The following is a 72089-nucleotide window of genomic DNA, read 5'->3' as shown; positions in this document are numbered from 1 at the left end:
CAAACTTTAGAGGCTATAATTATTTAAGAGTATAAGCTATACTTATCTTTGCCTTCTGTATTATTTGATGCATTGAGGTCCATAGGCAGAAGTCAGGAATGTTTCCTGGTTCTGTGTGGGGCTGAACCTCCAGGTAAGGCCTAAGGATTCCAGCTGCAAGGGTGTAGAGTAGGCAGAGGCATAGAGTTTGGGAAACCTCTAGATATGCATTATAAGCACTTGGACTCTAGTCCTATTGTTCCACCATTCTCTTTTGTGTTCATGCATTTCTCTTATTAAATAATCATCATGCTAACACTAATGAAAATATCTGATTTTTCTTGAGCATCTACTCTGTCTCTGGCATTGTGCTAATTATTTTATATTCATTTTCTGATCTAATCCTTGCAACAACCCTATGAGATAAGGACTGTTAGTTCAGTTTTTGAGATGAGGAAACCAGAGTATGGGTAAGGTAAATAAATTGCTAACACTAGTACAGCTGTAAAAAGTCTAGCCCCAGGTCTGTCTGATATTGACATTAATACTTCTTATCATTAGCTATGCTGTGTTTTCCATTTCAATGTACATTTTCCTGCAAGGACAAGGTACTTCTTGTTTGTATCTACTAAATCCATAGTATCACTGACATTGGCAGCTCAAAAAATCCCAAACCAAGTGTACTCTTTATTGAAGGGATGGAATTCAGGCACAGAACCTTAGCTTCTAAGAGAACAGGAAGGGTTGGACTGAGTGAAAGGGAAGTTAGAAGATAGTCTTGGAATATCCAAGCGGGGAGAATCTGAGCTCCTCATGGAGACACCAAATAAGGATTCGGTTACTGAAAGGGAGAAGTAGTGTGGAACTTGGTGATAGAGGAGCAGAAACAGAACATTGAAAGTTGATATCAAGCCAGAGCATAGCCAACTACTGGACCAGAGGTTGCAGAGTCTGAGAGCTCCTCAGGCAGAGTGCCTGCAATTGGCCCTGCTAGAAGTCAGGAATGTTTCCAGGTTCTGTGTGGGGCTGAACCTCCAGGTAAGGCCTAAGGATTCCAGCTGCAAGACTGTAGGGTAGGCAGAGGCCTAGAGTTTGGGAAACCTATAGATGCACATTACAGGCACTTAGTCACTAGTCCTATTGTTCTACCATTAGGTCACCATTAATATCAGAGGACCAAAAGCAAGTTTCAGCCCTGTATGTTGAAGTAGAAGGGAACCACTTGTTTATGTGATCTGAAGGGTGAATATGGAAAGATGATCCCCCTTATACACACATATTCCTGCTTTGTCTGAAGTCACACCCCCCGTTATAGGCATTTCTTTCCATTAAGACACGGTTTTTCTAAAGGTTAAAAGTAAAATGTTACACTTACTTAGGGGGAATAAGAGATTAATCCATCAGCACCATTTCGATGATCTGTGAGCTGAGTGTAAGGATATGAGAGCTGAACATCTTGGTTAGACTACCTGGTACAAGCTGGGATCTGAGAACACAATTATACCATGGTGTGGGTAAATTTTAATAGGAAATGCCACCCTATAATACAGCCAAGTGAGGCCCAGGAAGGCTTCCCTGAGTGGAGATCTAGGTAGCTGGGGATGTGGGGAGAAGGCAGGGGAAAGAAATGACCACTCGCTATGTATCTTTCATATGCTAGTTATGTTATATATCTCATTTAACACAAAAATTGAAAGGAGATATTATAATTCCTGTTAGCTCTGAAGAAATTGAGGATCAGGGGGTTAAAATAATTGTCCAAGGTCCCTCAGCTGCTTGATGGTGGAGCTAAAATTAAAATCCACATTTCGGACTATAAAACCCATGTTCTTTTTCACTGTGGCACACTGCAGGAAATGCCAAAGATAAATATGTCTTTCCTAATTTTCCCCAGAGTTCTTCCCAGTGATAGCCAGAATCAATGTACATCTGCAAAGCGGGTCTTTTAACATGTGTCGTGTTCACACTCTGACTCGTCTGTCCTGGTGGAAGGAGGTTATTTGATAGTGCTCTACAGGGGCCAACACTCTGGGTCACTGTTTGGGAATGCTAAATGCTTTCCTTTATTTCCAAATTGCTTTTCTGTTTAAAAAGCAACATGAAAAGCTTTTGAAGTTTCAAAAATGACTGCAGGGAGACTTGTACATGCCATTTTGAACTGTGACTGTTGAGAAACAAACGTCATTTTGAACTGTGACTGTTGAGAAACAAACGTCTGTTTTTATTTTTAAATGTTCCTTCAGCTCGTGAAGACATTTAAGAAAAAAGAACAAGGCTTTTAAATCTTCCTACTTATCCCTGGGGTGATCTGTTCTCTGTAGAGCAAAAGCCAAATGGTCAAATAGTAAGAGTGCTGCGTGAACTGGGTTCTGCAGCCTAACATGTGGTCTCAGAATTGGAAGGGACTTCTTAGGGTCTTCCACTGATTGGCATGAATCCACTGAGATGCCTGAATGAAATATGTTAGCCTCAGGACTAGCCTAGGTAGTCCACATCTACAGCTATTTATGGGGAATTTTTGATACAGTACACTGTCTCCACTATTCCACATCCCACTATAGAAGTTTTGGGAGACAAATCTTATTAATTATGTCTAGACCTTCAGTCAATATTCTATTCACTTTCCATCTGTTTTATGTGGAACCACTGAAGGAAATGCAGCCCAGGACAAATTTTGGTAACAAATGAATCTAGGAGACAGTCTGAAACACAAGGCATGGTTTTAAGGTTGAAGATGACCAAGCACTATGTGGGGGTTAAATAGACTGTTCATAATCTGAACACTGACACCAAGTCAAGAAGAATTCTAAGTCTGGAAGGACTTCAGTTGAAGCTTTTAAGCCAGTTGCTCCCAAATATTTGATAAATCCAATGGGAGAGCTGTTTTTGCTTTGTTTCAGGGCTTACGTGAAGTTTTTTCAGTCACATTTGAGCCTGAGAGATGGAGGTGATAACATTTTCTTTGTTTAGCATTAGGGCAAAGAAGAACCCATGCTTTCTTTCCAGCGTTAACTCAAGACAAATGAAACTTCAAACCTGAAATATTTTTTAAAGGTACCTTCTTTGATCACAAGATTGAAATCTAAAAGAAGAGATGACTACTTCAAAAAAATTGTGTAAATATTAAATTCAAAAATTCACTTTGATAACCACAAATGTATCAAGGGTTCAAACTTATGCTGTCTACCACTTTCATTTATGTCTCATTGGGTGACCCTGAACATATTATTAGCACCTCTTTATATATCTATATATATAAATACTTGTGTAACTGCTAACCTTCAGACTGAGGGATTTGACTATTTCAATGAATACTGTCACTAGACCAAACTCCTCAAATGAAAAATTAGCAACAGAGGGGAGGAAGGAGGAGAGAATTCTGAGAAAATGGACCCAGCTAAAAAATGTCTTGGACTTTCATGTAAGATGTTAATAAAAGCTGATGAAGAGTGTTCTGGAAGGACAGACAAAAGGACCAATATAGGCAGTGGTGAGCGTAACCCTAAGGACCGGGATGACAAGTAAGTCCCACGTCTACTGCCTACTCTGATCAGTTGCTATAGCCCAGCTGTCCAGAATGCCAGCGTGAGAAGGCTTCTAAGGCTGCTCCATGCTCAGTGGGAAAGTGTGCTGTATTGGTTAATGGTGTCTGACCTGGTCATGGCTGGGAGAAAGGGAAGAGAATAGCTCATCTTATTAAATATCTATTCTCAAACAACAATATGAGGTAGATGCTACGAACCTATTTCATAGAAAGTGATCTTATAAAGATCTTATAAAGATTTCCCAAGGAAACAACTGGAGAGTGCTAGAGCTGAGATTTGAACTTCAGTCTGTCTCTCTGCCATACATTCTGTACTATTCTACAGGGCCTATCTAGTGACTAGCTGTGTGAACTCGGGGAAGAGACTAACCATCTCTAGGTCTTGGAGTCACTTTGCCCAAATAGAGATGACAGTCTCAGCAATGCCTACATCGCAGGATTATAATAACTAGGATTTTGTTTAATAACTGTATAGTAAAATGTTCACAGATATGTTACAACTGTGGATGATGGCACTGATATGGTACTAGCATATAATGTAAAGGATGGTCATCCTCCTACTCCTTGTTCCATGAAATACTCCTTCTCCCAAGAAATATTACTGTCTGCAGCTGATTAATTTTAGGACAACAAGGCCAAGCTACTATGAATCAATCAATTCTGAGCATTTGATTTTCTTCAAAGAATGCTGTAAAGTCACTTTTATAAAATTCCTCCTATTTAATGCTTCCTTGAGTTAAATCTGCAAGAGAACAATCTTTCTTCATTGGCAGCCCTCTAAAGTGCTGGAGTTCCCTGCTGTAACTAATGTTCCTCCAGAGGCCTTAATAGATTGCTGAAGTTCTGAACTTTAATATTGCAATAACATTGGTTTAGCCTTAATATGTTGTAAAAAAAGTTTTATAAAAATAAGCCACATTGTCTATGCATATTTTCACATCCACAGTATTTGCGTATATGTGGTTTTCGGTAAGCTTTTTTCCATCCTTGAAATCATAAAAATGCTCAAACTAATGAAAAAAAAAAAAAAGAAAGAAACCAATTTCACTGGAGATCATTACTGGCATGATCCTGCTTCATACATTTGTCAAATATGTTTTTGGAAGTGCCTGTGAACGACATTGTGAAGGTTATTAACTCAAAAGAAATGGCTGTATGCGGGTCATGAGAATATTATCATCCTTCCCCTCTTTTTCTACTCCTGTATTGTATCTTTATTGTTTCAAAACTATACCCAAGCTGGGAATGGTTTTACAAATAACAGTGAATTTCTAATTTTTCCACAATTTAAGCATAGCAATTTTTTGCTCAAATTTTATGCTTAAGGTTGAAAATATAAATATAGCCCACACCTAAATGTCCATGCCATCCAAATGCCACTGATTCATACTCACTAGGGTGGCTATTATTAAAAATGGAAAATAACAAGTGTTGGCAAGAATATGGAGAAATTAGAACATTTATGCATTGCTGGTATGAAGATACAATGTTGCAGCTGCTGTGGAAAATAGTTTGATGGTTTCTTAAAAAGTTAAACAGAATTACCATGTAATCCAGCCATTCTACTCTTAGTTATATATCCAAAAGAATTGAAAACAAGGACTCGAAGAGATACTCATATAGCAGCATTATTCATGATAGCTAAAAGGTGGAAACAATCCAAATGTCCATCAACAGATCAATAAACAAAATGTGTTATATGTGCAATGCAATATACAGCCTTAGAAAGGAGTAAAATTCAGCCTTAGAAAGGAGTAAAATTCTGATAATGCTACAACATGGGTGAATCTTCAAAATATCATGCAAAGTGAAGTAAGCCAGACACAAAAGGACAAATAGCATATTATCCCATTTATATGAGATACTTAGAGTAGTCCAGCCCTGACAGACAGAGAGTAGAAGGGTGGTTGCCGGGGGCCGGGGGCAGAAAGAGTGGGAATTATTTTTTAATAATTATAGCCCTTCTGTTTGGGATGATAAAAAATTCCTGGAAATGAGTAATGCCGACTACCACATGGCATTGTGAAAGTACTTCATGCCACTGAAATGTATATTTTAAAATGGTTAAAGTGGTGAATTTTTATGTAATTTACTTTTATTTTTTAACTTTTAGGTTCAGAGGTACATGTGTAGGTTTGTTACATAGGTAAATTGCATGTCACAGGGGTTAGGTGAATTATTTCATCACCCAGGTAATCAGCATAGTACCTGATAGGTAGTTTTTTTATCCTCACCCTCCTCCCACCTCCCACATAAAGTAGGTCCCTGTGTCTGTTCCTTTCTTTTTGTCCATGTGTACTCAGTATTTAGCTCCCACTTATAAGTGAGAACATGCTGTGTTTGGTTTTCTGTTCCTGTCTCAGTTTGTTTAGGATAACGGCCTCCAGCTCCATTCATGTCCCTGCAAAGGACATGTTTTTCATTGTTTTTTATGGCTGCATAGTATTCCATGATGTATGTACATCACGTTTTCTCTATCATGTCTAATGTTGATGGACATTTAAGCTGATTCCATGTTTTTGCTGTTGTGAATGTGTTGTGATGAACACACATGTGCATTTGTCTTTATGGTAGAATGATTTCTATTCCTTTGAGTATATACCCCAGTAATGAGATTGCTGAGTAGATTGGGAGTTCTGTTCTACATTCTTGGAGAAATCACCAAACTGCTTTCCACAATAGCTGAACTAATTTGCATTCCCACCAGCGGTGCATAAATGTTCCCTTTCCTCTACAACCTCACCAGCACTTGTTATTTTTTGACTTTTTAGTAATAGCCATTTCTGACTGGTGTGAAATGGTATCTCATCATGGTTTTGATTTGCATTTCTCTAATGATTAGTGATGTTGAGCTTTTTTTCATATGCTTGTTGACTCATGTATGTCTTCTTTTGAAAAGTATCTGTTCACTTTCTTTGCCCACTTTTTAATGGTGTTATTCGTTTTTTGCTTGTAAATTTGAGTTCCTTATAGATTTTGGATATTAGACCTTTGTTGGATGCATAGTTTGCAAATATTTTCTCCCATTCTGTAGGTTGCCTGTTCACTCTTGATAGTTTATTTTGCTATGCAGAAGCTCTTTAATGTAATTAAGTCCCATTTGTCAACTTTTGGTTTTGTGGCAATTGCTTTTGGCATCATCGTGAAATCTCTGCCAGGCCCTATGTCCATAATGGCATTTCTTAGGTTATCTTCTAAGGTTTTTATAGTTTTGGGTTTTACATTTAAGCCTTTAATCCATCCTGAGTTGATTTTTGTACACGGTGTAAGGAAGAGGTCCAGTTTCAATCTTCTGCAGATGGCTAGCCAGTTATCCCAGCACTATTTATTGAATAGGGAGTCTTTTTCCTACTGTTTGTTCTGTCAATTTTGTTGAAGGTCAAATTTTATGTTATGTATATTTTACTACAATAAAAATAATGAAGACTAATGACTTGTGAAGGTAGACTGTGTACCATGTACTTGATAGATAAAACTTACAAACATCATCAACTTATTTTTAATAACACTAAGATTTACAAACAAAATAAATATTTTATTTAAAAAATTAAATGCCAGTAATTACACAATCACTTTTTGGTGTTTCTATCCCCAAATACTTATCAAGTATTAATTTTGTAGCAAACACACTGAAACTAGCAGTACAAAAGTGACTAAGCCACAGTACCTAACTTCTATGGTCTGAATGTGTCACTCATACCTAAAATTCATGTAACCAATGTGATGATATTGGGAGATGGGGTCTTTGGGAAGTGATAAGATTCTGAGGTGGGATCCTCGAGATTGTGATTAGTTTCCTTACAAACATGGCCCCAGAGAACTGCCTTTACCTTTCCACTATGTGAGGACACAGCAAGAAGTCAACAGTCTGCAACCTGATTGAAGGCCCTCATCAGAATCCAACTGTGTTGGCACCTTAATCTTGGCCTTTCCAGCCTCTACAACTATGAAAAATGCATTTCTGTTGTTTATAAGCCACTCAACCTATGGTGTTTTATTATAGAATCCCAAGTAGGCCAAGATACTAACATGGAGGTAATATGTTACAGAATCCCAAGATACTAACATGGAGGTAATATGTTACAGAATCCCAAGATACTAACATGCAGGTAATATGTTACAGAATCCCAAGATACTAACATGGAGGTAACAGCAAGGAATGCAATAGTAGGGAACACCGACGTACAAATCCAGCATCCTAATACATCGTAAGTATGTTGATAGAAGCACTTAAGAAGCATATGATATGCCACAGTAAATAATTTTGTGCAGGGGTTAGTCTGAGAAGGCTTCCCAGAAGGAGTGACATTCTTTCTGAGTTTTTAAGGATGAATGAAAGTTTGTCAAGGGAAGAAGAAACCTGGAGAAGAACAATGCCCTGGCAGGGAAGGTTTATCGGTGAGGACAGCGGCAGTCTTGATGCAGAAGGCGCCAAGCTGTGACAGGTGAGCCTAAAGTCATAAGCCAGCGCTAGATCACAGAGGCACTTGAATAGCTTATTAAAAAATAACGGGCCGGGTGTGGTGGTGCATGGCTGCAATCCCATTACTTTGAGAGGCCGCAGTGAGTGGATCACCTGAGGTCAGGAGTTTGAGACCAGCCTGGTCAACATGGTGAAATCCCATCTCTACTAAAAATACAAAAATTAGCTGGATATGGTGGCGGGTGCCTGTAATCTCAGCTACTCTGGAGGCTGAGGCAGGAGAATCACTTGAACCCAGGAGCGGGAGGTTGCAGTGAGCCGAGATCGTGCCACTGCACTCCAGCCTGGGCGACAAGGGTGAAGCTCTGTCAAAAAAAAAGTAAATAAATAAATAAATATATATATATAGTAATGGCCTTATCCTACACTGTGTGCATCTTTTGAAAAGTTTAAGAAAGAAGAGTGCATTCATGTTTTAGAAACACTACTCTGGTCTTGGGAGAGATGAGGGTAGATTGGATAGAGTAAAATAAGAGACAGGGAGAGTAATTAGTTGATATCGTAAAAGTCGAATTCATTATTCCAATAAATATTTACTGAAAGTCTATTACATGCCAGGCGCTATTTCTAGGCTCTGGAAATACAGCATTAAACAAAACAGATAGAAAGTCCCTTTTCTCATTGAGCTGATGAAGAGAGAGAGAAAACAAGGTAAACAAATCTAATAAGGCTACGAGAACTTTCTCTCACTTAAAGCCTTCATGTAACTAGAAATACAAGAATGTAAGAATGTACCAGCTCAAAAACAAGACTGCAAAAAAACACTGATGCTAGCTTTCTTCTCTTCATAATAGGAAGATGATTTCAAAGACAGGGTCCTAACTGCTCTTCTTAAATTACTACTACCTAGTTCTATGTGAATGCAATCTGCATTGGGAAGGATTTGAGATAATAATAGGAAAGACTTTATTAATAATATAAATCATCTTCAGTGAAATGAATCCCTTCGGGTATCTGTGGTTTTAAACTCTCTGGGTATCTTTATAAAAATTAAGCTTGTTTCATGTCTTTGGGCGCTTCAGGTCTGGTTCACTCAAAGGCTAAAAAAATGTCCTTTATAGCAGTGGTGGTTCACAGGTTCTCCTGGTTAGGAATCTGTGATGGAGGGTCTGGCCTGGACCTTTCATTTACCTGTTTTCTCTGCTTATGTAGACCATCCAGCTGATCTGTCTATACAGTTCCAGAAAAATGAAAAAGATCCTTGTCTGCAGCCCCACGTTGTCTATGCTCTAAGTTTTTAATATTTTTACGGGCTTCTCTTATTATTTGAGTAGACTCACACTCAGTAAATCCTGTGGTTCCCCTGAACTCAGTTGACATCATATCCACAGCCTCCTTGTTATTATTATTATTATTACAGATTTATTTGTAGGCTCTCACAGGTCTGGGACCTTGCCCTGGTGGCTTTAATTCTTATTCATGCCCACTATGCAAAATCATTACCCATCTCCTTGGCATTGAGATTTCTCACAAATATGTGAAACAGGATTTGTGTATTAAAATGTACATGTTTGATGTGCTCTTGCGATTGCAGATAACTATTAAGAAGGTGTGGTGAGAGGGAGGCTTTAATAGGGACTGCAAATTCTCCTTCTTGATCCTTCCATTCCTCTGGCTTTTAACATTTCCTGTTCTCAATTTTTTGCTTAACTTGGATGAAACTTATTGAAGAAACGCAGTTCTCAAAGGGAGACGGGAAAGCGGTGTTAGAGTAGAGCTGGCCCATAGGGAGCTGCCTACTCTGCACACCTCTGTCTCTCTCTCTCCCCTGGAAGCCCAGTGCTTCCTGTTGCCACAGTGACCAGCGATGTCGCACTGAGGTGGCCTGCATGGCTTGCCCCTCCCAGGAGCTCTGCCCAACTAGGGTCTTTCTCTCAGCCCTCTCCTAATAAACCTTGTGGACATTGTGTCCCTTTTCTCAGAACCTTCTTTTTATCCAGAAAATTAGTTCCAGCTAAGTCTTTTTAAAATTTCTGCCAATGCATTATTGAATTACCCCTCCTAGATGAGTTTGAATTTTATGAATCATTAGCATCATAAGACAAAGCAATATTACAAATTATTAAAAATTACAATTAAATTTAATAATTATTACAGAAGACCAAAGAGAGAATTTTTTTTTATTTTTTTATTTTTTATTTTTTTGCCAGCATGGTCTTTTTGCCTGACACTGCCAAATCCTAGAAGTCCCTTTCTCTGCCTCTGGAAAAGGCCATCACAAGCCAGGACCCAGAAAAACCGTGTACAGAGATCGCACTAACAACATTTGTTCTGTTCCATTTGGTTTTCCTGCTCAGATGCAAAAGGAAGACTTCTGGATTCACAAAGCTCATTTATTCAAAGAGGAGCTCCAAAATAAGTGGAAAAGATACTTACAGAGAAGTCAGGAAGATCATGGGTCGATGGCGTAAAATACAAGTAATAACAGAATCACCATGCAGGGTCTTGACCAAAAGGTCAAAGACCATGATGTCCCAGGCATCCCAGCCAGGTGTGCTTGACAGGACACAAGCTTTAGTCTCAGACAGATCCAGTTTGATTTCCTGCTCTTTTCATTATTGGATGGGTGGCCCTGGGCAAATTCCTTAATCTTGGGTCTCTCCTTTTTAAAAGGGACATAATACCCACTTTTCATGTAGTTCAAGGATTACAAATAATGTTTATGAAGTACTTAGCCCAGAGCCTAGAATATAAGAATGACTGAGTAAATGATAACTATTATGATTATAAGTATTGAACATTTTACCAGAGATAAAATAGGCTGTAAATAGATTTATATTACTTGGATTTCACTGAAACCATAAACTTCCGTGAAAAGCAACACTGCACCTGTGCTTACCACATTCCACAAATGTTCTTACAGTTAGAAAGTGCAGACCATGAGCATCTAAAAGTGGATGAATTGCAACCAGATGAAATTAAATAGAGTGGAGACAAAACTATTCATGGCTGTTCTAAAGTGTACCACTTCTCCAATCTCCATTTTAGTTGCAGGTTGGTGTCACTATCTTGCCCTTTTTTTTCCCAAGAAGGAAAACCTGATTAAGGTGGCTTCTCTTTCTATCTCTCCTTCAATCTAAGCATTACAGGGTTCTGACGCTTTTCCCTCTATCTGTCTCGTGCCCTTGGTAGTCACACAAGTCTCATATTCAATTTCTTACCCATTACTGCCAACACAGAACTATGAGCCCTCACTTAAACCATCATTTTTCTACAGGGAATCTTGAATGCTAATGTTGACCCTGGTGCTTTTACCCTTTGTCCCCATTTCATCCTTTTTTTTTTTTTTTTTTTTTTGAGACAGAGTCTTGCTCTATCACCCAGGCTGGAGTGCAGTGGCACGATCTTGGCTCACCACAACCTCCACCTCCCAAGTTCAAGCGATTCTGCCTCAGCCTCCCGAGTAGCTGGGACTACAGGAGCTCACCACCACGCCCCACTAATTTTTATTAGAGACGGGGTTTCACCATATTGGCCAGGCTGGTCTCAAACTCCTGATCTCGTGATCTGCCCACCTCGACCTCCCAAAGTGCTGTGATTTCAGGCATGAGCCACTGTGTCCTGCCCTCCTCACCCTTTTTAACAATAAGAAAGCACTGTGTGCCTGTCAGGTAGAGAAACTACCAAGATTATACAACCTTGTCTCTGCTTTAGAGTAACTTGAAATTCAATGGGAAATAGAATTAAAGTTTTTGAACAGTGAAATAATAAAGGCAACATATGTTAGGTACTTCAAAATCATCTCTACCCTCTTGGAAATGCTGCCACGAATTTCAGCATTCTCTGATTCGGGCCCTGAGCAGGACTGACCAGGACAGACCTCTCTTTCCTCTCTGCCAAACTTCCCTCTTATCTTCCCCTAGAAAGCTGCCATGGAGCCTTCACTGAACCCTTGCCATGGGACAGCCACTGAGCTAAGAGCATTGCATGCATGCATGAGCTCACATAATCCTCACAACACCATATGAAGATATCATTAGCTCCATTTCACAGAAGAAGCAATCAAGGTTTACAGAGAATGAGAACCCAGCCAAAGTCATCCAGCTAGTGTGTGGTAGAAGAAGGTTTGAACTTAAATACTTTCTGCCTCCAAAGTCCTTGCTGTTAACTGAGCTGTGCTGCCTCCCAGTTGGTCACAGTCATTGCTCCTTTCATCTGAATTTCCTCGTCTCTGTACATGCTTTTTCTCACATGGATAAGCATCAGAAACTTTTCCTGTTCTTGGATTTTAAGCCTTCTGGTTTTCTTTAGAGCACTCAGAAAATCCTATCTTTTGCTAGAAATTGTCCTGACTAAAAGGAGCTCCGTGAAAAATTCTTCATCTGCATCCCAAGCAAACTCATCCCTTCCACTCCTCAGCAGTCACTCAGGCATTAAATACTTACAGGATTCTCATTCCTGCAAACCATTCCCATCAATGGTAGAACTGAACTTAACTCATTGACTGGAAATATATGGATCTCAGTTCCCTTTTCTTTTTTGTTTCTTTCATCCAGTCCCTTGGTTTATTAGTCTAATCCCTATGCTGGTATAACACCAATTTAGTTGTTATTGCTCTATGATAAATCTTAATAACCAAAGGGCAAGACACTCTTCTTACTCATTGTCAGAAGTGTGTAGGCTGTCCTTCCATGTTTGTTAAACTCTTAATGTCATGAAAAACCATTTTGTAATTTTATTGAAATTGCATGAAATCTACAGACGAATTTAGGAAGAAGTGATATCTCTTCCATAATACAAGTTTTTCTTTCATCCTTAAAGTTGTATAGTTTTCTACATAACAATCTTACAAAAATGTTTCATATGTTTATTTATTGGTGCCTTTTACTTTTTCTTACAATTATGATTATTTCTTCTTTTCTATTGTATTTTCCATCTGGTTATTTTAAGAGCACCAGAAAGCTATTTTGTTTTGCATGTCAATCTTTGTATCCTACAAACATTACAAGGCCTCTTATTAGTTGTAATAATTTGTTCATTCACTCTGATTTTTGTGTGAATATATTATCTGCAAATTTGACAGTTTTCAATTCTTTTAAACCTTTATACCTCATTTTTTATTGTTTTATCGAATTTACTAGGACCTCCAGCACAATATGCAGCAATAAGAATGACAGCAAACATCCTTATCCTGTTCTACTTGAAAAGAAATGTTCCCCATTTTGCTATTAAGTATCATGTTAACCATAGATTTATGGTTTAGCTGAAGGATACTCCCTCCTTTTCGTTAAGTTGCTTAAAATTTTAAATCATAAATATATACTGCATTTTATTAAAGACGATTTTTTCTAATAATATTTTAATGTGGTCATTAGAATTTTAATATTTAAAATATTGTTCCATTCCTAAGATATACCCTACTTCATCACAGTGAAATGTCTTTTAAAAAGTTTTATTTTTCTATTACATGGAATTTTGATTTGCTTATGTATTTTTTTTCTTACTTTACCACTTACGTTAATAAAAGAATGAGCTTTCTCTGTTTTTCTGTCCTCCAGAAAAAATAACTAAAGAGAATGATAATTTCTTCCTTGAAGTTTTGGCAAAAGAAGTTGTCCTTAAAACAATCTGGGTGTGGTTCTTCTTGGATTGGATGTGGAGATTTTCTTATTAACTCCATGTATTTAATAATTATTGATCTACTGAAGTTGTCTATTAATATTAAGTAAATTTTATAATGTATATGTTTTTCTACAAAGCTATCTATTTGATGTATTTTCAGGCTTATTATTATATTACAAACTATTCATTTACGATTTTAACCTTTTTTAATACTACCTATCTTTATACATATTAATTTTTGTTTCTAACATATTGTTTGCTTGATTCTCTTTATTTCATGCAGTTTGCCAGAGGTTTATTTATTTTATTATCATTTTCATATCTTTAACCAGTTTTTGTTTGCAGTGTTTTTTAATTGACCTATAAAAAACTACACATATTTAAAGTATACAATTTGATAAATTTAATCGTATGCATACATACAAAAAACCATTACCATCATCAAATTACCTGCAAATATTACTAGGAAATAAATAGAGGTTAATAGATATTTATATTACTTTTGCTATTTTTCCTTCCACTCCTCCTCACCTCCTATCTACTCTCAAACAACCACTGATCTGCTTTCTGTTAGGATGCATCAGTTTGCATTTCTTAGAATTTTATATAAGTTGGCTCATTTAGCAAATAACCATTTTTGTGTCTTTTTATTCACTCACACAAAATTATTTTGAGTTTTATCCATGCTATAATGTGCATCAATAGTTCATTCCTTTTTTTTGCTGAAGAGTATTCCATTGTATGGATATATCATTGTTCTTTTATTCATTCACTTGTTGATTGACATGTGGGCTTTTTTTTGGTTTGGGTTGGTACAAGTAAGGTTGCTATGAACATTCATGTACAAGTCTTTGTATGGACATATGCTTTCCTTTCTTTTGGGTAAATACTTAGAAGTGAAGTAGCTGGATCATATGGTAGGTATATGTTTAAGTTTTTAGAATACTGCCAAAGTGAATTGCAAATTGGTTGTATAATTTTACATTTCCACTTGCACCATATGAGAGTTCCATTTCATCCACATCCCCACCAACACACAATATGGTCAGTCTTTGGAATCTTAACCATTCTAATTGATATGTAGTTGTATCTCATTGTGGTTTTCATTTATATTTTCCTAATTACTAACAATGTTGAACATTGCTTCATGTGCATATTTGTCCTCTGCATATTTTCTTTAGTAAAGTATATTTTTAAATATTTTGCCCATTGTTTAATCGGGTTGTTTTCTTATTTTTGAGATTTAAAATTAAAAAATATATATTCTAGATATGTCTACTATAAATATTTGCAAATACCTTTCCCCAGACTATATCTTGTCTTTTCAATCTCTTAACAATGTATTTTGAAGAGTAGACATTTTTAATTTGGATGAAAGCCAATCTAACAATTTGTTCTTTTATGGATTGCTATGTTTATGCTGTATATAAAAGATATTTACTTAACCTAAGATCACAAAAGTTTTCTCCTAACGTATCTGTATTAGTCTGTTTTCACACTATTATAAAGAAATACCTGAGACAGGGTAATTTATAAAAGAAAGAGGTTTAATTTACTCGCAGTTCCACATGGCTGGAGAGGCCTCAGAAAACTTAGAATCATAGCAGAAGGCAAAGAGAAAACAAGGAACTTCTCATGGCGGCAGGAGACAGAAGCAAGCAGAGGAAATGCCAGATGCTTATAAAAACATCAGATCTCATGAGAACTCACTCACTATCATGAGAACAGCATGAGGGAAACAGCCCCCATGATCCAATCACCTCCCTCCCTTGACACGTGGGGATTACAATTTCGGATGAGATTTGGATTGGAACACAGAGCCAATCCATATCAGTATTCTACAAATATTGTGGAACTCTTACAATTAGGTCTATGATTTATTTTGAGTTAATTTTTGTATAATGTATGAGATATGGATAAAAATTTAATTTTTTATAGGAATATACAATTGTTTCAATGCCATTTATTTTAAAGACTAACCTTTCCCCAACTGAATTGTCTTTGCACCTTTGTATAATACCAGTTTTTCATATATGTGTGGGTTTATTACTGGGATCTACATTTAATTCTGTTAATCTATTTATCTATCATTATGCCAATACCATATTGTCTTGATTGGTGTCGTTTTATAATAAGTCTTAAAATCAGGTAAATTTAGCCCTCCAATCTTGTCCTTTATCAAGGTTGTTTGGGTATTGTAGGTCCTCTGTATTTCCTCGTGTATTTTAGAATTAGTTTGTCAATTCTACCCATACCCAACCCATACCCTTTAAAATGCCTACTTGAATTTTAATTGGAATTGCACTGGATGCATAGATGAACTCGGGTAGAACTAATATCTTCACAATATTGAGTCTTTTGACACAGGAACACAAAATAGCTTTAAATTAGGTCATTGTATTAGTCTGTTCTCATGATGCTAATAAAGACATACCTAAGATTGGGTAATTTACATAGAAAAGAGGTTTCATTGTCTCACAGTTCCACATGGCTATGGAGACCTCACAAGCATGGCAGAAGGTGGATGAGGAGCAAAGCCATGTCTTACATGGCAGCTGGCAAGGGAGTGTGTACAGGGGAACTCCCCTTTGTAAAATCATCAGATCTCATGTATCACAAGAACAGCACAGGAAAGACCCCCCCCCCGCCCCAATCCCCTCCATTACTCCATTACCTCCCACTAGATCTCTCTCAAGACAGATGGGAATTATGGGAGCTACAATTCAAGATGATATTTGGGTGGGGACACAGCCAAACCATATCAGTCTTATTTAACGGCGGCAGGAGAAGAACCATCCAAGAATCTAAATTCAAAGGGATCTGAATTTTAAACTATTGTGATTAACTAAGGCATTCAAATATAAACCCTATTGGATAAAATGCTACATGAAATATTGAAGTTTATTTTAGATTTCTCTATTTTTGATTTAGTGGAGTTTCTAAGGAAGGTCCTTAATAGGATACATATGTGTGAGATATTTGAAAAGAAAAAAGCCAGTATGGGTATTAGAATCATCACATCTGTCCATTAAACGTCACTCAGACAAATATCGGGAAGAGGAGAGGTCAATGGGAACAAACATTGTACCTCAGAAGCTTCCAACTTCCTGTTCTTTGCATTACAGTACTGCCAGGAACTGTAATGAGAAATGCCACTTCTAAAGATATTGAGTAACTTTGCTCTGGGCATCTTTAAAAAAATGTATATAAACCTGCGTGTACACACACACCACCTGCCATATCTGAGTTTTCATGGGGGTACTTATGAAGGTGACTTCATATCAGAATGGAAATTTGGTATTCATAATAGTATTGTTATTGTGATTACTCAAAATACCTTTGTCAGAGTGCACTCAGAAGGAACCTGACCTAATGTTCTAAGAGGCTCCTATGGTTTAATATGTGGCTCAAAGAATTTTTCATCACCTTTGAATGTAGGACTAGGTGAGTTTTGAACAGGTCTTGGTGGTGCTGGCTCTGGTTAGAACACACCACAACTGAGACACCTGGCTGAGGCCCAGGCTGAAGGAGAAGGCATATGATTGACCCAGACAGGACAAATGGTATGAAGTGTGCTCAAACCAAATGATCCCTGCTCAGAGGGAAGTTGGCAATGACTCAAGGATTATCACAAGAGTCCTCAGTCAATCTGGACCAAGATCATCAAGTTATAGGACATTTAAATTATGAAGGTCTTTAGAGATTCATTTATTCCAACCCTTTCATTTCATTGCTGAAGATACTGAGGCCTGAAGTAAAGAGACTTATCCAAGCTCTCCCAGCTGATTATCAGTGGAGTCAAGCCAAGAACTCAGCAATTCTGACCTCTGGTCAAATGCTCTTCCTACAACACAATATTCTTTCCTATAATTATTTGATATCTGCCACCACCTGCCTTGTCAAATATTAAAGTAAATGAGGAAAAAGTATGGGTTGGCCTAAATTGTCTGAATAATAGTAACTGCTACCCAGGCATAGCCACATATGGAAGCTGACCATCTACAGAGTAATATATTCAAACACTCTCAAATCATAAATCCCTGTGGAAATGAAGAGCAAGCAAACAATTTCCCCTTAGCGAACCCAGTATGCCTCACCATTTCTTCCAGACGTTCTCCAACTCTCTTTACCTACTATCACTGCGATGCTCAGCTGATCATGCCTTGAGCAGGCACATTCTCTATTTGAGGAAGAAAATCCATGCATGGGTTAGAGATCTCTGGGTCAGTTTCTTAGGTCCATACTAGAAAACAACCAATAGTCAGCTCCATAAACACAGAAGCATCTGTCTGAATTATTGAATCTGACAAACTTGTGCTCAGGGACTGACTTTCTTTCTTTCTTTCTTTCTTTCTTTCTTTCTTTCTTTCTTTCTTTCTTTCTTTCTTTCTTCTTTCTTTCTTTCTTTCTTCTTTCTTTCTTTCTTTCTTTCTTTCTACTTTCTTTTTTTTTGTTATATGACTGCTATAGTGTGATTGTTTATGCACTCCCCGCCCCCAAATTCATATGTGGAAGTCTTCCTTCCCAAGGTGATGATATTAGGAGGTGGCGGCTTTGAGAGGTGATTAGGTTATAGGGGCAGAGCCCTCATGAATGGGATTAGAGTCCTTACATAAGAGGCCCTAGAGAAACCCTCCCCACCCCCGTCACCCAGTTTACCATGTGAGGACACAGTGAGAAGACACTGTCTATGAACCAGAAAGTGTGCCCTCACCAGACATGAAATCTGCTGGCACCTTGATCTTGAATTGTCCAGCCTTCAGAAGTATAAGAAATAAATGTCTGTTGTTTATAAGCTACTCACCTCATGATATCTTGTTATAGCATCTGGAAAATAGACTAAGACAGTGACCTAGAGCAAGTTACCATTCTGAGTCTCAATTTCCTTGCACACAGAAAGGAAATAATAACATCTTCCTCACAGGCCTCTTTAAATGAACTAGTAAGTTATCTAATCCATGCAAATGTCATTTCTTTCCTCTGTCTTCTACTCCGTCATCCAAGGTAGGGTTTAAAATTTTTTTCAATGATTATTATTATGGTAATAAGAACGATAGTTCTTAAGTACTCTTCACTCTGGCCAGACAGCAAAGAACTTGCTTTTAACAGAACTGTTTTCTAACTTCAGTTCAGCATTTACCAGCTGACAACTTTGATTATCAGCACCAGAAGTTTCATCCACTGAAGAACATGAAACAAATGTGAGATGTGTTAACAAGGCAGAAGACACGTGTTGTGCACTCTTTAAGTGTTTACCATCTGAAGACCACCAGGATGAATAAACCATATCTCTGTGGGTGTCTTTATGGTTCTGGGATTCTTTGGTCATCACCATTAGCTATCGAAGGTGCACTGCCTATTGAAAAAGGAAGGTTACTTGCTTCAGCCTTGCTCTCTGCCTGGTCACAGTATGTTAGTCTGGGTCCTCTGAGAAGCAGGTATCAAGACAGGGTTAAATATGCATGGATTTTATTAAGCAAACCCCTGTGAGGGAACATGGGAAGGGAAACAGGAGAAGCTATGAGACTTATCAGATCCTCCTGTAGGTCTGACCCTTGTGAAGGACAGAAGGAAGAAGGCAAGTTGGGTGGGAGAATCTTAAATGGCAGAGCAGGGTCAAGGAAGTTCAGTAACACAGCTAGGGAATTATTCAGCTCAAACTGTCCACCAGAGGAGTCTTCCCCCGTGGAATGAGCCCTCCTCGGGATCCCTGCTGGGCTCAGTCATTGGTTGGCAGCAGCCTGTGGCAAGTATGGCTTCAGCACCAATTCCAGTATGGATTTCAGGGCTCAGCAGCTGAGACCTTCAGTCAGTTATGTTCCTGCAGTGAGAGATCTGAGAGGCACATCCTCATGGCTACCTCAAACACTACAACCGGCAGCAACATTGCTAAATATATAAAGTACACATAGGTAACAAACTAAAATGTCAATTAACACAAGTAAGATGGCAGTTCATCATTTTACCATCTCAGGTTCTCTCATTCGTAAACTAAAAAACAGTAATAGAAGAACAATAATCTAAAAGTTTGCTTTCATCCTGGACTGCTAGGAATACCACCATAATATTCACAACCACTGATGAGCACTTCTCACTTCATATACAATGTCTTGCTTAATCTTTATATAAATCCTATTGTGGAAATATTATCTGCAGTTTACAGATGGAGAAACTGAGCCTTAGCCAGGTTATGTAACTTTTTCAAGGTTATATGACTAGTAATTGGTGAAACTGAAATTGAAAAACTAGACTGATTCCAAAGCACATACTCAAAGCCACTCCACCCTATTCTCCCTTTCTTTGTGGAAGTTTGAAACCTCAGAAAAAAACAGTAACAATCGAAGTGGCCATTTAAACCTAAGTGAGGTTAACTTGATCCTAGCGGAGACACAGTCAGCATGAATTGTTATATTAATTCACCAACTCAGCTCTCATGTATCTATTTTCTCCACTGTGGGTGAGAAATTATGAGTACTTATCCTCATTTTTTCCTAAAATATACAAAACACAATAACAATCTATTTTCTAAGCACTCACAATGTTGGAAATTTTTCTAAAGCTTTAGGAAACTGATGGAGCCCTACAGTTGTTTATCAAAACCATGTCTCCAAATTACACAGCAGAAAAAAGTTGTCTGATAGATTAGAAATCGTACCTTTGTCCTCTGTGGCTAAATCCCAAAGTTTTCCAAAGTCTCTCTATCTTAGCTTCCATGTTCAGTCAGTCAGTCAACCTATGAATAACACTTACCGAAACTCCACTGGGTGTTGGAGATAGGGCACAAAGAAAATAGAGGCTTCAGCTCCCATCCCTGAGAACATTACGATCAATTTCAGGAAGCGGAAGATACACTCATGATGGAAATGTAAGATCACTTTAAGCAATGTGCAAACATATTCAAATGCATGTGGGTCAACATGACCGCAAAAAGAGAAATCTCATGTAACTTTTCACCATGGAACAACACAGCTGACTGCAGAAGACTGCTGTAGGCATTCAGTCTGCACCAGGAATTCTAGCCTCTGTTTTGCTCTGACACTGTGAATTTGAGCTTACCACTGAATATTTCTAGAATTCTACTTCTTCTCCGTAAAATGAAGCAGTTGGTCAAGACGAGTGATTTCCAAACTCTGCAAAGCTGAGAACCGCTATTTTTTCTCCTCCCAAGTGAACCATAATATAAGTTTGAATTAAGGCGCCCTCTGTATTCCCTCAGGAGTCCCTTGGGCTGTGCATGAAGTTGTGGAGTTCTCAAGGACACATTTGAAAATGTCTAGTCTAAACACTCTCTAAGATACCTTCTTGCATTAATGTGTGATAATTCGGTGAATCCCAGAGCATGGGCAGCTTAATGTAGGAAACAGATTTTAGTTCTTTTGAAATTTGAATTCAACTCAATTTATAAATCAATAGTACTATAGTAGAAATAGAGACATTATATCTTTCTACTGTAGAAGATGTGAGATCAATAATCCATTAGACAAGCAATATGGGTCATTCTTAACCCAGATTTATAATATTCATAAACGTTTACTGAGCATCTTCTACATGCCAAGTATTATGTATAGTGGGTGCTGGGATTTAAATCCCTGGAGGAGTACTCAATCTAATAGGTTTTAGACCAGAAAATGTTCTTTATTTTGAGAAGCCCCAAAGAAGGCAGAGTGTTCTCAATGAGAGCTTTTAAGCCATGGGCTATTTATTTTATCTAAATGGAACTACTCTGGATGGATTGAACATGCACAACACAGCCTAAGGAAGGTCTGTTCAATCTGTCCCAGCATGGAGAGACTGGTGGAGTCCTGTCTCCAAGCCTGGGACACATGGAGGTTATATGTACTTCATCAATTAGAGACAGAAGGCAGATGGAAAATGCTCTATATGAACAAGCTTCACCGGTTATCTTATCCTGAAACATGGCTCGACAAGAAAAACACTCTGTCGCTACCATCCTAACCACTCCCAAATCCACTCGTTACTCCTGCATGTTATTCTACAGGAAGATAAAAAATGGGCCACAAAATAGCCATCGACTGGAGGACCAGGAGTTCAGACATGTTTTATAAGCGTTCTTGCCTGTAGAACCCAAAGCCTCTTGTTTGTTCATGGTTAAATTCAATCTTGCTCTGTCTCAGGACTAAGGCAATATGACTGTTAACTCAGTGAGAAACTGATAAGATCAAATATCAAATTCTAACACTTATAACAAGAAGAAAAATGAATGTGTACATTTTTGAAACATTGCAATGAAAATGATCTTCAGAGAGTAGATAACAAGGCATAATATGAAAGGAAGCTCCTTTTATAAGTATATAGTTATATATAATGTATTTATATTTGTTATGTATTTTTTAAATATATTTATGCATTAAATTGCATATTTATATACATAAATTATAAATATAAATAAATTAATGTAAAAGCATGATATATTCTTTGTTATGTATTTGCATTATATGTTATATATACTATATGTAACAATATAGTATATATATTTTTATATATTATTTACATTTTTATACAATCATAATATAGAAGGAGCTTCTAAAATATCCTCTCTGGTTGGCACAGAGATCACTTTGAAATTGAACGCACATAAAGTTATTCACATAACCAGGTTAACTCCTCCAGGCAATGAGAAGTCCTACCTAGAGTTTTGTGCACACCCATCATAATACAATTGCAAGTACCATCCTCTTGCTAAGAGGCCGAGAAGGAAAGAATTCTGGGAAGTGGAATTCTGGGAAGATATATATATATATAGATACATATATATATCTCATTGCACACACAGCCCATAGGTCAGTGTCTTTTTATCACTAGCCATTGACAAAAGTTTATTTCTTTTGATAAATTATTTCTTCTTGTAGAAAATTTCAAACACATACAAAGGTAGAGACAATAAGAAAATAAACTCGCAATACCATTACCTAACTTCACCAATTATCAACTAAAAGCCACTTTTATTTCATTTATATGCTTACCAACTTTCTTTTGAAGCAAACTATAACAGCACATCATTTCATTCTTAGATATTTTGGTGTGTATCTCTAAAAGATAATAAACCTTAAAAAAACAAAGCAAACCTGAGACCATTATCACAGTTAAAACATGAGTTAACAGTAATTCCTCACATCAAATATCCAGGCAGTTTTCACATTTTCCTCATTGTCTTATAATTTTTACATGGATTTTATTCCAATTAGCTTCAAGTAAAGTAAGTGCTTTGCAGTTGACTGATATGTCTTTGAAGTCTCTTTTCATCTATGGTAGAAGCAGCCAATAAGGATATAATGTGAACCACCCATGTAATACTAAATTGTGTAATAGCCACATTTTAAGTGTTAAAAATGGCAAAATTCATTTTAATAATATGTTTTATTTAACCCAATATATGAAAAATATTATTTCAACATGAAACCTATATAAAAACTATCACTTTTTTGTATTAAGTCTTGAACATTGGTATGTGTTTTGTACTTACAATACATCTCAGTTCATGCTAGCTGCATTTTAGGTGCTCACTATGTGCGTGCACCTAGTGGCTACCTATTGGATAGTATGAATTGTAGGTTCCCTCTCCAAGGTATAAGTTTCTAGTAATCAAAAAACAAAGAAGCATAGGAACAATTTTTATGTAACTCTTTCTTACAAAGTGATAAGAAGATTTGGCCTGTGCATCCCCAAATATTGAGACACACTCGTGTGCCCATAGTTTATTTGGGAATACGATCCTTCAGAACAGGAGTACATGGCAGGAGTGTAAAACATGAAAGGAAGGAAAACCGTTTCAAAAGCATGTTGTAGAGTTGGCCTCTGCTACAGGCAACTGGTGGTTTATTCTACTAGGGCCTTCTGGTCACCTGAGGGCAAACAGGAAAGCATGTCCACAATGGCGCCCACCTCCCATTGCCAGAAGATGGCCTCTCGAGTATTATGGCCCTCACATTTCTAGAAGTAAATGTGAGTGAGTGTCTGACAGTTTTGTGGAACGGAAAATTCCAAGGGAGGAAGCAAGAGGTATCTCACTGGGGCAGAGACAAAGAGCTGGCGGAGGGAGAGGAAGAGGGGTGTGCTGCTGACCTGTTCTAGCTGTGCTGATCTGAGCAAAACCTGCGGGGCACAGACCACCCACAGCAGCAGTGGCTAGAATTAAAAAGTAAGGTCAAGAGGATTCTGGTGTTCATGAGGATGCACTTGCAACTTGAAAGTAAACATATGTTAGATGGAAACCATTTCTACAGAGATAGGATGGCCATGATGGGGGGTGGGGAATGCAGTTAAGGAGGCATTAGAAAGCCATGCATGGTGATTCACACCTATAATCCCAGCACTTTCGGAGGCCCACATGGGAGGATCAGTTGAGCCCCATAGTTCGTAACCAGCCTGGGCAACATAGCAAAACCCTGCCTGCCTCTATTTTTAATTAAAAAAAAATTTTTTTTTAAAGGTAGCATCAGAAGAAGCAGGAAGAGACTGTACTAGTAATATTACTCCAGCTAAACTCTCATATATGCTGATGTTTTTTAAAGCCTCAGAACTCTTCAAATACAATCAACAATATTTGAAATCCCAGTCAGAATATGTAATGTTCTGGTTTTCATGTACTTACTTTTATTGTATTATTTTATCTTTCTGGAATTAATCAGGTTTTCACAATATGGACAATAACCAATCAATTTCTAGACATCATATGTACTTAATAAGCAATATATTTCTGCCACTTATAGTCAAGATACTTTTGTGAAATTGTTTAATCAGAGCTGGAAAAGGTCATAGAAAACAATATGTCAAACCAATGCCACTAAGTGATGTAAAAGTTCCCTTGAGAGCCTTCCTTAGAAACGGTCATTCTACATGTGCTGCTACCAGAGAATCAATGTGAAATACCTAGTTTAGTTTTGAACATCTGCCTGAGTACTACTGCCTGAGTACTTCCAGTTGTCATAAAGCTAGACTGCTTATCGACCCTCCACTAGTTAAGTGCTGCTGTCTAAAGCATGACATACTTTAGTCTGAAAATTGTTCAGTTGAAGGATGCTATGTTCTGCAACACACCTTTTACCAATTTGCATAGTAAAAAGTTTATGATCCTATGTATCTGCCTAGTCACCATACTATACCAAATAAGTCATCTATAAGAGTGAGCTTTACTGTGCCTTGAAATGTCTGTGATGGCTATAAAAGTAATTGTGTTTATGAATACTGCACACTTTATGGGATCTGATTTTCTTTACATACCAAAGTCTGATTCTTATTGAGCGGCTTACCAAAAATATTACTGTACTGGGAAAAAAATGATTAATCTGGAAATGCGGACGGACTTGGCCACTCATCTAGCATCCCAAAGACGATTCCGCAATTTCTAACCAATTGCACTTCTCTACACCCTTCCTGAAGGGAATAGATAATTTATAGTGGAGAGAAGCTAAGTTTATCTACATAATAAAGGGCTAAGAGAAATCCTATGGAGGAAGGAAAGGAGGGAAGAAAGCCCTGACGGGTACGGGAGGAAGAAAAGTATTGTTTTGGGAGTTGGGGGTAAGGAGATAACAGAGAGGATCTGACTGCTGGGATATGTGAAGGAAATGGAGAGGAGGGAAAGATGTCAATATTGCTGTGGACTGAGGAGTGGACTCCCCTTTAATGTTCTTTATAGGAAATTGTAAAGAAATGTCTTTTTAATTAATGTTGGTCTTTGAAACGTTCTTAATTGCTTTGTGAATCTTTGTGTTTGTGGAAGTTACACTACTGTCCTCCAAATGAAGCCCAAGTTCAATGAGATATTAACCAAGTATGTGAAGGTAGTCCATTGCTGATTTATTGGCTTCATATTTTTTTCATATTTGTATTAGCTGCTTTTTCTCAGAGCTGCATTTAAAAAAAAAATCTTTCTTGGCTTAGCTTTTGAAACATTTCTTCTGAGTGCAACAGCTATCGTGGTTAAGTTGCCACTGCATTGTGAGTTGTTTCATTTTATTCACCAGACTCATATTGAGTGCCAATCATATGTCAGGTTCAGTGCTAAGACTGAGAGGGGGCTGTGATTCATATCAGAGCTTGCATGGAAAGAAAGTAATGGTACTGGAGTATGCTCCAGAGCACCTGAGCAAGAATGTTTAAAAATGCATATATGTTAATAATAGTATTCACAGTACTGCAAGCCATGATGATCTTAGGAAGCTTACTACGCTTATTATTGCCAAGTCAGAGTACCCGCCAAGAAATTTCAACATTTTGGGTAGTTATACACAGAAGTGGATGAAAAGTAAAAAATTCAGTCACTCATCCAGATATATTGCTAATATTCAGAAATTTCTGGGCAACTGTCTGATTTCCTTTGCTTTCATCTTAAAGTTTGGCCTCATGGAGCCATATGTTGAGTGTAAGCACGTTCAGGAATGCATATCCTCAGTTTCAAGGACATTTTCATTTGATTGGAGGTGATAACACAACTGGAATTGAGTTATGGCACTGAATGAATCCCTCCCATTCTGGTAAAAATGGTTGGAGGGTGTTCAACACCTGAAATTAACCAGATCTTCAAGTTATACATCTCATCATTAAATTTATCACTACAGGACCTGAATTTTCCTGACATGGAAAGCTTTTTTAAATAAATGGTTAGAGCTGGGAAGATGCCCAGCACATTAATCCTGGAACCATACAAAGGGAATCGTTTTGTAAATGGAAATAAGTCCTTTAATATAAACTGGGCGACCATTCAATCACTAAGCCTTGCTTTGCAGTATCCTATTTAATCCACTGAGTGTTCTGTTCTTTTCCATTCATCCAGCTTGAGCCACAAATATGTTGCTTCTCATTTTGCCCTCGGATATGTTTTTTCTTATCATGACTTAGAGGCAGCCAGAAGAATAGTATCTGTGCCTAGAAATGAATTATGAATCACTCAGTAGTTTCAAAATCCAAAGGGATAAGAAAAGTAATAATCCCAAATATGCCAATCGTTCTTCTTTACTTTTTGCAGGAAAAATGTTATAATTTGAAAACTTGCTGCAAAATTTTCTTGTTGAAGTCAAAGTCATGGATATCCTGGAAGGAAGATGTAAGAGTAAAAACGTGAGACAGACAAACAAGTAAGTGCGTTAAATGCATCTTCATTATGTATGATTTTTGTGCCCAATGGATGAGTCAGGATGTCAAGACAGGGAAGTTTGGATACTGTAGCTTTACCTTCAAAGTGTAGCTTGCTGCTTTCCGCCAAATGAAATGTAAATAGAAAGTCAAAGTGTTCTTTTTCTGCTGTGAGTCAGATGTCTAAAGGCCGGTTCAGGAATGAAGGCTGATCCATGCAGAGGTGACCTGACGATCTGACAGAAAGGTGCTTCTGTATTTGAGAGGCTCGGGCTAAGCCAAAAATAAAAACAGGGGTCTCTGGGGGCTTCCTTCATATTCCAAGGTAAACTAAATAAATTAAATAAATGGTAAGTCAGCATTAACATTCAAAATTTGTGACAGGTAAAAAGGAATCATTCAGAAAGAAACATGGTCACACTGTCAGATTCAAAGCAGAGATTCTGACCCAGTATAAGCAAGAGTTTGTGTCTTTTTACTTACAGTACTGTGATGATGACTTATAAAGGTCTTTGTGTGTGTGTGTGTGTGTGTGTGTGTGTGGTCAGTGTCTTCCTATTGTGTATGCAGAAACATGCAAAGAATTCTACAGCCTCATTAACGAATACCAGATTTTAGAGGCTAAGTATTTTATGGGATGTTCCCACTCATACACTTTATTAGTAAAGATTTGTTAGTAAAGGTGATCTCAGAAGGTCTGGTTATTCCCAGTTTCCCTAGTCTCTATCTCAAAGTCCATTTTTTTCATTTCACAAACTGGATAACATTTAATTGCTTCAGGTCCTTTTAAGTAGCTGTACCAAAGACCATTGTTTGCCTACCCACCAGTATCATTCACCCTCCACTTTTTTTTTTAGCAGTAGAACCCTGATTTCTAACTAGGATTCCCATGTTTAGCAAATAAAAATACAGATTGCTAAATTAAATTTGACTTTCTGTAAAACAACAAATCAATTTTTAGTATAAGTATGTGCCAAGTATTAAATACAGGATGCCTAGTTAAATTTGAATTTCAGATAAGCAACAAATAATTTTTAGTCTACATATTTCCCAAATATTGCACACTTATGCAAAAGAGTATTTATCTGAAAATCAAATTTAACTGGGTATGTATTATTTTATCATGCAACCCCCTTAACTGCTCAACCTCCTTAACTAAGTTGCTACCCAACTTAGACTACATTTCCAAGGCTCAGACCATGGTGTGACAATGTGACCAAGCTCCTGTCAATGAGGCGGAAGCATGTGTTAAGTGGTGTTCCCAGAAAGTCTCCTAACCAGAAAGGGGCTCTACCAGAGCTCAGTCATGAACAAGGCATTGGTAGAGACAGAAAGAAGTGGGGTCCCTGGCAACATTGTGTTGCTGACATAGCAGCACTGAGCTGCCTCCTGCAAGTTCCCTTAAGAGGGAGCTATATAAATTCCTGCTTTATTTAAATAATCACCATTTCTTCTGTTACATTCAGTTGAGCCCAATCCTAACTGATAGAGGCTTACCTCCTTAGGGATTTGTGAACACACCAAAACCAAGATCTGTGGAACAGGGAGGTCTGTGGAAAGTAGAGCATGTGAAACAGTGTGAACATTCACAGTCACGTAGATTCTCATAGTCTTGCTGACTTTCTCTTACACACATACAGATTTTGTTCTTTTTCTAAAGCCCTGGGTCTTCTAATTTCCTGCCCCATCTTCTTCCTGACAGTGCTCAAAGTTTAACTCTAGTAATTTAGAAAAAGAAACAAAACAAGCAAACAAACAAACAAACAAACAAAAACACAAGGGCCATCCTTAGAGAACTGGAGCATAAAGCTAAATTGGGTTTAACAATTTCATTGAAGAGGTTGAGTGGCCATTTTCAACACAAATAATTTGTGGATACTTTTTGAGTATGCTGTCAGGTGGCAGGAATTAAGGTCCTAGATTACAATCATTTAATACTTTGGAGCATCTTTGGCTTTGGGGAAAAAATGTAAAAATGAATTTCTAATAAAATGATATCTTGTATAAAAAGGAATAGACCAATATAGCATCCCTTGAAATTTTCCCAGGTCAGAATACTTATATATAAAATTCTGTTCCAAAAGGGCAATGTTGATTTTTTTTTTCAGCACTTAAGATTTGCCAATTTCAACATTTTTCTTGGTGCCATGAAAATTGTTGCCACTGGCAGGCTTTCTATGGAGGTAGGAAGGCAAAAATAGTGTTAAACAGTAGATCTATGAGAACAGGAGTCTGTACATTTTCATTAATGTGTCATTCAGAATCCTGATTAGATCTATTTTTAATTCCTTAAGGGGGACAGAAATATATAGAAAGCAGATGAACAGAAAAAAAAAATACAACCTTCAAATGTAACACATAAAAGTAAAATTAAGGCAAGGATAAGATATGAAAAAGGCTAAACACGATTCATTTTGTCATAATAAAGACACAACCACCACTGGTAGATTTTTGCAAAGGCTAAAAATTTCAGAATCTGGTTAGAATGTGGAAGTTATCTAAAGGAGATTGATTAGTACCTCCCCAAAATACATGACCACTTGGAACCTCAGAATTCAGTCTATTTGGAAATAGGTTCTTTGCAAATGAAATTAATGTTGAAGGCATACTGCATTAGATGGGCCCCAAATTCAATGATTACTGTGTTTATAAGAAGAGAAGAGGACATGCAGAAAGACCGTGCAAAAACAAGGCTACATGACAACACAGTCAGATGTAAGAGTGATGCAGCTACACTCCAAGGAATGCCAAGGACTGCTGGCAACCAGCAGAAACTAGGAGAGCGGTTTAGACCAGAGTCTTCCTCAGAGCCTCCAGAAGAAACCAACTCTGCCAACACGTTGATTTTGGACCTCCAGCCTCTAGAGCTATGAGAAAATTAATTTCTGTTATAGTAAGCTACACAGTTTGTGGTACTTTTGTTATGGCCCCTAGGAAACTAACACATCACCCAGTGCCCCTTGCCTCTGAAAGCAAGTCATTATATACATGTTCGAAAGATACCACTGGATCCCAGGGCATTCAAAACATTCCAGTGCTTATTTTTCAACTCCTCAGATCCTGACCAGGGATGCTATTGACAAGCAAACATTTTTGCAGGATCTTTGTTTATTTGAAAGCCTTTATTCTGCCTGCCAAGTTGGAAAGATCATTAAATTATGTCTTTCGTTGAAAGCTTAGTTGTTTGTATTTTGCGGCTTCATTGGCTTTTTTATTTTCAAAAGAAGAGAAGCAAAATCAAAGGAAATGAAGCAAAGTGAAGTTTTATCAGCACTTCAAGGTCTCTGAGCCTCTACAAATCTACAAACACAATAGCATCCTCAATGTGTCTCATATATTCTAGGTCTGTGAGATCAAGTATATAATATGGAAGGTTTGCAAATGGTTCACCCTTCCACCATTACCTAACCAAGAGTGCATTTAGTATTTCTTCTTCATCATATTGACAGTCCACTCAAAACAAAATAGAACTGTATTATTTTCCTTGACCAAAACTAGGACTGTGAGCCTACTCCTCTGATAAACACTGAGGGTCCCTTTGAGAGGTGTTACTCAGCCCTTCTTCAAATCAGCACGCATTCAGAAAATGAGCATTATAAAGCATAATGCAGTAAACTGGAAGAAGAAGGGGACATGAGGAAATGTATTTGCAACTTGGTGGAAAGACATATCACATTTTGTGTACTATATAAAAATGGCAAGCAATAAAACACAAAATGTTAGGGAAGGTGTTAAATATTGATTGCATAAATATTCTGAATAATTTTTTCAAACTACTGAATTCAGGAAGTTTTCAGGGGAAGCTGGACAAATATTATTCATTATAATTCCAACATTGTACATTTTTAGATGTTTTTAAAAATTGGTCTTAGGTTTTTTAACATCAAGAGTCTATTGAAAACAATATCTTGGGGAAAATTCTAGAAAGAGGATGGCAGTGGCTACAAAGGTTTTAAATCTCTCTGAATACTCACATAAAAACAGAGCAGCTAGAGAGCAAAATCACAGAAATCTGTGGCAGATTCTTACAACACAACTATGCAACAAGGCAGCCCAAAAGCTACAAAATGCAATTGGATGACACAATACAAGCTGATAGTAATAAGACCTGCACGATCTCAAAATCCATGCAGGAGACGACAGAAGGAACCCGGGGGTGATGGAAAGGCTTGAGAACATGACAATTTCAAGTGCTCTTTTTATCATGACACTACCTCTCATAACTTGTTGCTTCATGCTGCATTTGCTGAATCCTTCCAAGCCTCTGTCACAGATTTAACCCATATCCCTCAAATGGTACTAAAGAGACAGACTCGAGTCTGATCAGTCCTCAGGATCCAGTTGCCAGTTTGCAGGAAAAGTGGAGAATAGAGAACCATGTTGTATGAAACCATAAATACGCAGTCACAAAATCCTGACTGTGGAAAACTAGAAGTCAAATGCTCTAGTTCCTCCACAGAAATATTGAAAGAAAAGAAAGAGAGGGAGAAAGTGTAGATTTAAAAAGATTTAAAATACACATGAAATTTTTTTAAATGGGTGAGTCTACACGATAATGTTTAGGAATGCATACTCACATGATAAAAAAAGATTTCAAAAAAAATGCAAGAATGTGATTTACTTTTGGAGGGTAAGGAAGGAGCTGTCATTGAACAAGAATACTCAGAGAGGTCTAACAAAGAGGCTCGGTGGGGCATGGGGGCTCAAGGCCTGTAGTCCCAGCACTTGGAGAGGTCGAGGAGGTCAGCTCACCTGAGGTCGGGAGTTTAACACCAGCCGGACCAACATGGAGAAACCCCGTCTCTACTAAAAATACAAAATTAGCCAAGTGTGGTGGCATGTGCCTATAATCCCAGCTACTCGGGAAGCTGAGGCAGGAGAATCTCTTGAACCCGGATGGCAGAGGTTGTGGTGAGCCAAGATTGCGCCATTGCACTCCAGCCTGGGCAACAAGAGCAAACCTCATCTCAAAAATAAATAAATAAATAAATAAATAAATAAATAAATAGGCTGACTCTATTTTTGATGTTTGCCTGCTGACAACTTTCAAGTCCCCCTGGCCCCTGCTCCCCATTCTGCCCCACATCTGGACAAGCCAATAAGAGAGCCCACAAGCTCTTCCTTTGCCACCAGCAGGAAGTTCCAACTGTGCATGCCATTTTCAGACCTGCTAGGAAACCTACCTTGCTCTTCCCAGAAAGCCTCATTAGGTGAGTAATACATCTTTTCATAGCCTCTTTATGTGTTTCATACCCAACATTAATCTCAATATCCAGGCCAAATTGTGGGTAAAGAATCAGTTTTATCTCTATAGCATGACCACAAGGCTTTTGGGGTGACTGGCAAAACTCTACTTTTTTGACCTTTGTGGGTGCTTAAAAAGGTGTTTGTTTTGTAACTTAAGATGAATGTTTATCATGTATGTGATTTGCTGTCTCCGTATTTTATTTTGCAACAAAACAGATAAAAATAAAAGCAACAACAATAACGATTTCCTGTGGCAGATTTGCAACCTATTGTGATACATCCATTAGAAATCTCAGAGTTGGAATAACACACTTCTTAGAACCAAAGTACTAAGTAAGATAGTGCTGGTCCCTTAACCTGTCTTGCCACCATATAGGCTGGTTTTTGGACACTACCAAGAATAAGACTCTAATCTTGACCTACAGAGTATACTAGCCTGGGTCCTTCTGGATAAAATCAAGTCCCTACATGTCCCATGTTGTCAAGTATAATTTCATGTTTTTCCTTTTGCATGTCATACAAATATGATCATAACTTTTCTTGGATAACCTGAAGAAGTTACACAAGGTAACATTCTATGTATTCCTCCTGTTTTACATCTTCTTGGACACCAGTTCAAAGGGAGTCAAACAGCAAATTTGCTTCCTTCTTTTTTTTTTTTTTCTTTTTTAAGACGGAGTTTTGCTCTTGTCACTCAGGCTGGAGGGCAATGGCATGATCTCAGCTCACTGCAACCTCTACCTCCTAGGTTCAAGTGATTCTCCTTCCTCAGCTTCCCAAGTAGCTGGGATTACAGGTGCCCACCACCACACCCAGCTAATTTTTGTATTTTTAGTAGTGATGAGGTTTCACTGTGTTGGCCAGGTGGGTCTCGAACTCCTGGCCTCAAGTGACTAACTTGCCTCGGCCTCTGAAAGTGCTGGGATTACAGGTATGAGCCATTGTGCCCAGCCTGCTTCCTTCATTTTTATAGTAAAGCTTTATTTATTAGCCACATTAGAAGCATGCTTTTGCTTAACCATTTGATTATATTTGTAAATTCATGAAGAAATGCATCAAGTCTATCTAGTGAGTACTTGTAGTCTAAACATAATTAATTGAAAAGCACTGACAAAATAGAAGCCACCACATTCTATAGTATCAAATTTCAAAAGAGATGATATATCACATCATGTAGTTCTCTTTCTCTTTTTTATAATCTTGAAATCTCATCTCCTTCATAAACTTTTTGCTAAGTAAAATAGAAGAAAGTGCTGAAAGATAATCAAGAAAACTCCCATAGGCTCTCTGAGAAAAAAACAAATCATTTGTTTAAATGCTTATTATTATTTTGAAGTTTACTAGGCCCCAATAAATTATTTGATAGAGAAAAATTCAATGATGTAAGTGGTTTGTGATAGCTAGAGTTTTGTCTGCCCCACATGTTTTCTAATCTCATTTTTCTCTTGTCTTCTGACAAATTTTCCCAAACTTTATTTGGTTTGGGTAGGAGTCTATCCCAGAACACTACCTTTACCAAACATGATTATTTCCTTTCTCTAGACACGATAATTCGTGTGTATGTAATCCAAGCAGGATTAACAGAGTTATTCCCTGGAGCTAACATAGGAATTATACAGCCCTAATACTGTGTTGTTGAAAAATATGTACATTTTTCCTTATAAAGTCATCTGTTAGTCAGTGTTTGCAGTGATAATGCTGTATAACAAACAACTCTGATATCTTGGTGGTTTATACCAACATTTATTTCTCTCTCATGTTTTGAGGTCAGCTCAGGTCTAGGTTTTAGGTTGAGTTTAAGTTTTTTCATGTGTCTTCTCATTTGAGAATCCAAGTTAAAGGAGTATTTCCTATTTGAGGCATGCTGTTCTCATGGAAGAGTGTAGGAGAACAAGAGAACTGTTGAAAACTTTCAATGCCTCTTTAAAGCCTCTACTCAAAACATGCAAGTTACATGGCCAAGCCCCAAATAAACATACAAGAAAGTGTATGTTTCTTGTATGTTTCTCCCATGGACAAGGAGAAGAGACTGAATATTTACTGAATAATACAACTACCAAAGCCATGCACTTTTTGTTATTTTCTGTATTCTGGGTACATTATATTATAAATAGTGTGTGTATGTGTATATATATATGTGTGTGTGTATATATATATCTGTATATGTATATATAAAATTACATTCACTAGATGTTTGCTGTTGATGGCAGTGCAATTAACTTTTATCTTATAGCCAATAGTTTTATTGAAGTCTTGGTTAATTCTAATTATTTGTGAATTATCATAGATTTTCGCATATTCACTATCTAAACTTCTATCCATTTGAAATACACCAAATAGATTTAGAGAATACTGTACTTAAAGTGTCTATATAAACTCAGGAGACCTGAACTAGTGAATTAAATAAAATGTAGGAGAACTGGTTGCCTTTATTTTATTTCATTTTTTTGCACTTATGATCTTCAATGAAATTGGCATGTAATTTTCTGTTCTTATATTTGTCTGGTTTGGGTATTGTACAAGCTAGAATAACTAATATTAACTTCTGTAATATAGAAACCTCAAACCTTAGTAGCTTAATCTCATAAAAGTTTATCTCTCACTGATGCAAAAGTTAATCAGTTCTTCGTTTAAGGACATCGTTCTATATGGCCATTCTGGGACACACTCCTTTTTATGCCTGTACCATCCACTAAGTCCTGGAAGTACTCTGCCACTTTCTCTGCATCCAGCTCTCAGAAAAGGCAAGAGAGACCGTGTAGAAGATAACATGGAAAGTTTCTAAAGTCCAGGCCTGGAAGTGGCATTGTACATTGCAACCACCCACATTTTAATGGCAAAAACAAAGTCACATGACCACATCTACAGCAAAGGATATTGAATTGTGTAGATTGGTTTGTGTAAGACTAGAATCAACATTTATCTGAATGTTTGATGAATCTTTCTGACAAAATCATCTAAACCAAATTTTTTGTTATTAGGAAAAATTGTAACTGTTGTTTAAATGTTTCAAATGGCTGTAGGAGTATTAAGGTCTGACAAAATCATCTAAACCAAATTTTTTGTTATTAGGAAAAATGTTAACTGTTGTTTAAATGTTTCAAATGGCTGTAGGAGTATTAAGGTTTGTCCTTGACTCTGTTTCATAGTTACATTTTTCTTTAAAAAAAAATCAATTACATTAAAGTTTTTGGAATTTATTGGCATAAACATTGTCAGAGAAATCTCTCGTATTTTAAAATCTTTGCCATGTCAATTGTTATGTCCTCTTTTCATGCCTAATTTATTTGTGACTTCTCTTTTTTCCTCTGTCAAAGAATCAGCTTTGGTATTGATTAATCCTGAATATCATTTCCTATCTCATTAATTTCTTCTCAAGTCTTTATTATTGCCTTCCTTTGACATTTTGGGTTTGATATATTGTGACTCCTCTAATTCTGGAGTTATCGCAACAACATTTTTCTAATATTAAGCATTTTTACCTCTAAGTTTCCTTTTGATGATCACTTTAACAGATTCCTACAAATTTGTATATGAAGTATTTTAATTGCTAAGTTTAAAAATTTTGTAACTTCCACTCTGAATGCTTTCGTGGATTGTTTTAGTTTGTTTGCTGGTGCTATAATGAATGTCTGAAATTGGGTAACTTATAAAGAAGAGAAATTTATTTTCTCACAATTCTGGAGACTGGGAAGTCCAAGATCAAAGCACCAGTAGTTAGCAAGTGTCTTCTTGCTGCTTTATTACATGGTGGAAGGGCAAAGAGGCAAAAGGCGCCAAACTCACCCTTTTATAATGGCATTAATCCCACCCATGAGAGTAGAGTCTGTATGCCCCGATCATCTCTTAAAGGTCCCGCCTCCAAACACCACTGCAATGGTAATCAAATTTCATGAGTTTTGGAGGGGATAATGCAAACCATAGCATGGACAAGTTAATTATTAGAATCGTCTCCCATTAAAATTCCACGTTTGGACTTTTTTGCAGTAAACTTCTTGTGTTTTTTAAAATATTTTACTTAATTATACTAGAATTAGATAATATGATTTCTATAATACAAATACTTTGACACTGATTGAGACTTGCTTTAAGCGCTTAGTATGTGGTCAGTCTTTATACATACTCAATGTGCCTTTTAAAAGAAGATTCATTCAAAATTTGCTGGTTGCAGGGTTCTACATTATTTCCATCATACCAAACATGTTAATTGTGCTACTGAAACTTACATCCTCTAGTAAGTTTTTGCCTACTTATTCAACCAATATATTAAAATTCTTCCATTTTGCTAGTAATTAATCTCTCTTTATAATTGTGTCAAATTTTTCCTTGTATTCCCTCAAGCTGTATTATTGGGTGGATAGAGGTTAAGAATTATAATACTTTCCTGGTGGACTTAACCTATTGTTATAACGCCTACTAATTGCCTTTATCATGAAGATACTGGGAATTTTATCAACAAACTATACCAGATGTCATTAAATTTTACCTGAATGTATTTAACAGTTTTTTTTTTAATGAAGGTTAGTTGCACAGAGTTGGATTAATCAAAGTCCTTGGTGCAGTATGCACTGCATTTATTTATCTATCCATGACCATACTTTATTTCATTTGTTTGTCTATTTGTTAATTTGTATGTTTATATTATACACTCCCATGAACCAACTTCCCAATACATAGAACATTGCCAATAATTTATTTGTGAGCTCCTTCTGTATTTCACACTTCTGATTCCCCTTCAGAGGCAGTAGTTGTCCTAAATTTTGTGTTTATCATTTCTTTGGTGTGTTTGTATTTGTTTTGCTTTCAGGTTCACTTTATATATTTGTTTGGTTTTTTTTTTTTTAATCAACTTTTAAGTTCACTTCATATATTTGTGTGCCCAAACAATATATATTTTTTAGTTTCATAAAAAATACATTTATATTGAGGCCAGATGTGGTGACTGTAATCCCAGCACTTTGGGAGGCTGAGGCAGGTGGATCATGAGGTCAGGATTTCGAGACCAGCCTGGCCTACATGGTGAAACCCCATCCCTACTAAAAAAATACAAAAATTAGCTGAGTGTGGTGGCACACACCTGTAGTCCTGGCTACTCAGGAGGCTGAGGCAGGAGAATTGCTTGAACCTGGGAGGTGGAGGTTGCAGTGAGCCAAGATCACACCATTGCACTCCAGCCTGGGCAACAGAGCAAGACTCTGTCTCAAAAAAAAAAAATATATATATATATATATATTATATATATATAAATATACATATATATATATGATGTTCTATGTTGTTTTGAGGGGGTTACTTCTTTTACTCAATTTCATATTACTGAGAATCACCTACACTGTTTTCTACACTTAATTATTTTCACTGCTGTACAATACCCAATACCATGTTACCTGATTATACCACAATTTCTTGATTCATTTTCTTGGCAATAAGCTCCACTTTTACATTCTGTCTTCCTGTGAACTTATATTTTAGATTTACTTCTAGTGAAAATAAAAACCAGAAGTTTCTTTTTAAAAAATTTAACACAATACATTAAGTTCTGCCTTTTACACCTGGATTTAGATTTTGTATATTTAAAGTAAATTACTAAAGTTTTTTCCTACAGTTTAGTTTGAAATATTTTCTTCCCTTTATTATGTTTCTTTTATTTCTTCTTTCTAAACATTTTTAAGAGTGATTTTTTTTTCATTTTTTTCACATATGTTTATAGAAGATATGTACTTTGCTACTTTTAATAGTTGGCCTTAAAATGTTAATATATGCATTTAAATTAAAATGTAAAACTATTCACTATTTCTACTTTGTTTCTGGGCAATACAAGGACCTTGGGACATTTTAACTCTGGTCACCTCTGTGGTAGACATGGAAGAATGATGTTCAGCCTCTATTGCAAAATTTTTTAATGTACAAGGGCTAGAATGCTAAAACGTTTTCCAGCCTCTTGCAGATAATGTTCTGGATATGATTTAGTTTCCACCAAACACAAGCACCACCAATCAGAGTTGGAGTACAGAAGTGAGGTAGACAACATACCTTGGCTGTTTCTGCTGGCAGGTACAGTCAGGGGGCATGTGGTTACTCTAGAGCAGTGTTGTCCAAGGTTTAGTATCCAGTCAGATGCTTCACGAATGTTGTCAGACAAGATGTGAATCATTCATTCTAAGGGACCATGTTGTTGATGTTGTGTCTAGAGAGTCTTCACCATTCTCAAGTTTATCTGGATTTTCTCCTACGTTATCTTCTGAAAGTTCTATAGTTTTGCCTTTGATATTCAGGTCTCTGATACATGTTTAATTAATTTTTATGAAGGGTGTAAGGTTTGTGTCTAGACTTTTTTTCTGCATATAGATGTCCAGCTGTTCCAACACCATTTGTTGAAAAGACTGTCTTTTCTCCATTGTATTGCCTTTGTTCCTTTGTCAAAGACCCAGTTGACTATATTTATATGAGTCTATTTCTGAGTTTTCTATTCTGTTCCATTGATCTATTTGTTTATTCTTTTGCCAATACCACACTGTCTTGATTACTGTAGACTTCTAGTAAGTCTTGAAGTTAGGTAAATTTAATTCTCTGACTTTGTTCTTCTCTTTCAATACTGAGTTGGCTTTTAGGGTCTTTTGCCTCTCCATATAATGTTTAGAATCAGTTTATTGATAGCCATAAGATAACTTGCTGAGATTTTGGCTGGGAATCTATAAATCAAGTTGGAAACACTTGACATCTTGACAATATTGAATCTTGCTAACCATAAACATGGGACATCTCACTTTTTATTTCTTTATTTCATCTGAGTTTTGTGGGGTTTTTTAATATAGATATTATATGTATTTTGTTAGATTTTTATCTAAATATTTTATTTTGACAAGAACCACTGTAAATGGTAATACCTTTTTTTTTTTTTTTTTTTTTGAGACGGAGTCTCGCTCTGTCGCCCAGGCTGGAGTGCAGTGGCCGGATCTCAGCTCACTGAAAGCTCCACCTCCCAGGTTTACGCCATTCTCCTGCCTCAGCCTCCTGAGTAGCTGGGACTACAGGCGCCCACCACCTCACCCGGCTAGTTTTTTGTGTTTTTTAGTAGAGACGGGGTTTCACCGTGTTAGCCAGGATGGTCTTTATCTCCTGACCTCGTGATCTGCCCGTCTCGGCCTCCCAAAGTGCTGGGATTACAGGCTTGAGACACCGCGCCCGGCCGGTAATACATTTTTAATTTCAAATTTCTCTTATTTATTGCTAGTGTATAGAAAAGTGATTGATTTTTTTATGTTAGCCACATATCCTACAACCTTATTATAATCACTATTAGTTCTAGAACTTTTCTTGTCTACTCTTTAAGATTTTCTACATAGATAATCATATCATCTATGAACAAACGGTATTATTTTTTCTTTCCCAAGCTGTATACCTTTTATTCTACCTCTGTTTTTGAGTATTTGTTTATCACCATATATAATTTGCAGAGGGCGGTTATTTTCTTTCATCCCTTTGAAGTTATTATAAACCAATGTTTGGTTTATATCGTTTCTGTTGAGGTCTGCTATCAATGTAATTTTTGTTTTATTGTAGGTCAACTCTTGTTTTTCTCTGACTGCTGTTAAGGTTTCTTCTTCATCTTTAATGTTATGTGGTTATATTACAATGTTTTTAGATTTTTTTTTTATTCCTACATCTAATTGTTTGCATCTTGTGTGTTTCATCAATTTTAGATATTTTTCAACTATTTTATTTTCTTTTTCATTATCTTTAATCTTTGGTTGGTTTAAATTCAAATAGGCATAAATTGGAGCTTCTCATTCTGTTTTTCTTTTATATTTTTTATCTCTTTTTCTCTCCTACATTTGTTTCAATATCTTGTGCTCTATCTACCAGTTCACTTATTATCTCTTTAGCTTTATCTAATCTTCTGTTTAGATGTATGTGTTGAAGATTATACTTTTTTTTTTATTTCTAGGAGTCCTTTTTTATTTTTTCTCAAATCTGCCTGGTCATGTCTGAGAGTACCATGTTCTACACTCATGTTTCCAATTTCTATATTTCTGAAAACACTTGAATCATACTTTTTCTTAGTGTTTAATAATTCCAATATCAAACAGAGGGGTGACTAGCTCTGCTTTTTGTTGTTTCTGATAATATGTATATCTTTTTTCTTCTTGACCAACGTGACTAGGACCTCATGTTTGGCTGTTTTTATAAACACAAATTCTGAAACGCCTAGGCTGAGATGCATTCTTTTAGCAGGAATTTATGTTCTCTCTTTCCAAGTATCCTGGAACATCACTGACCCCAAAATATTTTAATTTAATTTACTGAATTGCATTTCCCTGGACTAGGCAAGTGATATTAATTTGAATCCTTTTTCTGTACATGGGTAGTCATATGGCTGCTAATTTCCAGAAAAAAATTTTCCCACCTCAAGCCAAGAACTTAGACATATTTCCTTGCCAGCTTCTTTTTCCAGGAAACAGATTTTTCTTTTAGCCCCCTTTTTACTGTAGCTATAACCCTTCATAACTACAGGGTATTTGGAGATCTCAGTTCTTTCTACACACTTTATGTGAGCCAAAGTTTTGCCTATCATTCTCCCTCATGGCTACTACAACCCAGGTTTCAAAGCTCCTCATACTGGCAGATTCCTTCAGCGTAGCCCATGTCTCTATTACACATACATCACCCTTGTTTATTTCACTCTTTACTTTTTGGCCCCGGTAGATTTCTTTCACTTCTGTTGTGGGTGGGTGTGACCCTACATATGAATTTCAAAGATTATCAGTAAGTATTAAGAAGCATAGCTAGGTGTTTGCAATAAGAAGGCTTTTCAGAATTTCTTACTCATAGTATTACTGAAGTGGTAGTAGAGTTGAGAGCCATGAAACAATTGGAAATTATTTGAAGATAATAATGTTTATAATAGTTTTATGTACCAAAATGCACATAATAACTTACCCAAAGGTTTTTGGTGCAATGATATAGGACATCTTGAAGGAGTACTATTCCAGCTTTATTAACATTTGATATTATGTATATAATTGTTCAATGTAGATTAGCCAGGGTTCATATTTTGTCAGCAAATGTTCAAGTCTCAACTGGGAGGAACTCTGAGTAAGAAAAGCATGAGATATTTTAAAGGAATTACATTTGATATTTGGATTCTTGGATTTCTAAAATTGCCTTTGACCTTTCTGTCCTATGTTTATCTGTAGCCACGAATTTCAAATCTGTCAACAATTTTTATTTAAGACAAAGAACACTTTTCTTGAATCCTGAAATTTCTGTGCCATAAGTTAGATTTTATCTGTTCACTCTAGAGAATACACATGCTCCAAATGTGTAATTCTAGGATCCTCCTTCTACCATGAGGAATGAGGATGCATGTGAATCTCTTAGGGCCCGTGTTCAAATTGCCCAAGCCCTGAGAGCTTCTAGTACCACAAGCAAGAACAGCAGAGCTACAGGCTTTCTGTGAACCCACAGAATCTCTGTGGTTCTGACCATGATTTTTCTGATCCCTCCTTCTTCCCCTGCCTTGTTCTCTTATTTGTGCCAGAGTAAAACGGAGGCATCAGATTCCCATGTAAGTGGTGACTGTGATCTCCCTACCCTCTGGCTTACTGGACTTCTGGCCTCTCTTCTGTTCTGGGCAACCTCTGGGGAGGGAGAATCTCTGGTCGCAGGGCAGAAACTCTGCCTCGTTCACAAGATTTCTGTACTTGGCGTGAGTGAGAAGCTCTGTTTTTTCTTGCTCTATGGAGGTTGTAAGCAGGATAGCTCCTCACCAACACATTTATTAAAGCCTCTCTGCCAGCAGCTCAACTTGTCTTCACCCTACCATGCGCCCGCCCAACCATGAAGCTTTGTAGGCTTATTGCACCTGTTGACGGAGGGGCCATGGCCACAGGCCTGGCTGGCTTGGCGTCCCTCCAGCAGGAGAGCGTGAACAGTGTTAGAGTCCCATGCAGCACCCCAGCCCCATGGGCAGGGCAGGATGAGGCAGAGGGGCTTCTAGAAAAATCTGAATGCCTGCTGTGAATGAACATGGTGCCAGTTAAGACTTTCTACAGGTGGAAGGCAAAGAACTGTAAAGACTTCCTTCCTCTCTCAGAACGTATAACCCACTGCCCTGAAATGCATTTAGCCAGGCAACTGGTCAAGGTGTCAGGCTTGTAGTACAATCTCAAAGTCTGTATCATGGTCTTCCTCTTTCTTCCCTTAAGCATCTCTATTCCAAGCTTTTATTTTGAGCCTTCTTTAAAAAAAAAAAAAAAAAAAGATAATTTGTTATCCAGAGATGGACGTATAATATCATTTTTGATGTACGTCCTCTATAATTATAATTTAGATGCATGCCTCCTATAATTTTAAATTTTAGATTTTATTTCATAATGATTCCAGTTTTCAAAGTCTTCTAGTTTGTGCTGTACATTAAAATAGCCATAATTCTTGACTTCCTTTCTCAACAAGTGAATTCCAGGACAAACCAATTCATTCGTACATTTAACACTGTTGAGCATTTACTACTGCCAGGCACTGGGCTAGGTGTGAGATATATAAGAGTGGGCATATCAGACAAGATCCCTCCCCATACAGTGTTTACAGTTTAATTGGAGAGACAGAGCAAAGTAGCTATACAAATAAAATAACTACAAACTGGGATGGTTCCTATGAAAGAAACATGCAAGGGGCTGAGCTGAGACTACAGAAGTTTTACTGTATTTCTTATCAAAATATATACTAATTACCTGTCTGTTTCTCTGTTTCCTCATTAGACTGTAAGAACCTATAAGGTCATAACTAAGACTTTTTAATCTTGCTCTCCGTCGTACTTAGGAGAGTGTATGATACATGATGGGTACTGAGAAAAAGGTCTGCTGAATGGACATAAGAATGTCTGTGTTGATCAATGAGTTAGCAAAAGATTGGGGCTTCATTGAGAAATGGTTACACTTTGCACCAAATAGGAAAAGAACTGAGCACAATCTACATCTCAGGTTGTTTTCTTAATAACTTTTTATATTTAATATTCAAATTCTCTGTTTTTCTCCTATATCGATTCAACCCATAAGGAAGCATAAGTTTTATGGGAGAACAAAGAATCCAGTTTTCTGAATTATCTTCTGGCCAGACACAAATGAAGCACACAATACTGGTGCTGTTAGTGTTAAGCTGCGTCATCAATGCTGGAGGAAAACCTGAGAAGGTGGAGGTGTCTCTGGAAGCTTTGGTGATAATTAAGTTCCCTGTTCTCAGGTTTCTTGTCACCTTCCTTTTAGCTACCAGCACAGCATGTTTCAGTCCCGACTACTGAGGAACTAACTGAGCAGCTGGTTTTGTTCCTGTCTCTTCCCGGTTCTGGCCCCATTTCCCTTTCAGTTGCTCCCTTGAATTTCCTGTCACTCTGCAACTTCCCCAGGGGCACTGGGTTGAACAGTGCTGGTATCTCTAAGTATATCCCATGATCTCCAAGACAACATTTGCCTTCAAGATTGTGTGGCTTCTGGTTTCTGAAAGATATGGATGCTGGATGAGATCTGGAAGAAGAAAGTTTCCAAAGACTAGAAAATGTGCTGCTTTTAGGAAACTGAAATGGGAGTAATTATCACCTTCAACCAACTGACTTTAGGACAAGAAGCTAAGGCCAGAGGGGTTAGTAAATAAGTGAGGAAGGTGGAAAATGGTAGGCCCAGAGCCAGAAGCCCGGCCACCCGGCTCTGGCCACACAAGTGCCCTGCCTCCTCCACCTACATACTTACCGCAGCTGTTCTCCAGTTTTGCAGCACTGAATGTACAAACCCTTGCTTGAAATTGGGAATCAGAAGTTTAATTTCAGTTGATCACAATCATAATTTTACAAATATTATGGAGCATCTGTCAAATGCATGGATACTATTATTTTTTAAAAAATCAATAAACGATATAGCTCCTGCTTTTGCAAACCTTACAATAGGGAAAGCAACTTTAAAGCTTCAGTTGTGTTATTTAACAAAGGAGGAAAGGGTCCTACAGGAGGAAACATGATCTCCCAGCTGAATTGCTAATTGGAGGAAGAGCTGAAACTAAACCCCAGGTCTCCTGACTTCCAGAATGATGGGTATTCTATAATATCCTACAGGCTGTGTGTAACCACAGTGAGAACCATGTGGGAAAACAGGAGCCAGGGCTTGTGGTGCTGCACATTGGCTATACCTAAAAGGAAAGGGGATGGAAAATATGGCAAACATCAGGGTAGATCCTGGGAAGAGGCAAGACCTAAGCAAGGATTTACAGTACAATTGCATCTGGGGAGTAGATACACACACACACACACACACACACACAGAGAGAGAGAGAGAGAGAGAGAGAGAGAAAGGGGTGGATGGGGATCATTTCAGATGGAAGAAAGAGCAATGAAGTCATAAGAATAAACCAGATAGCTTCAAGGGCTGCCAAGGAGACCCATGTTCCTGGAGTGGAAGTGTTTCAGGAGAGTAAAGAAGTTGCATAGAACAGGTGGGATCAGCTCAAAAGTTCAACACACGCAACTGGGCACCCTATGTATGCCAGGCACTGTGTTAGGCACTGGGGATAGACAGATGAATGAGAAACGTTATCCCATTATAGTGGTTTTACCACTTTGGCCACTGGAATCTTGATTTTAAAAGCCAGGTAGGGTTTGCCAAATCTACTTACAGAAAAACAAAACTCAAAGAGAACTTCAACTCAGAACTTTATGAAAGATGACAGGAGAGTGTGGTGAAAATGGGTTGACAACATACTTTGTTAAAAGATCAGATAGTTCTTGATCTATACCTGGGGACAACAACGTCTAAAAGATAAGACATTGATGCTAATGGCTGCGTACCAGTCCCTGCTAACCTAAGCAGACAAACACCCTCAGCTAGTGGAATTCAAAGAACATTTTCTGAGCTAACCTGCTCCTGCCTCTGCCCTAGGTCCCCTGGGCTCTGATCACGTCTGAATGGGGATGTTTACTCCTTGCTTCAGAAGCCTCATTTCTAAGAGGTAGTTTGCCCTTTTTTTTGTCTTTTCTTGTTCTTTAATGCACTTGCTTGCTAGTCAGTTGATTTTGTCTTTCCAGGGTACTCTGTGAACTCTGTGGTGGATGTGTGATACTCAAGTCCTAGAACATTGTCTGTGTCCTCTTCACCAAGCTACGTCTTTTTTTTCTGACTGCCAGATATTTTACAAAGGATTATCGTTATTCTGTCTATTGTGTTGGTGGGAGGTTTCTCGGTTTTTTGTTTTTAATTCTTCTTGGAGAAAATGTCACTTCCTGTATAGAGAATGAGATTAAAACAAATGCCACAATAGGCTTTTTGCATCATTTAGGATCCACCTGTCCTCAAGAAAATGTGGTGGAGATTAGAAAAATCAGTTGAACTCAGTGATTTGTTGGGTATGAATAAAGAGGAGGAAGGGATAGAAATGATGGAACAGCTCAAACCATATGTCCTGCTAGTTTCTCAGGCCAGATAAATTGTGACTTTCCTTTCCTGTTGCAAATTCTACTCTCAGAAGCATGGAACACACACTCCTGTGGAACACTCAGCAAAGAACACGGCTGACCGGGAGGTTACAAAGGTGCCTTCTTCAGAAGGTCAAAGAAGTCATCTGGTTTGATTAATTGAGCCTCTGCTTTCAAGTTAGAAAACAAAGGATGCACCACAAGTCGTAAGAAGTATAAAAGGAAAAAACTCATTTTTAATATTTTTTTCTCATTGCTTTTTATATTCTGGAAAAATTTAAACATAAAAAAGTAACGGCTTGGAAAATAAACTCCATGCACTGAAACGTATTTATTTCTATTTTGCCCTTTTCATTCTGTTTCACACTTTATTTATCTGTTTATTTATTTTAATAATTTCAACTTTTATTTTTGATTCGCAGGGGTACACGTGTAGGTTTGTTACATGGGCATATTGTGTGATACTGAGGTTTAGGACGCAAATGATCCTGTCATCTAGCGATCACAGCACCCAATGGTTTTTCAGCTTCTGCTCCCCTCCCTCTCTCCCTGCGTAGCCATCTCCACTGTCTATTTTTGCATCTTCATGTCCATGAGCACCCAGTGTTTAGCTTCCACTTATAAGTGAAGACATGCAGTATTTGGTTTTCTGTTCCTTCATGCATTCTTCATAATATAAATAATACATAGAGGAATCCATTAGATGATTTACATATTATATATATTTGAGAAACATGCGCAAAATGTTTTACAAATAGGTGTATTGCATCAAAAGTATTTGGAGACAGTTGTGTTAACAATGGTTGATAGGCGTGTTTAGGAACAATAATAAGAATGATAAAATGTGTTGATGCTTGTCTGTGCCAGGCTCAGTGTAAATGGCTGCCCTGTGAGGTAGTGTCAGCAAGGCCCAGACTGTACACTTTTCCTGTAACATCCATTACTCGTGTAAAAAATCTGAACTCATGAGTCTCAAATCAGATATTTAATCCAAACTCCAAAAAAAAAAAAAAAGGAATCGTTCTAAAAACAAAAAAACAAATACTAATCTTCTCAATATATTTTTTAAAGATTTAAGTTCGTATAACATTCATATTAAATAAATATATAGTACCTTAGGGAAGGCATTATATTTTTTTAGAGCCTGTTTTAGCATCTGTAAGTGAGGGAGCTAGAGTTTCTATCATCTTTAATATTTCTCCTAGCCTTAACATTTTATGAGCCATTTCTCTGAAGCTGTAAATTGCTAAGGCTAAACAAACTATCCAGTGCAATATTTATTGTTATTATATCTGCTTTTTTTAGCAGGAGGCTTACACTTGCAGCATGCTGTTATGTAAATCTTTATCAAAATCATCAGCATTTATTGAGGACCTCTGTTCTATGGCAAATGTCACCAAACAGTACCAAGAATGAATGTGAAGGAGGCCACATTCTGAAGATTCCGTTCATAACTCTGGCAATCTCAAACCACACACAGACTGCCAGTGCCTGGTCACACCATTGTCCTCCCATCACCCTTTCCCCTTGGGAGGAATTGCCTTGATATGTGGAGGCTGGCACCCTGCTCAGTTGGCTGCAGGGAGCCTTGTAGCACTTAGAGGGATGGGCATGTGGGCTAGATTCCTGTGGATAAAGTGATAGGCACATCACACTCTGGTGTGCAGGCTCTGACATGCCACAGATTAGCAGGCATACCTCTGGCCTTTTCGTCCATGCTCTGAAACCTTTGAATTCTCCCTTACATTCTGTAAAGCCATTTCCACCCAGTTAGAGTCCCTTTTTTTTAAGACTTCAAGTGCAAAAAACGAAAATGCATAACAGTGACTATGACTCACTGACTTTTGAATGCCATGTTTCCGTTTTTCCGTTAGACAAAGCTTAGAGAAGAGAAGTTGCAGAGACTGAGAACTGTGATCAAGCAAACAATTTCAACGTGCTTAACACAGAAGACACTAGAGCATAGCGGTTTTTAAAAATGGGCTTTGGTGTCAAGCAGACATGGACTTGATTCTCATCTCTACCATACTCACTGGCCATTTGACCCAGGGCAAGCTTATTTTTCATAAGACTAGAATAAATGCTTCTTTTATAGGATTGATAATAGAATTAAATTATTTAATATGTGTAAGTTACTTGGGAGAATACCTGGTATCTGGTAAGCACTAAAGAATTAGAATTAGTTACCATCATCATTGATAATGCCTTTATTGAGTTATAAAGCCAAAGAGTCTCCCAAATGTTTCTGTGGCAAATTCATCTTAAATACTGATTGATATAATCAAGAATTGCAAAATGAATGGTAGAGTATGAGATGCCTATGGCTTGTCCTGTTCGCCTCTGAACACATCTGCAAACAGGGACCACTTTACCTACAGCCAATTAGATCACAGGGGTGATAAACTTGAGGCCCAGCTGTCACTCAGTTCCCCTCAGTGTGACCCGTCAATACTACATGTCATCACATGTCTCCTCTCATAATGCAGATTTCCAATAGGATTGTCACAGAGACCTCTATACTCAATAGTTCAGATAAATACTCTGAGAGAAGAGGCAGAACAAATTGCATTTGCAGCATTTTCAGTTTAAAGTTATATTTTCATGTGTGACCTAGGGTCTCTCAATTGACTAGGAGCTCCTGTCTATAATCTTTTTGCTCTTCCACTCTGTTCAGATAAAGCAATTTTTAACTGACTCCTAAGAAAAAATAGTCATATGCAGTAAATAAATAATTGGTCTGTCAATCTTCATGAAATACTCCTCTACCAAGTTCATCTCTTGATAGCTTACGGGATAAGTGAGGTTTCTTATGATATGAGATGGTACCTACTTCATCGGACTATTGAAAATGTTCAGTAGAAAGAGACATAGGAATCCACTGTTCTTTGATTTGTATTAACCATAAGTACATGGAGAAAATTATAGCCAAAGCAGTGGGCCTGATATCCTACTGGACTTTTGCTTGGAATAAGAGAGAAAGATGACTGGGAATTAGTCAAGGTACAAATAACATCACATCATCTTCTTGTGCAAACAGATTGCCTGGGGAGTGGTTTCCAAGATTTTTCAGTTTATAGAAAATACAGAAAAATGACAAAACTGAATATATAACGCAGAGGCAGAGAGATGAGGTTGCTCATGAGTGAGGTGGCCATCCTGGGAGCTCTGGGCTTCTCAAACTTGAAAATTTTGGCACATTTGTAACCAATAAGAGGTACCTTGGATGAAAAGCTCAGGGCTTTGGGTTAACACTAAATCCATTTACTCTGGATCTATGCATAACCCCAGAAGAAAAAAAAAATGAGTCATTTTTGGGCACGTTATAAAATAAACAAAAAGAAAATCCAAGCAAAGAGAAACAGGTTTTTCCCCCCATCAGGTGTCTAAAAGATAACTGAAAGCAGGTGTACTCTAATGGTTACAAGATTTGACTCTGGACTCAGACGTGAATTCACATACTATGTATGACACCAATTAGCTTTGAGACCTTTGTGAAAATTACCTAATCTTGCTAAGCCTCAGGTTCCTCTTCTTTAAAAAGTCATATGCCCCTCAGAGAGATGTTAAAAGAATTAAATAAGATAATGCATGATAGTACTTAGCACAGCATACAGAGTTAATCAAGTTCTGCTTTTCTTGCGTGTGTCATTCTGAAATAATGATTGCATGGGGCTTTTGCTTTACACCAAGATGAACATAGGTCAAGGAAGATGGAAAGCAAAGAAACAAAGCAGTCACTGGTTTTGCTCACCTTAGCCCCAACCAAGAAATGAAAGCACGGCGTTAGTTATCCTTCATATTCGGACTCTGTTTTCCTGATCCATGCATGAATTTCAGTTCTAGGCGTAGACATGTGTGACCAGTTTTAGTTTGTAAAGGTAAATCAGATTTGCATTCAATCTAAGCCCAGAGGTCTGGTTCCGGAATCAGAGGCGAAGGGGCTTTCTGGTTGTGTTGCCCAGTGTGCACAGCAAATTAAATCCACGGCAGCACCAGGTTGCAGCAGAGAAAAAAGTTTAATTGTAGGCCCTGCCGAATGAGGAGGTGGGAGGAAACCTCAAATCTCTCTTCTCAGGAGTTTGAAGCTGGGGTTTTAGGGGTTTTAGAGTGGCCCAATGAGTGGAGATCGTTGATTGGTTGAAGAGTGCGGGTTGAAGACGTGGGACAGGAAGATGAAGAAACTGTATTCTCATGCTGACTCTGTTTATCTGTGGGGGGTCTTCAAACTGGTTGGTATCAGCTGTTTCGGCTGTTTTGCTAGAATTTAGAATCTGCAAGACCTCTTAAGCAACTCTTAAATAAAAACCTTATGATTCTAATGTCAGAAATCCTATCTATCCTAAACAAAAGCCTTATGACTCTCTTGTCAGAAATCCTATCGCTAGGATCAGTGAGTGTACACGTGGTCAGCATCTAGTGTTATGTGACTTTAGGTTGCAAGGAAGTAGGTCGACGTGCAGCCTGATTATTGTTTGGTTATAACTACATTTCTATCTAGAATTCCTGTTAGCCACGTGAGGGTGGCTTTAGTCTGAGGTTCTCAAACTCTGCCTCACAAGACTGTTTCAATGGCACACTGTCTTCTCCTGACTTTAAATACTTTATGATACTCCACTTGTTTGAACCAACGTTTGTCCAGGCTCCCAAGGGACAACTCTTCTGCACTGACCTGCTTGAAAGGAATAGAAGCTCTGCAGTTGTGCAGCTCCTTCGCAATGTCCAATGCATACCCCTCCACAGCCACATCCCTCACCCAGGGCTGGGCTGGAACAGGCTCTGATCCAATTTCTGTCTTGAGTGAAACGTGGACAAACAGGTTCCTTGAACCTCCCGTTTCCTCCATCCATAAGATGTTTTAGTCTGTTCTTTGAACATTAGAGATAGTTCTTTGTAATTTAAAAACCAAAAATTATCGGAGATAGGTCTCAATCATTTAGCTTATTTTGCCAAGGTTAAGGCCATGCTCGGAAGAAAAGAACGCGGATCACAGAAACGATGTGTCATCTATGCCTTTCTCTAAAGATGAATTTGAGGACTTCAGTATTTAAAGGGGAAAAGCAGGCTGGAGAGGAAGGACAGAGGGTATGTAATCCACATGTTGTAAGAGAAAAGGAGCAGATGGGGAACAGTCAACTATGTATTCCTCTCACACACAGTAAATCGGCACCTTACATAAAGTAAGGTGAACATAAGAACTATCACTTGTGGATATATTTAGCCTTTTATCTGTAGCTATCTGCTTAGGAACAAAGGGAAAGGCAGTTTCTTGCATGACTCAGCTTAATTCTTTCCTTTTGGCATAGCTAGTTGGAGTCCCAAGTTTTTACTTTCCTTTCACAAGCTGCATTGCAGTTTGTACGTGGTTCTGTAACAGCCACATCAGTACACCTTTGGTAACCTCTGTATATTTGTAGTTTCATTGGATATTGCCCTTAGAGAAAGAAAATTCTCCTCAGCTGGCATAAGACTGTGTGTATCATGGGACAGGCATGATCTTCTTGCCCCTTGTGACCCTCTGTCCACGAAGCTATTAGGAAAGAGATTTAGTTAGCAGGAATATATTGTAGCATATTCGACACAAGTTGGAAAACAGGTATGCAAGAATTGCCACATTTTGTTACTTCTTTATTTTCTTAATTATTTTATTATTATTACTTTTTTGGAGACTGAGTCTCACTCTGTCACCCAGGCTGGAGTGCAGTCATGCAATCTTGGCTCACTGCAACCTCTGCTTCTCACATTCAAGTGATTCTCCTGCCTCAGCCTCCTGAATAGCTGAGATTACAGGTGCCCACCACCACACCTGGCTAATTTTGTAGAGACAGGGTTTTGCCATGTTGGCCAGGCTGATCTTGAACTCCTGCCCTCAAGTGATTCACCTGCCTCGACCTCCCAAAGTGCTGGGATTACAGGCGTGAGCCACTGCACCCACCCTGGCTACTTCTTTAAATCAAATTAAATTCTACTCTCCACCGCCATCCAGACAGGAGCAAAATTCAAAGGCAATCATCATTGAGGCTCCCTTCCCCTCCAACACCTCCCCAAAGAGTCTTATATATTCAGAGAAATCCCTCTGGTCTTTACTCCACTCCAGGCACTTTGGAAATGAAAATTCATTCAGCCCTCATATTTCTTTGAAATCCAGTAGCCTGGAGCCTCTGACTCCACCAACTGATTGAGCATTGCTAGGTGACCCCATTCCTTTCCCATCCCAGGGCAATGTGCAGGAGCAGACCATAGATCCCCTCAACACATGAGACCCACAAAGCCCTGTGTCCTCTCTGGGGACCTCCCCATTTTGCTGCTCTCATTCTGTCTCACTTTTCCCCCTGGCTTAACCACTTCAGTAAGAACTCAGTTTCCAGAAAACAAAAGCCAAGGAAGACAGTTCTTAGGCGGCAACTTCTGCTTCCTGTTGTACAACACATACCTTCCCTAAGGCAAGGAAGCCTGCCCATTTTCTTGGAACAGGCGATAACACACAAGGAAGACAGAGCAAAATATCTCAATGAATTACCTTGCTACAATATATAAGAAATTTAGACTGTTTCCAGGTTTGGGTTGTTCATTTGGTTGGTGATGGCTACTATATGAGAAGGTAAAGAACATTCTAGTACATATATTTGTTTACATATTTATGATGAACTCCTTGGGGCAAATTCCTAGAAATTAGATTGTTGGGTCAGAGTGTATGCACAAGGAGCATTTTAATAAATATTGCTAAACTAAACTTTCAAAACAAGTAGAGTAATTTACATTCCCGTTAACAAGACATGATTGCTTGTTTCCCAAGATCTTTATCAAACCAAGTATTGTCAAGGTTTTTAAAACTTTACCAAATTGAGAGGCATTTTTAAAATCTTGCTTTTGTTTGCATTTCTTTGATTGTCAGTGAGGCCAAACACTTTTTCCTATATAGTATTTAGTCATATTAATTGCCTGTGTATATCTTGTTTGTCTGATGGTATATTCTTACTATTGATTTGCATGACTTTTGGTATATCAAGGCTATTAGCCTGTGATTTGGTACTGGTCCCTAAAGTATAAGAGAGTCCTCTAAAACTCCATAAAATTAGGCATCTTCCTCTTCAACTAAAATGGGGCAGTCATGGGGCAGTAACTTCAACAAAGCAGTCATACCTGTATTCAGTGAAAAATTTCAGCTATGGAACCTGGACCTGCCAAGCTCAAAGGACACTCCAGTCATCCAGAAGCTCAGGCCCTACCTGCCTTTCTCACCACCTGCTGTGCTCACCTTCAGAAGGGAAAATGTTCTATGTTGTACATGGTGCTAAAACCCTCTACACTCACCTAGTAAGTCTAGAGCTTAGGGTGGGAAGTGCTGGCAATAAACAGTGCATATGTGTGACAAGTGTCTCCTCTGTAAATCATTACCTTAAGGCAGCATTCTTCAACTTTTCCAGGACACAGACCCCTATGGCAGTCTTTTGAAGTCCATGAACCCCTTTCCCAATCAGTTTTTTTTTTTTTTTTTTTTTTGAGATGGCGTCTTGCTCTGTCACCCAGGCTGGAGTGCAGTGGCGCGATCTCGGCTCACTGCAAGCTCCGCCTCTCGGGTTTACACCATTCTCCCGCCTCAGCCTCCTGAGTAGCTGGGACTACAGACGCCCGCCACCACGTCCCAATCAGTTTTTAAATGCATAAAATAAAATACAAAGGATTACAGAAGAAATCAAGTACACTAAAAAATGCTTGTCAAAATATTTTCTGAACATAAGTTTGTGACAATATATGGATGAATATTATTATAATATGTATTATATAATGTAATATGAATATTATTGTCACAAATTTATGTGACAAATTGACAAATTAATGTCAATATTATGTATATATGGATGAACATATCTTACTAACACATTAAATAATAAGACCTAGCAATGGCTCTAATAGCTACCATAAATTTGGAATTAGTGCTGAGGGTAAATGATATCAACAAACAACTATAAAATAATATAAAAATATCTGCTTTCTATTAGTGGTGAAGTCATAGGTAGCACTAATACTAATGTATTAGGTTGGTGCAAAAGTGATTGAGGTTTTTGCCATTAAAAGTTATGCCCAAAATCACAATTACTTTTGTACCAACCAAATAGTTTGTTCCCTACATCCATAATTGAAAGAAATGCTAAGTTTTATTTGGAATTGTCGGAGATTAAAGAAAATAACATATAATTTTTTTCCCCTGCCAAGTTTATGGACATTCTGAATGCTGGGGGTAGGTTAAGAGCCTTTTTATAAGAGGCAGAACATGTAGTGTTCGTTCAGAGGAGAATTCTGCTTCAATGTTTCCCTTGAGAAGGCCCTAAAACTTGTACTTATAAAGTTTTGTGCTGTACAGATGTTTTACATTTTTAAACATTCCAATTTTAACTTCATAGTTTCCATTTTTCTCCCATGCTACTGCTTTTTTAGTAGATGGTACTTTTGCTCTAAGAGAAGCAAGGGTAAAGATGTGAAGGAGCTTCAGGAGCTTCTCTCCAATGAAGTCACTGAGGCCTGCGAGAATAGGGCACGAGGCAGCCTACCTGGAGAGCTGTCTGTAGCGTTGAGCAGAACACAACAGCTTAGCAAAACTAGAGAAGTTACAGACAAGCCCTGATACTTAATAAAGGCTCTTCCCAACCAACAATTATGTGTCTTTTCCCATTGGACAGAGTCACTTATGGGTGCTTGAAGTTTCTCTTTGGAATCTTTCCAAGGGCATTTCTGACTTTATGCACCTCCATTGTCATAAGATACCCTATTCTCAGTCTTGTGACTAAGCAACTAGTTCCGTAACTAGAATACGGTCTAGTTATGACCATCTTGTATATATAAACGTTCAAATTTTATTCCATATTTTAAAGAAAGTATTGAGAAAAATTATGCTTTAAATATGGTCATTATAAATTCATTGGAACAATGGAAATTACCAGGTTTTGCCTTTGACAAATGTTCCCTCTGACCTCTTTTCCTATCCCTGTCTTCACCTTGCTATCTCATATGATTTCTGATCTCACCTTAAAATGCCACTTATTCATAGAGAAAATAGGTCCCCTGTTACATTATCATGACTTACCGTATTTTTAATTATACAATTTTTGATTTAATGATTAGTCCAATGTTGATCCCTCTTGCTAGATTCTAAGTTCCATGATGATAGTAACCATGTTTGCTTTGCCTGCTTCAATAGCCTCAATGCCTAGTTTGGAATCTGGCACGTAGTAAGAGTTTCATAAATTTTCATTGATTAAACAATAATTATTGTTATCTCTAAAAAGAGAAACTGCATAATATCAAGTTATAAGCTTGGTTTGAAGTGAGAAAGCCTGGATCTGAATCTTTCCATAGCACTTTTATTAGCTGCATGACCTTGGGCACATTACTAAGTTGCTCAGTGCCTTATTTATTTATCCATAAAATGGGAATAACAGTAGCAACAGTATAAATCTTTATGAGGATTAATCATACAATGTGACCACAAAAACTCAAAATCAGCTGCTATTATCATAATCCTCATTGGAGAGAGAGTTATTTGAAAGAAAATAAAGATAAGGCATTGAAAACATTAAAAATCTCACTTCACATCAAGTTCTTTCTTAGATTCTTCAAAGTGAGGACAAAAAAAAAAAAAAAAACAAAACTCAGAAAAAGGAAGACCCAAAGAAGTTATGTTTGGCAAAGATTTCTGTAAGCATCAACTCTCTAGTAAGTATGAAGAACTAGACTCATACCTTTTTTCTTTTTAAATACACGAACTTTTTATTATTTTAGCCAAAATCCTCCCATTGAAAGAAAGTTGCATGGTCATAAATGAACTTCTAACAATGCCAGCAAATTCTCTGATGTAGCAGCTCCTTTCTGCCAGAGTCATAGCTAGAATGAACAGGAGAGCTGTCAAGACAATGGTTAGCAGATGCCTTGCATTTGCATGCAAACTGCTGGCTAACAATGCCAATCATCATTTCCAAATTCATGCCAAATGTCATGATGTGATAAGAAGCATCATCTTTGTTCCCATCATTGCATCTCAACTAGTCACATTAACCAATTATTAAGCACCTGCCAGTTGAAACCTCATGAAGAGTTTATTTCTTGACCTATGAGCTATTTCTGTACCCCAAGGTATATCTGATTCACATACCTGTGCTTGGCTCAGCAACATTTCTGTGACCAAAGGAAAAAAAAAAGTAGCCAAAATATCATTAACTCTTCAACCATTAAAGACATGAGCAGTTTGTGACCACTGGAATAAGCAACATATATACCATTTCGATGAAAAGATAACTACCTCTTTTCCTACATACCTTTCCATTACATCAAAATTCTTCAAAAGCTAAAAATAACAATCCTCTTACTGTCTACCTGAGAAGCCACACCTGTTTCTTCCTGCAAATCTACTCAAGATTCTTCCAGAAGACTGACACTAGTGACTCAAACACAGTACTCAGAAAACCTAGTTCTCCCTGATGGCCTTCAGTGCCTCAGGTATTTCTTGTAATAAATGGTTTTCACGCTCAGAAATAGAAGAAAACCAGGTCTTGCACCTTTCTGGAATTAGGAAGATTTATTACAACAGGCATAGATAAAAATTCAAGACCATAAAAGGAAGAAAACAAAAGATTGGTATGCACTGGAAAAGGCAGTAGAGAAAATAAAACGTAGTGTACCTCTGAATAATAAGAACCTGGTTTTGCTTAAAAACAGAGTAGAAGCAGTTTGAATCATGATGCAGCAAGAATAGGAGACAAGCCCTCGCTGCCATTGAATTCGCCCTTTCTGTTTGTGTTTGCACAACAGCCAAATTCAAAATGGAAGTGAGCAAGGCTGAGGAGGCCTCCAGAAAGCCAAGACAAAGGCAGCTTCCTGCTGCAGAGAGCCATGCTGTGCTTCCCCATAGAAAGGACTCATTGACCCCTGAAAACCATCATCCTGCAGGGGTGACCCCCACTCTATACAGAGTAGCCATCTTGGAGTACCTCAGAGAAGAGGTTCTTTAAGTGGCAGCAACTGCACCAAAATGTATCAAAGTGACAAATGTCACCCTTCTCACCTGTGTCCTGCCATTCCTAGAGATACAGAGTTGGAGTCTCTCTTAAGGCAACAATTGCTACAAGAAGTGTAATTCCATACATCTAGTTCTTCAATGGGAAAGAAAAGATAACTGAAAGAAGTTAGGTGCCTGGATTTCTCATGACTTCAGAAATCTAAATATTTGCTTGACTATCCAGTATCAGTGATGCCAGCAGACTGCTTCACTGTGAAAAAGACAATTTTGCCTTTAATTTTATTTTAGCAACTTAGAAATTTAATAGCCTTTTTACAAATGGATTTCAACATTTGTTAACTATATGGAGGTGTTAATGCAGCATTGAAGAAGCTATTGATTTTGAAGCAGTGGGTTTTTAGTGAGTTTACTCTTTTACATTGTGATGCAGAGGTTGTAGCCACAAATATATGATTTCATACAGATTTACTTCCACCAGGGTGGATAAGAAGCTCAAATCTAAAACTTAAAAAAAAATAAATAAGGAGGAGGAGGAAGAGGTAGGTAAAAATGTCTCTACCAGGAAGGAAAGGGGTATACGTGAGGACAAGGTAGTGAAGGCTACCTTTTGCAAGGTAGGTTAATTGTTGAGAAGAACAGACGTATTTTCCAAGCAAGCCAGCTGGAGGAGGACTTGGCAGGGTGGTGTGAATTTACTTCCGGCAGCACCAAACCTCAGAACAAGTATTTCTTTGGTTGTCTGTGGGTAAAGAAGCTACAACATGAGATAGTTTAGTAATAAAAAATAAAATAAAATGAAAAATAAGAAAGTAGCCCATTCTCCTGAGCCAGGCCCTGCAGATAGGAGCCCCAGTCAAGATGGTGACATCTCTGGGCAAGGAGCCAGCCTAATGCCCCCAAACGTCACCAGCACTCACTAAATGTTAAAGAACACAAATACTGGGATCACTTTAAAAATATCTAGCTGTTTCTCTTCAATTGGGTTGAATTTCCTTTCGCAATATGAACTATGCTCCTGCCAATTTTAAAGTTTACAGCTCCAGCTGTTAGGGAGTTATGTAAGAGCAAAAGTGATCAAAGAGCCTCAAGAGTGGAAAATGCATTTTTTTCCCCTTGGTTGCATAACTCCGCGAATGGAATGGGCAATGCAAAATGCAATACAAATATCATCTGCCCATTCCTCCTGACCCTCATTACTACCTTTCTAAGAAAAAAAAAGTTCACCTTGGAGGGAGTAAAGAAGAACATGAGCGATGAGCGATGTTGTTGGACTCAAATTTAGCATGCCCAAGCATTTTGCAAAATAAAGTGGCAAGTAACTGAAATAGGTTTAAGCTGAAACCAAATTCCTCTTAACTCTAGGGCACTTTCCCTAAAAAAGAAAATAAAAAATAAAAAAATATGAACCTAGCACATTAAAGAATATAGTTCTTTACAGCCAGCACAATATTCTAATGTCATTATTTTCTGAATGTCTCTCCTCCTGTTAGTCTTTTAGTTAACGAGTGTTGAAATCAGTTTGTAAAAAGGGAACGTCTCTTTTTGTCTTTGCCTTCCCAATTCCTGGCATAAAATAAGATCCAATAAATAGTATATGAACAAGGTTTATAGAAAATGTGGGTTTAGCCATATATATAGACTGACTATCTGCAGAAGCCTAGACATGATGCAATGACAACTTTTGGAGGTAAGAGTCAGACACTTGATAAAGGCCAAACATATGCTTTCTTACCCATTTTTCTCTTTTTCCTCATGGCTCTGATTGCAAAAATAATAACAATAAAAGCTAGGTAAAGTCAGATTGATATTAGATTTGTGCCCCACCCAAATCTCATGTCAAATTGTAATCCCCAGTGTTGGCAGTGGGGCCTGGTGGGAGGTGATTGGAACATGAGGTTGGATCCTTCGTGAATAGTTTAGCATCATCCTGTTGGTACCGGTCTCATGACAGTGAGTGACTGAGAGCTTGAAAGATTTGGTTGTTTAAAACTGTGTAGCACTTCCCCCCCACCCCCGCTCCTGCACCCATCATGTGAGACGCCTCTGTATTAGTTTGTTCTTGAATTGCTACAAAGAAATACCTGGACCTGGGTAATTTATAAAGAAAAGAGGCTTAATTGGCTCAGGGTTACACAGGCTATACAGGAAGCACAGCATCATCTGCTTGGCTTCTGGGAAGGCCTCAGGAAACACAATCTTGGCAGAATGTGAAGGGGAAGCAGGCTTGTCTTACATAGCTGAAACAGGAGGGAAACAGAGTTGCAGGGAGGTGCTACACTCTTTTTAAACAACCAGATCTCATGAGAACTCACTCACTATATAGTACCAAGGGGAAATGGTGCTAAACCATTCATGGGAAATCCAGCCCCATAATCCAATCACCTCCCACCAGACCCTACCTCTGACACTGGGGTTTACAAAGAAACGTGAGATGTGGGTGTGGACACAGATCCAAACCGTATCAGCCTCCCTCCCCCTCTGCCTTCCACCACAGTTGTAAGTTTCCTGAGGCCTCCCCAGAAGTGGAGCAGATGCCAGCATCATGCTTCCTACACAGCCTACAGAACTGTGAGCTAATTAAACCTCCTTTCTTTATAAATTACCCAGTCTCAGGTATTTCTTCATAGCAATGTGAGAACAGACTCATACACAGATGACAGAAGTAGACAAAGGTAGAAGTCTCTGTAAGCCATTAGTAACAACTCCAGAATGTCTCTGGGGTTTCAGATGCTGATGGCCCACCTTATTCATCTCTGAAAATGTCAGCTACCATACCATAATAACCCCTGCCCACAGCTGAGACAGGTATGGACTATGATAAGCCTGGGCCCAAAGATCCCACATGCCCCAAGAATGGCCCAGTAACCACTTAGCAAGTGATATTCCCAGATTCAGGGTATACTCAGTCACTGGACAGTGTGGTTCAGATTTATAATACCTTCTACCAAAATCTAGGGAGCTCCATCCTCAACAGATAAATTCTACTCCACTGAGAGGAAAGGGAAGCTAGAGAGAAATTCTAAAGAGCTGACCATCTCTGACCAAGGGTTTGGGAGGCAGCAGGATGAGAAGACAGGATCATCCTTGCTAACTTTAAAAAGACACTTCTCTCTTTGTGATAAAATTTGCACTCATTGCATTCTTGGTGTTTCCATCCCATCATACTTATTTGGGTCTTCCATTTTTCTGGTCTTTTTATCTATTAAAGAGAGTAAAGGAGGATTCATGCACTCGAAAAATGTTGAATTAGAGATTTATTAAGACCCTTCCAGCTCTCAGACACTTTAATTTACGTGTATTTTGGTACCCTTCTCATTAGTCTCTATCTGCACTTTTTTCTCTTAGGACTCTACCCCACTACATAAAATCATCAGGTGACTTTCACTGTTTCACGATCCTGCTCAAATGCCAAAAATGTCCTCCCTACCTTCCCCTAACCTCCTGAAAGTCTATACCTCTTTGTCTGCCTATCAGAACACCACAAACTGTGGTCTAGACCTTCCTCTTCTGCCTTTTTTTCTCTATTGTCTAGAAACACTGGTCCTTTCTGAATCATGCCCATCTTTTAACATCTAGGCCTAGTACATTTTATCTAATTTCTCCAGGCCACAGCAATATCTCAGTCCTTGGAGGTTCCAGGGAATGTATGGCTTAATAAGGAGGTTCATGTGCTCAGTTTTTCTCTTCCTTGCTGGAACCATGGGTCAATTCCTTATGAGTAGGCCACAGTGGCTTCTAAATGTCATGGAACTTGAAGGGATCTCCTGTAGTGAGAAGGGCACTGATACAGAGTCACAGGTCTAAGTCTCAGGGACAACTTGGCTATTTGATGGCTCTGTGGTCTTGCAGAAGTGATTTATAATTAGGTGTAGAAAGGGACAGGTACACTATTCAGTAACATGTGCCAGAAACCTGGGATTGCAGATCATTTTAACCATATATTAAATATTGTAATTTTATGTTTTAGAACACAAGTCGTTTTTGTAACAAAAATTATAGAAAGTACGGTTTGACCAAGTCTTGGCTAAAAAGTGCCTTTAGAAATGGACTTTTTAAAAAGTATTGAGCCTTAATTAGAGATGAAAGTCTTGTTTAGCTCAGGAATGGAGTAGATTAGAATTTCTAGGGGACATGAGATTTTTGTGGTTATTAAAAGGGTTAAAAGTTTAAGAAAACTGATAGCTTACCATATCATAATTATTATTTTATATAATATGGAAAAGACAATTAATCATGGGGTTCTTGTGAGAATGAAGTGAGACAAGGCGTGTGAAAGTGTTTGTAAACAGCAAAGTGTTATTTAAATGTAACATATGAGTCCATATAAGAGGTTCTTATTACCCAATGTTTCTAGTTAATACCAGAAAAAGACAGCTTAAACTGAATCCATTTAAAACAGAGACCAATGTGGACACAGGAAATAGTAGGGGGAAATGAAATGTTTCACTTGAATATGGCTATGAATATTAAAACTAAAAATTATGAAGATGATTTATTTACCTTGCACTTAATAAACTTTAGAATATTATTATGGCTATGTACTAAATCTTAGGACAAATAATTCACATAATTTATCTATTAAAATTGTATCATAGCACAATATAACTAATTTACCTTGCATTTGTGCTTTCTCAGTGGCTCATAATGAGGAACAATTTTTGCAAAAGCATTAAATGATTCATCAATTTTATCAAGGAAAATTTGCTTTCTCTTTAGAAACGCCAACATCTTATCACCTTTATCAATCTTCTTTTCTTCAGTAATTGATCAAAGCCTACCAGATTTTAATTTGTCAATAGCATTATATCTGATTGAATGTCTCCAACATCCATTTCATTGTTCTTATGAAATACTAAATATTTTCTAAATTTGTTGTTTTGTTTCTTTTATTTGCACTGTTTTTCCAATGTATTTTCTGCTACTTATAATATCAGTAGGTCATCAAAAAACTGTTAACAAATACGTTGACATGATGAGTGGAGATAGATATTAGAGTTAAACAAAGAATACTGAGGTGGATCAATTCATTTTATAAATGGTCCATTTATTAGTTTTATATCTTACACCTTGCTTTGCTTTGCAACCTGGCACTGCAAGGCCTTGGATGATGAATTCTTAGGTTAGTAATGAGAATTTTATCTCATATTTTGTATTTCTAATAATGCCACTAGATTGCCTTATTGAGAGAAGTGCTTGGTTGACTGGATAAGTAATTGATTGATTTAGAGGGTGAATGAGTGAGTGAATGAAGAAACTGGAGAAAGAAAGAAATAGCCAACAGCTCTAGGGTCCTACTATAGATTTACGTTTTAGCAAAAAAATCACACAGAAGAATAGCTAATCTCGGTGAAATAGGATAAACACAACATCAGAAATGAAAATGAATGGAAACAGACCAATTCGTCCAGGGTTCATGAGGAAAGTGTGTAGGTTCTCACTAGGTCCATCCCTAAGCAGAGATGTAAATGAATAATATTTACAAAAATAACAATAATTGTAATAAAAGCTAACACCTAGGCTGTGTCGAGGAGTCACTTTGTACCAGAGGCCTTATATGCATTATGTTCAAGATTCTCACATCAGGGAGTCCCAAGAGATCTATAAAGTTATAGGATAAACACAATTAATCATCTCAAGGCAAAATTTTACTTAAAGATTTGCAAAGAATAATTTTCATATTCTTTTTCTCTCAAACACAAACATATTTTTGAGTAGACTAAAAACTAGTCATACATTTTTACAACACAACTTGAGTTTTCTCCAACACTTTACTTTTGCAGACGGTCTTGAGGCTATGTCTTCAGTGAGCAGCCCACCATCCACCCTTTGGATCCTCCGAAATACGCGTTGATGCTCAGCTATTAGGAACACTTGAGTGGAAAATTTTAGAAAGCTCTTCATCATATCCTGCCTTCCTCTCAGCAACTTCATGACACACACCTTTGTGACATGAGCATCATTTTTGTTTTGCATATGAAGAAAATGAGCTCCAGAGAAGTCATGAATGAAAACTTGCAAACTTGTTAGGACAGAATGGAGATTTCCCCTAAACTACATTGTCTGGGAGGCAAGATGATCTTTCCTGTCTCCATCATTTTCTCCTTTCTCCACTTCCCTTCCTTCGGCTGAACCTCCTTCCCAGATGCCCAGTCTCTATGATGTCTCATTACCTACATTCATAGAGGAATACAAGCTGATGGTGTGTCTTTACAAATCAGGATTCGAAAGGGGTTAGGCAACGGAGTAGCTGCTTTTTAATAGAGAACTGCTAGGCTAGAGCAATGTTCATCCAGATAAGTGAATTGTCCTTAGTGGAATCTCCAGGTCCTCCTAGATCAATTAGGGCAATACATTAGGTGGCCTTTCCTGTACTTCTCAAATGACACTGAGTGAACAGCTTCAGACATGCCAGACCATCTCTTTCTCAGAGGGCTGGCCAACAAAGACATCTATGAGTTATCATCACAGTCCACTCTGCCAGCTTTCCCAGAGGGGGATGGCTGGAGAATGGCAGCCGGTAAGAGGTCTGCTGGCAGTGGAAAGTTTTTCTATTGCGTCATTCAATCAACTCATCATGAGGCCCATTTGACTATAAACAGATACTCTTCTAGCCCCCAGAGTGAAAAGGAGTGAATACATGAAAAAAAGAGGAACTATATCCTAAATAGTTCTGGGAACTATATCCTTAAATAGTTCTAAGGAAGGTCTTTGCCCTGAGGGGGAACTGAGATCCATTTCAGAAACTTGTGGCCATCTGTCATCACAGCATCCTACAAAACTGAAAGAAAAAAATAGTCTTTCTCCAATGTCTCTATGATATAGAACATAGAGTCTTTACTTTAGGAAGTTGGTCTGTCTGTCATTTGACTCTTCTAAAACACAGGAATTTATGGGCTGAAAGCAGCCTTAGAATCTCCAGGATTGGCCCAGAACTCCAACTTGTGGATAAGCCACAACAGGACATAATATTCTTTCCTGTTAAGCTCCTATATAATTCTAGTTTGAATATGTCCATACTTGTGGTTTCTATTTCTTCCCTAGTTTTGCTTCCTAAACTTCAGAATGTCTGGGTCTCTCACGCTCTCTCTCTCTCTCTCACCCCCCGACACACACACACCACATTTTATTTCTTTCACTGGGATTTATTTTTCTATAGCAATTAGAGGATTGCAAAAACTAAAGGCCAGAGGCCTTATCTGACAAAGGCCTTCTAAGGAAAATCTGATAATATTTTGTGATCCGAAGGTTTGCAACTGTGATTAAGCATGTATGAGACTAAACTAAGGCAATGAGATAAAGAATAAATTGCAATCTGTAATAGGAATCGTGAGGAAGAGCAAAAGGATAAACAGCAAGCATTGGTGTGGTTCTGACTATATGACAGGTACCCTCCCATGTGTTTTATTTATTTATTTATTTTTTATTATACTTTAAGTTCTAGGGTACATGTGCACAATGTGCAGGTTTGTTACATATGTATATATGTGCCTTGTTGGTGTGCTGCACCCATTAACTCATCATTTACATTAGGTATATCTCCTAATGCTATCCCTCCTCCCTCCCCCAACCCCATGACAGGCCCTGGTGTGTGATGTTCCCCTTCCTATGCCCAAGTGTTCTCATTGTTCAGTTCCCACCTATGAGTGAGAACATGCGGTGTTTGGTTTTCTGTTCTTGCAATAGTTTGCTGAAAATGATGATTTCCAGCTTCATCCACGTCCCTGCAAAGGACATGAACTCATCCTTTTTTATGGTTGCATACTATTCCATGGTGTATATGTACCACATTTTCTTAATCCAGTCTATCATTGATGGACATTTGGGTTGGTTCCAAGACTTTGCTATTGTGAATAGTGTCACAATAAACATACGTGTGCTTGTGTCTTTATGACAGCATGATTTATAATCCTTTGGGTATATACCCAGTAATGGGATGGCTGGGTCAAATGGTATTTCTAGTTCTAGATCCTTGAGGAATCACCACACTGTTTTCCACAATGGTTGAACTAGTTTACAGTCCCACCAAGAGTGTAAGTGTTCCTATTTCTCCACATCCTCTCCCTCCCATATGTTTTAAATAATCCTGCCAGCAACCTCATTATGTTCCAGGAACTATTATTATCCCCATTTTACAGATGAGAGAGTTGAGGCACAAAGAATTTAAAAAATTTGCTTAACACAGAGTTAATTAATGGTAGAGGCAAATTTGAACCCAGGCATTTAGGCTGCCTAGTTTATGCTTTTAACCACTATAGAGATCTTCCCTTCTAATAACTGATGAAACTTTATTTACTTATTCATCCATCATAGCCTTTATTTACTTATTCATCCTTCCTCTATTCTCTTTTTTTCTTCCCTTTCCTTCATTCTTTTCTCTTTTTTTCTTTTTCTTTTTCTGTATCCCACTATTTGCCCCAACATGAAACCAGTCGTTTTTAAATGCATTTGCTGTAGTTAAGATAATATGGCAAGTTGTTCCTCATTCACTCAGCAGATAGAGGACAATTCCATTGGAGAATACTCAAGGACAGAAATAGGAATTGCTTACTTAAAACATACACACAGCAAATAAACATTCCCTTCTCTTTGTGTGTCTCAGAAGAATTTTTCTTCTGAGGGTTAGTAAAAACCTCCCTACTTTGTTCTTACTCTCTGGGTTGCAAAAACACCCTTAAGATTTTGTCTTTATCAGTCCCCCTTAACATTTTAAGAGCTTGAATTCAACCCATAGGTTTATTTACAGCTGGGCTGAATCCATCACAAATTCTATAACCCACATGGAACCCACTGAGCTAGAGCCATTGCTGATTCCTTATTTCACTACTGAACTGTAGTTGTTTCTGGGACAATTTTCTTATTACTGTGGTGTGGTTCTCTGAGATTCTGTTTTTGTGTTTTCCATTCAGCAAAAAGCAGATCTGTCTTTTTCTATTCTAGCCCATTCTGTCCTTTTAAAGAGGAGCTCAGTTCTAAGGTGGGGCTAGTTTTCATCCCCTGCTAGACTGTCAGCTTGCTGAAGGCTGAAACTTATGATAGCATATTTGCCTGCATGTGCCTAATGATATCTAGCATGTAACAGGTGCTTAGTCACTGCTAGTTAAATGAATTAAACAATGAATACATAAATTTTTTCCCCTATTTTGGTCATCTCTCTAACTCAGACTTTGAAGGCAACATCCCTCCTCCTCCAATTTACCCAATAATTCTTTCCCAGTGTATATGTCATTGTTAAACAGAATCCCGAACTGACAATGGGTAGATTATGTAAGTCACAAACTCCTTTATACTTTAAGATGTCCTCTGACAGATCATTACCTCAAAAATCTGTCCCCAGATGTTGCTAACTGCTAAAGTTTGGTGATGGGTATGTAACGATTTTTTATATTATTTTCCAAACTTTTGCATACCTTTGAAAATTTCCATAACTTTTTAAATCTGCTTACCTGAAATGTTACAGTTTAATTAGGATAATAGTGATTTTAAAGGAAGTTATAGTGTTAAAGCATCTACTCAAATCTTCTGGGTATAATCACAAAAGAGGCTATTGATACTTGTTTCAGCCATAGTGAGGCCCTGATTTAAAAGTAGTTTAGTTAGAAAGCTGGTGAAACCATTTTAATATAAAACTGAATGGATTCTTTGGAAATAATATTTACTTTTTCTCTTTCTAGTGGAATGTGGCATTTGTCTTACCAGAGAGTGACCTGTCAGTTCTAAGATGCTGATGGAATCTAGGTAATAATGCTAACATTTCCTGACGACTTAAAGAGAAAATTGTACCAGTGAGAAAATAAACTAGAAACTTTAAGCATATAAGATGACTGTCTGTATGCATCTTGTCTATAGATGTAGACAAACATTTATACCAAGAGATATTTCCACTAAAGGTAAATGAGAAAATACTGGCTATAGCCATTAACATTGATGGCTCAGAAATGTAGAAATAGCAGGTTTCTATTTCAATTAGACTTTGCTATTATACAATTGTGTTAACTGACTAAAGGCATTAGGATATCCTTATCTATGGTAATATATCTATTTCAAACAAACCAGACTTTGGTTTTTTAAGGTAGTATCCATCTTCAGTATGTTGGCATTTTATTCAATTTATATAACCTTCAAAGAAAATGAAGTAAACTTAGGCTAGAATTATTTGGTATTTGTAATTTTTAGAAGAAGTTGAGATTGAGGCTGAACACACTGGCCTAGTAACTACACACTACTTGCTCCCCCTGCACAAGTTTCTGAAGTTCTCTGGTGTCTCAGTTCCCCAGTTTGTTTAACATGCAGAGATTATTCAAGTTAGAATTGAAATTCATCAATTTGAAATTCAAAGATTGTTCTTAACTTTTTCATTTGGAGTTTTCTCTCAAATATACAATATCTGAAGAAACTGACCCAAACTCCTTAAGACAACAACACTTATTCCTACTTAAAATTCAGTTCCTTCTTTCTTGTCAAAAAGGCTTGTCTTTGTTTGATAGCTTTTTTTTTTTTTTTAACCATTTGAGTTTCTTTGGTATTAAGAATGTTTAAGACGCTTCTGAGAGTCAGTATTATCAAAAGTACATGTATACCTACCTAACTATGAAGACAGTGGCATCAAAGAAGAATCTGTAAATTAAGTTAATTAAGTTATAGTTGGCAGTAATTCTGGTGAGACTACTGCTGCACCGAGGATCCAGGTCCCTAACAGAGAATACACATGAGAGGGCCACAGCCATCTTAGAGGACAAAGAGTTTCAATTCTCTCCCAAATAAGAGGTTGTCAGAGTTTGGGACCAGGCATCCAGCAATGTGAATAGCTCATTTTCAGACACTGTACACATCTTATTGGATCTGAATTGATTCCGTATGGTTTTTCCAAAAGAGTTCAAAAACTTAATAAATATTAAGCTGACCTTGTTGCATGAGCCAAAGCCAATTAATTTTGGTCAGTATAATCCTAACAAGCTAGGATGCTATAAATGGAATATTCTAAATTATGCTGACCCACTTCAAATAAAAGTATATGCAGTTAATGCCAATGCTTGACTAGCTGGGCATAGTCAGAATTATTTCTTTTAATGTTACTTTGCTATATGTCTCCATGTTAAGCATATGCCCTACTCTCTTTGGTCAACTGGTCTGAGCCTATAACATGCTAAAGTACATCATTCAACTGTTGGTCTTTGAGGGAGTGCAATCTTTGATCACAAATCCCTTTGGCCAACCACTCTATTTTACCAGATCAAAAATAGAGGTATTTATTTCATTTGGCATGGATTGGAAAATTAAATCAACACATCACCAAACACGAACTCTCCAGAACATGTGTCTCAGACAAGGATCCTAGAACAGTCCCAGAAAATTTTTTATGGCGCATAAAGTTTTTATTATGCATAAACTGTAAATTTATTTTTAATTTTTTCAAGGCTGTCAGTGGAAGGATTGCTGGGCCTATTGCAAATTTCAGATTATAAAAATCTTTCCACAATGAGGCAACATCTTTTTCCACAGTGACTGTGATCCAGGTTCTCACAGCAATATTCTTACCAAACTGGGTCATGGCCAGGTACCTTGGAGGTTAGACAAATACAGCCAGCTAAGGAAATCCTAAATGATAATTGTGTCCCAATGTCCTTTGCCATCCCCCTCCCAGACACCAAACCATTGGCTTCCTTGCCACTGGGCCAGCACACATCCTCCCCTCCTGCCCCACTTTCTCGCACAATGGCCAGCATTCTGCATTGCTCTTGGCCCAAGGTTTGGCCCATGCTCCCAGAGCCTTGGAATTCATCTAGAAGTGAGGCTCTCATGATTCAAACTTCCTGTGCAGACTTCAAACACACACACAAGCACCAGGACCAGCTCTCATTGAGTGAGAAAACAACACAGAATACACAAACCTGATCTTCACACCTGCCAGCAATATCACAATAAATCCTCCAGTGTTGTCTTAGGTGGAAGAAACACTTCTGGGATCACTTCTTCTCTACTTGAGGGATGAAGCATCCTCCAAACCCCAAAAATGTGGCCTAGATTCTTTGGAGGCAGTCTCTTTAGTAAGGTCCAGATAGTTTCTGAAATAAAAGGTCACTTTCTGAAGATATTAGCAGGATTCTCCCTCTTTTTATAAACTCAGATTTCATTCTCCCCAAACCCATTTGAACTCTGCAAAAGTTTACATTGTTATAGAGGAAATATATATGTACAAACAAGCAATCATAATATAAGGCTTCTTTGTGTTGGAAAATAAACTTGTAAGACTTAATTCCTTCTGGCAATTAAACACTTACCATTAAACTTTCTGCTAAGGAATAGAAAAGCCTCCTTCAGGGACGCTTTTACACTGTTGATGGGATTGTAAACTAGTTCAACCATTGCGGAAGACAGTGTGGTGATTCCTCAGGGATCTAGAACTAGGAATATCATTCGACCCAGCAATCCCATTACTGGGCATATACCCAAAGGATTATAAATCATGCTGCCATAAAAACATATGTACACGTATGTTTATTGTGACACTATTCACAATAGCAAAGACTTGGAACCAACCCAAATGTCCATCAATGATAGACTGGATTAAGAAAATGTGGCACATATACATCATGGAATACTATGCAGCCATAAAAAAGGATGAGTTCATGTCCTTTGCAGGGACATGGATGAAGCTGGAAACCATCATTCTGAGCAAACTACCTCAAGGACAGAAAACCAAACACCACATGTTCTCACTCATAGATGGGAATTGAACAATGAGAACACTTGGACACAGAGTGGGGAACATCATACACTGGGGCCTGTCATGGGGTTGGGGGAGGGAGGAGGGATAACATTAGGAGATACAACTAATGTAAATAATGAGTTAAGCGGGGGGGCACACCAACATGGCACATGTATACATACGTAACAAACCTGCATGTTGTGCACATGTACCTTACAACTTGAAGTATAATAAAAATAAATAAATAAATAAAAAGAAAAGCCTCCTTCAGGAAGTGAGATTTTAGTTAAGCCCTAAAAGAAGGATGGATTCAGCCATGATAGTCCCAGGAAATGTTTCTCCTTCCCCCTCCCAAATCCTCCAAGAAGGAAGAATAAACTTTCCAGAAATTGCAAGAATCTGTAGCTGAAAGTCAGTCACGTGGAGGGGGAGGAAGAACTGAGATTCCACTAGTCCATACTGTACAAAGTCAGTGCTCGAATGCCAAAACTCGACCATCCCCACTGATTTCACTTCTTACCCATATATGTTTTGGCACAGCTTTGAGTTTCATACACAAAAGTTCTGTTGAATAGATCTAGTCCAGGCTTAAGGCAAAAGTTGTCAGTCTTCATTTTCATCTGTTCTATTCCTGTTTTCTGTTCAAGGTAACTGAAAAGGCAAGTCCACAGTAATGTTATGATTTATCTTGGCTCCCACTTCCCCCTAGGGTCAAGAAACATCTTCATTGTGTTCTGGAGGGAAGTTCTAACCAAATACATTCAAAGATTTATTCAATTCTGGGCATATCTTCTGGCAAACATGAAATTCTTCCTCTTTCTCTAGAATTGAAACTTATGGTATATTTAAAAACAAATGATCTCTGGCAAAAGTAAACACACTTTCTATTTATGGACCAATAACAGAAAAAGTCATTGAAACCCAAGCACTCCTAAGAAAATTAAGATCCTGAGGCAGCAGGACCTCAAAATGACACAGTATGCAGCAAACCACCATGAGTCATACTTTCCATCAATAAAAAGTTTTTAAAACTCATGTGTACAGTAATCACACAAAGGATCATACATCCCCAGACAATTAAAAGAGCACTGGCTCCCAGACTCTAAGGGTAACTATAAAAAGATGAGTACATTTGAGCAAGCTTCTTAGAAATGTGCTTAACCAAGCATGGTGTTAAGTTTAGCCTAAAGCTGCCTCCTTACAGATTTTAAGTTCAGTCTAAAGGTTTCGCTGTACATCAAGAACTATAACCTAAACGGAACTGTAAACAGACTATAGTCTACTCTTGTGCCGATCAATGAATTTTGGCCAATCAAAAGTGGCCAACTGCTCAAACCGTTTTTAAATAAGGCAAATGCCAAGTTGTAGCCAATTCAGCTGTTTCTGCACCTCACTTCTGTTTTCTGTATATCACTTTCTTTTTTTCTGTCCATAAATCTTCTTCCACCATGAGGTTGCGCTGAGGTCTCTGGACCTACTCTGGCTCAGGAGGCTAACTGATTCACAAATTGCTCTTTGCTCAAGTAAACTCTTTTAAATTTAATGCTAAAGTTTTTCTTTTAACCATAGTTAGCAACTGGGTAGTGTCTTTAAGGCAACGCAAAGTAAGCGTGTGCATTGCTCAGGACCAGAGACCTCTCATGGGTCTTCTTAGGTAGTGTGAATTAGGAAGACCAGATTTAAAAAAAAAAAAAAAAAACCTTTAGCATTTCTACCAATATGGATAAAATTCATGCCATCAGGGATACATTATTTGGGGTTAGGATTTTGGTTATCCACTCTTTCTTTTATAAAATGCAAATACCCCTGAAAAGTGGCATGACATTAACACATTTACAACCAGGTGAAATTGCAAATCATTATCTTCCCTGGGCAGTGACAGAATAAATCGATATACATTTAAAAAGAAAAATTATTTTGCTCTGTGTCAGAAAGGGGTTTGGAAGAGTTAAAACCAGGAGCATTTAGAACCAGTTTAAGAGGACTCCTAGATAGCCAAAATTCTAACACAAAGTAATAAATCTCTAAGATATGATTTCATCTATCCTTCCAATTACAATACCTAGACTCAGGTCTCCTCCAGCAAAGATGGAGCACAGATGACCCTTGAACAACATGTGGGTGAGGGGCACCAACCCCATCATGCAGTTAAAAATTTATGTATAACTTTTTTTTGAGACATGGTCTCACTCTGACATCCAGGTTGGACTGCAGTGGCACAATCATGGCTCACTGTAGGCTCATCCTCCTGGGCTTAAGCAATCCTCCCACCTCGGCCTCCTGAGTTGCACACCACCACACCTGGCTAATTTTTGAAGCTTTTGTAGAGATGGGGGTCTCAGTATGTTGCCCAGGCTGATCTCAAACTCCTGGGCTCAAGCAATCCACCCACCATGGCCTCCCAAAGTGCTAAGATTACAACTGTGAGCCACTGTGCCCAGCTTCGTGTATAACTTTTGACTCTCTGAGAGCTTAACTAAAAGCCTGAGGATTCTGTTGATTACAATCCTTACCAATAACACAGTCAATTAATACATATTTTGTATGCTATATGTTTTATATACTGTATTCTTAGAATAAAGTAAGCTAAAGAAAATGTGATTAAGAAAATCAAAAGACAGAGAAAATATATTTACCATTTATTTTTAAAATGTGGGTCATCACAAAATCTTCATCCTCATCTTCACACTGAGTAGGCTGAGGAGGAGAAAGAAAAGGAGTGGCAGGTCTTGCTGTCACAGGAATAACAGAGGCAGATGAAGTGGAGAAGGTAGAAGGGGAGGCAGGAGAGGCAGGCACACTCAGTATAACTTTTATTGAAAAAAAATCTTCATATGAGTGGACCTGCACAGTTTGAACCCATGTCATTCAAGGGCCAACTGTAACTGAAATTGGATGTTTTAAAAATATATATATACAGTTTCACTCTGTCACCCAGGGCGGAGTGCAGTGGCATGATCATGGCTCACTGTAACCCCAACCTCCCAGGCTTGAGTGACCAGGGTA

The sequence above is a fragment of the Colobus angolensis genome, unplaced genomic scaffold (genome assembly GCF_000951035.1).
Source record: "Colobus angolensis palliatus isolate OR3802 unplaced genomic scaffold, Cang.pa_1.0 Scaffold49, whole genome shotgun sequence".
Lineage (NCBI taxonomy): Eukaryota > Metazoa > Chordata > Mammalia > Primates > Cercopithecidae > Colobus > Colobus angolensis.
This window is presented reverse-complemented; position numbering follows the sequence as displayed.